Raw genomic sequence first — 72,089 nt, forward strand, 5'->3', positions numbered from 1 at the left:
ACCAGGTTCATCAGCTGCTACATGAGTTTGAGATGTTCAGTGACGTACCTCGCCCCTGCACCCAGATGGAGCACAGTGCGGAAGTGTTGCCAGGCACTTGCCCCATAAAACAAGCCCCCTATTGACTCAACCCAAGAAAGGAGGAGGTTCTCAGGAAGGAGGTGGACTACCTGGTAGAGACCAACCAGCAGAGCCAAGTAAAGCAAGTGGGCGTCACCATGCATACTTGTCCCGAAACCCAATGGTTCTGCTCGTATGTGTACAGATTATCATCGAGTCAATGCTATCACACGAGCCAGCGCCTACCCATTACCCCATATCGAAGACATCATTGACTCTGTGGGACAAGCCAAATACGTCACGAAGCTGGACTTGTTAATGGGGTACTATTAAATAAGATTAACTGCAGACACCAAGAAGGTCACTGCCTTTGTCACACCAGATGGATTGTGGCAGTACAGTCTTACCATTTGGTCTCCATACAAATCCTGAAAGTTTCCACAGGGCTATGAACATTGTAACTGCTGATCTACCAGGTGTGCAGGCATATTTGGATGATCTGGCAGTGACAGGTAGCACATGGGAAGAACACATGAAATGACTGCGTGCCTTGTTTAGTCACCTTGCAGAGTATAAGTTCACAGTGAATCTGACTAAAAGTGAGTTTGGACATGCCACTTCAACTTATTTAGGTCATGTTGTGGGCCAGAGGAAGGTAGCTCCTGTGTACATACAGGTGGAAGAAGTTCTATAAATTCCTACTCCTGGTGACTGCAAGGCACTTTGGTGGTTCTTGGGCGAGGCAGGTTTTTACAAAAAAATTTGTAGGAACTTTGCTTCATTATCTGCACCACAGACTGATCTCTTGTGCCCCCAAAGGAAATTTGTTTGGGCAGATAAGAGGCAGGAATAGTTTAAAAAAAATTAAGTTTCTACTGTCTAGTGCCCCAGTTCTGAAAACCCCCGAATTTGACAAACCCTTTGAAATACAGGTGGATGCTTGTGATGTGGGTCTGGGGGCAGTGCTAATGCAAAAAATGGCAATGGAGTGTTGCACCCAGCTGCCTTTCATAGTGCCAAATTGAAACCTTACCAATGTAGTTAGGCTACTGTTGAAAAAGAGGTATTAGGACTGTTATCTGCACTGGAAAAATTTGAAGTGCATGTCGGGGGTTCACCTTTTACGACTATTGTATACACTGATCATAATCCTCTGCAGTTTATACAGACTGAGAAACAAAAATAAAAGATTATTAAAGTGGGGATTAGCTTTTCAGCCCTACAATATAGAAATTTGTCACATCAGTGGTACAGATAATATCCTAGCTGACACTCTTTTACGAGTAAGTTAAAAAGTCCTTTCACTGTACCTGGAACTTTTTAGCCAAGGAGGGGGATGTTACAGGCGTCAGTTTCAGACTTCAATGCTTGAGTCGCCTGGATTCATACAATAGGTTTAGTGCTTCGTTCGCAGGTGTTTTAGTGAATAACAAGGTCTGGGAGAGTTAGTCTGGGCACAGATGTGGTTAAGTACCTCCTTTCTCTAGCTAGGAAGTGGATATAATGTTTTTTTTTTGTTAGTTTTTCAATGTGTTTATATTTTTGTCTTGCCTTCACCTTAGTGTCATTTGATGTGCATTTATTTCTTAATACTTAATGTAACCCTATAAGTACATGTAGCCACTTCCATGCATTAATTCCTTAATTTTTACTTCTACAGTAACTATACACTACCATATGCTACTATGTTCTATTTGTTCATTAAATTATGGTTTTCAAAGTGTTTTTTGTTCTACCCTACCACCTGACAGATAGCAAGATCCTACGCGGACAAGGGATTAATTGTATTCGTGTTTTGATGTTCACTGGCACTTACACCACTGTCTTATGTAAGTTTCCTCTAGAGATTGTAACAAAAGGAAAAAGGGCAAAAAGAAGTATGTGGTAATCATAGGGGCATTTGTCTTCTTAGGTAATAGGAAAAGTATATGGTAGGATACTTACTGTCAGGGTTATGGAAATAAAAGTGGAATTAGTTGGAGAACAGGGAGCTTTTAGGAGGGGAAGTGGTTGTGTAGATGGATATTCATTATTAGATCTTTAGTCGAAAACTTTCTAGAGAAAGGAAAGAAGTTGTATGTGGCCTTTATGGATTTGGAGAAAGCACATGACAGGGTGGATAGACAAGGATTATGGAAAGTATTAAGAATATATGGAGTAGATGGGAAGTTGTTGAAGGCTGTGAAGAGTATGTAGGAGGGTGCTAAGGCTCCAGTGCGTCTGGACAGTGAACTGAGTGAATTTTTCTATTTGCAGGTTGGATTGAAATAGGGATGTGTCATGTCTCCATGGCTGTTCCGTTTGTATATGATGGGGTTATAAAAGAGATACACAGTAGGGCAGTGGATGTTGGAGTGGCCCTAGTGAGAGAGGGAAGTGTTTGGAAACTACCTGTATTGTTGTACGCAGATGATACTGTGTTGTTAAGTGAAGACGAAGGGGAGCTGCAAGGCTTGATGGAAGAGTTTGGGAGTGTGTGTAAGAAACAGACTCTAAGGGTGAATGTGGGGAAGAGTAAAGTTACGGTCTTTGGGAGAAGTGAAACCAGTGAATGTACAGTGAGGCTTGATGAAGAGGAAATGTGAGTGCGTTTAAGTACTTGGGTAGTGTGATGAGTTAGGATGGAAGTTTAGAGGGTGAAGTGCTTGAAAGGGTACAACAAGGAAGAATGGTTGCTGGTTCCTTGAAAGCAATGATATGGAACAGGGAAGTGAGCATGGATGTGAAAAAGCTACTACATGACAGTATTGTGGTACCAAATATATCTGTGTAGTTTATCGTTCCCCCAATGCTTCTTCGGAACCCAGTGTATTTGATTCCATATCCACTCAGTTGAGTAACTTTGACCTTGCCCTTGGCAATGAAATTACCATTTTGGGTGATTTTAACCTACACAATGTTGAATGGTTATTGCATTCTGCCCGGACTGACGACGCTGGTCTAGAATGCGAGCTGTTTGCGGAATCGTTTAATCTCACCCAGTTGGTAAAGCAACCAACCAGAATTCCTGATAATCCTGACCATAATGCCCATCTCTTGGATTTATTCTTGACAAATAATCCAGATCAATACAGGATAGAGGTACTGTCACCACTTGGATCCTCTGACCACAATCTCATCAAAGCCTCATTAGTTAACCCTCCTACACATCCCCATTCCGAACCTGTCAGGGTGACCTGGTGGCACTTTGACAGGGCAGACTGGGATGGATTTAGAAATTATCTTGCTGATGTTCCATGGCAGTCTTTCTTCTCTAGTGATCCCAATTCTACCCAGTCCCACATTTGCGACTTAATACTAGCTGGTAGGGAATAAATCCCAATTCTACCCAATCCCACATTTGCGACTTAATACTATGGTCGTACCATTCTAAAGTGGCGGTTTGGGTGGGGCACGAACTTCTGTACAGTGTTGCCACGTTTTCCATACTCGCGATGCCTCTCTCTCTCTCCTTGGGGGATGTGCATCACCCTAGGGAATTTTGTTTCTTTTATGTCTTATAAACTTGTGCTTTTATTTCTTTATTTTGTTTTTTATTATATTGTTTTACATATGGCGCCATATGACCTCGGTGTTACGGCGCCTTTTCATTCAATCATTCTCGCCCTCCTTCCTTCCCTCCCTTCATCTTTCCCTCAGCTTGACAATGCACTCAACACTGCCCCTTGCCTGCCTTTTCTCTCTCTCTCTCTCTCTCTCCTTGGGGAGATGTGCATCACCCTTGGGAATTTTTTTTCTTTTATGAGTGACTTATAAACTTGTGCTTTCATTTCTTTATTTTGTTTTTATTATATTTAATTATGTTTAAAAATAATATTGTTTTACACATGGCGCCAGATGACCTCGTTGTTGTGGCGCCATGATTTGTTTTCATTCAATCACTCTCTCCCTCCTTCCTTCCCTCCCTTCCTCCATCTCTCACTCAGCTGCACTCAACACTGCCCCTGGTCTGCCTTCCCCCCCCCTCCCTCTCTCTCTTTCTCTCGTCTGTGGTATTTTAGGATACATTTTGGTTATTTTCTTTTATGTTATAATGTACATATTGTAAATTTGACTTTATTTCCACACCACTCAGGAGGTTAAAGTCTTGGCGCGTTTTTTTTTTTTAAGAGGTGTCCCCAAACAGGCCTATTCCTCTATCCCTCACAGATGACCAGGTCGGGCTGGGTGTGTGTGAGCGTTGCCGCTAAGGAGGGTTTAATGTATATATATTTTTTACTAAGAAACTGGCATATTTTTGCTTATAATCCTGCATATTATCTTATAATCATAATTGTGACATTATTACCAACCCCAGAAATACGGTAACAGCCAATAAAAGTGACTACTTTTTTTTAAGCAACACGGTAAAATAATTATGCCACGTTTCTGTACTGCCGTATCAATATTTTAAGCATAATCGGTTTACTGTTCTTTCATATATTATAATACACACGTTACCATTATATTCTTATGTGTTTATCTTATTGTGATGCCTATTACATATATCTGAGCCGTTCACTTAGCATATGGAACACGTGGCACCACTGTACAGAGGTTCGTGCCCCACCCAAACCGCCACTAAAGATTGGTACCACCATAGCTGGTATGGATTTATTCATACCAAGTCAACAATTCACTAAAAGATCAAACTCTCCAAAATGGTTTGATGGCAACTGTGCCAGAGCAACAGCCCAAAAGTCATTAGCATATAACTCTTACTTAAAATCAAAAACATCTGAATCACTCTCCCAATTTAAAATTGCTAGAAATCATGCAAAAGCTGTATTAAATCTATCTAAATCAAACTTTCTTCAAAAGCAAGCATCAAAACTACTTAACAACCCTAATGACAATAGAATATTCTGGTCAACTCTTAATTCTTTCAATAACGGCCATACCACGTTGAGTACACCGCTTCCCGTCCGATCAGCGAAGTTAAGCAACGTTGGGTCTGGTTAGTACTTGGATGGGTGACCGCCTGGGAACACCAGATGCTGTTGGCATCCCTACGTGTCAAGTGGGGTTGGTGGAGGATTAGTGCCCCTCCCTGTAAAACAATAATTAACTCTAAGCCCTTGGCCACCTCGTGTGGGATACATGGCGTCTGGCAATGAATGAATGAATAACTTTAACAAGTCATCTTCCATTCCCCCACTAAAATCTTCAGATGGTAATATTACAAATGACCCACGTGGGAAAGCAGATATCTTTGCTAGTACCTTTGCAAGAAACTCTACCATAGATGATACCAGCCAGAATGTCTCAGTACTGGAACTTGATTCTCCTGAAACTGCCCCACTTAAAATACAGACAAGATTCGTAAAATCCATCCTAGACAATTTACCTACCAACAAAGCTCCAGGCCCAGATGGAATTCCGCCAATTGTTTTGAAAAAGTGTTCCCCTGAACTTGCCTCTGTCCTAGCCAAATTATTCAGACTATGCATACGTACTTCTTTATTCCCAAATTCATGGAAAGAAGCCAATATCCACCCAGTTCCGAAGAAAGGAAGTTCGTCTGACCCCTCCAATTACAGACCAACAGCTGTCACATCTTCTCTTGGTAAGGTATTTGAACTTTAATTAAAAAGCATATTGTTAAACATCTTGAATCCAACAACTTAATTAGTGATAGACAATACGGTTTTCGCCACGAAAGATCCACCATTGACATACTCAATCTCTTAACTCATACCATCCATCAATCAATTGATCTTTTTGGAGAAACTCATGCAGTAGCTCTTGATATCTCTAAAGCTTTCGACAGAGTATGGCACCGTTTCCTGCTGTCCAAACTCCCTTGCTATGGACTAACGTCTTTTGTTCCTTTGATTTCTTCTTATCTTAGTGACAGGAAAATAAGAGTAAAAGTAGATGATATATATTCGAATTTCCACTCAATTAACGCCGGCGTGCCGCAGGGATCAGTTCTGGCGCCAACCCTATTTCTGGTTCATATTAATGATCCCTTATCTGTCACTCACAATCCTGTTCACTCAAATGCAGATGACTCAACACTACATAGTTCATTCACACTCAGACATCCATTTACAAAGTCTAATATCTCTACCTCTCAACTCAGTACAGCCATCTCCATAAATCAAGATCTATCTACAATCAGTGAATGGGGACAAAACAACCTTGTCTCTTTTAATGCTAGTAAAACTAAATATATACAGTTTACTAATAGACAGATATTGCCAGATTCATACATTACCTTCAGTGCTACTAATATTCCCATCTCCAAAAGTATTGAAATTCTTGGTGTCTCACTTAACAGTGCCCTCAGCTGGACCTCTCATGTCAGATCACTTGCTAAAACCGCCTCAAAGAAACTTGGATTATTGTACAGAGTCCGTAACTTCTTCGCCGATGAGCAGTTAGCTATAATTTATAAGAGTCATGTGTGCTCTCAGCTTGAATATTGCTCACCCTTGTGGAATGGTTGTGGAGAGGTTGCATTAAGACAACTTGACAAAATTCAGAATAAAGCTGTTAGAATCATTAACAACCCTGCCATTACATATAAACTACCTCCCCTGCAAGTAAGAAGGAATGTTGCCTCCCTTGCATTATTTTACAGATATTTTTTGGCAAATGCTCAGACGAAGTTGCGTCCATGGTGCCACCTCTCCATGCCTTCCCTTGTCCTACACGGGCATCTGGTAGCGCTCATGACTGGAATGTCACTCAACCATATTGTAGAACTTCTGCCTATCAGAATTCTTTCATTCCCCGAACTGCATCTCTCTGGAACTCACTTCCCCAGAGTTGTTTTCCTCCAAATTTCAACCCACAACTGTTCAAGTCTAACTGTTACAGATATTTTATGAATAGAGGACACCAGTAATCTGGTGTATGGATTATTTTTTTTTTTCCCATTTGTTTTTCCTTCCTCCGTTCTGTTCAAAAAAAAAAAAAACTACCATATGGAAGTGAAGGTTGGACCTTGTTGGAGGGACAAATGAGTGAGAGCAGTGGAAATGAGTTATTTGAGAGGAGCATGTGGAGTCAAATGGAGAGACAGACTGAAAAATGAAGAAGTGAAGGGACATTGAGTGTGGATGTGATAGGAAGCATTAGGAGAAACACACTGAGGTGGTTTGACCATGTGGAGAGGATGGAGAATGAGAGACTGATGAGGAGAGTGTATGTGAGTGAGGTGGAGGGGGGGAGAGGGAGGGGGAGGCCAAGGATGAGATGGAGGGATGGAGTGGAGAGGTATGAGAGGGGAGTGTGAGCTGGGACCAGGGTAATGAAATGGCAGGGGACAGGGCGACATGGAGGCGATTTGTTTGTGGCCACCCCTTACGGGGTTTAGGCATCTGGAAATAGATAGATAGGTACATAGATTATCTTATCACTTTCTCTCTTAGTGTAATAGGTAAAGTATACAGTAGGATACTTTTTGACATAAATAACGAGGAATCAGTTGGAGAAGAACAGAGGTTTTAGGAAGGGAAGAGGTTGTGTAGATCAGATATTCATTCTTAGGTCTTCAGTGGAAAAGTTTCTAGAGAAGGGAAAGAAGTTGAATGCGGAAAGCATATGACAGGGTGGAGAGACAAGGAATGTGGAAAGTATTAAGGGTATACAGAGTAAATGGGAAGTTGCTGAATGCCGTGAAGAATATTGCATGAGGGTGCTAAGGCTGCAGTGCGTGTGGACAGTGAACTGAATGAATTTTTCTATCTGAATGTCAGATTGAAACAGAGATGTGTTATGTCTCCATGGATGTTCAATCTGTACATGGATGAGGTTATAAAATATATACAAAATATGGCAGTGGATGGTGGAGCAGCCCTAATGAGAGACGGCAGTGTCTGGAAACTCCCTGTACTGTTGTCTGCAGATGATACTGTATTGTTAAGTAAAGACAAAGGAGAACCTCAAGGCCTGGTGAATGGGTTTGGGTACGTGTGTAAAAAATGGAATCTTAAAGGTGAATGTAGGCATGAGTGAAGAGTAAAGTGATGGTCTTTGAGAGCAATGAAGTCAATGAATGTCATGAGGTTGGATGAGGAAACGGAAAATGTGAGTGCGTTTAAGTACTTGGGTAGTGTGAGGAGTAAGGATGGAAGTATAGAGGATGAAGTGCTTGAAAGGGTACAACAGGGAAGAAAGGTTGCTGGTTCTTTGAAAGCAGTGATAAGGAACAGGGAATTGAGCATGGAAGTAAAAAAAGTCACTGCATGACAATATAGTGATACCAACTCTAATGTATGGAAGTGAAGCTTGGACCTTGATGGAAGGACACAAGTCAAAAGCGACAGCAGTGGAAATGAGTTATTTGGAAGGAGCATGTGGAGTTACATGGAGAGAAAGACTGACAAATAAGGAAGTGAAGAAGTGCTGTGGTGTGGATGTGGGTGTGACAGAAAGTGTTAGGAGTAATACACTGAGGTGGTTTGGCCATGTGGAGAGAATGGAGAGCAAGAGACTAACAAGGAGAGAGTATGCGAGTGAGCTGGAGGGGGAAGAGGGAGAGGGAGGCCAGGGATGAGATGGAGGGATGGAGTGGAGAGGTATATGAGAGAGGGGGGTGTGAGTTGGGAGCAAATCTGTGAAGTGGTACTGGACAGGGCGACATGGAGATTTGTTTGTGGCCAACCATACGGGATTGAAGTGTCTGGCAACAGATAGCTAGACAGCCTACTCTCATAACATTCACGACATATTCCACCCATTTCTCCCCAACCAACACACCCACACCACCATATCCATCTGTCCTACCCTGCCAAAACAACTCATAACGACAATCCCTGCCAGAGATCTTTCCAGGTGATTCACTCCTATACTGGACTTCTTGCACACATCCCACTTCCACCCACCTCCTACTCACTGTCTCAACCACTTCCCCCTCCTCTGCCCCTCAAACTTACCACATTCCACAATGCCTCTCTGATCCCCCTTGGGTGATTTAGTGTCCTCAGGCTTGTTTTGAATATCACTGGTTAACTTGGTCATAATCAGTACACATCCGCGGCCTTACCACAGATTTAAACTCAGTTCATTTTTTCCTTCAGTCCATATCCCCTTTGGCCCTTTTCCTCACAGAACCACAAATCCATCTCCTTACAAACTTTCGTAACAAGGGTGGCACCTGTTCTTATATCAAATCCCAATATGCAGTTGACACTATTTTAAACTTCACTTCATCCAGTTTTGATTACCCATTATATAAATTAAATTGTCATAACATTACCAAATATGTTTTGTGTAGTTTATTGTTCCCCCAGTGCTTCATCGGAACCCAGTGTATTTGATTCCATATCCACTCAGTTGAGTAACCTTAACCTTGCCCTTGGCAATGAAATTATCATTTTGGGTGATTTTAACATACATAATGTTGAATGGTTATTGCATTCTGCCCGGACTGATAACGCTGGTCTAGAGTGCGAGCTGTTTGCGGAATCGTTTAATCTCACCCAGTTGGTAAAGCAACCAACCAGAATACCTGATAATCCTGACCATAACGCCCATCTCTTGGATTTATTCTTGACAAATAATCCAGATCAGTACAGGATAGAGGTACTGCCACCACTTGGATCCTCTGACCACAATCTCATCAAAGCCTCATTAGCTAACCCTCCCATACCTCTCCATTCTGAACCTGTCAGGGTGACCCGATGGCACTTTGATAGGGCAGACTGGGATGGATTTAGAAATATCTTGCTGACATTCCATGGCAGTCTTTCTTCTCTAGTGATCCCAATTCTACCCACTCCCACATTTGTGACTTAATACTAGCTGGTATGGAATTATTCATACCAAGTCAACAGTTCACTAAAAGATCGAACCCTCCAAAACGGTTTGATGGCAACTGTGCCAGAGCAACAGCCCAAAAGTCATTAGAATATAACTCTTACTTAAAATCAAAAACATCTGAATCATTCTTCCAATTTAAAATTGCTAGAAATCATGCAAAAGCTGTATTATCTATCTATCTATCTATTGCCAGACGCCTCAATCCCGTTTGGGGTGGCCACAAACAAATCGCCTCCAAGTCGCCCTGTCCCCCGCCATTTCACTCCCCTGCTCCCAATTCACACCCCCATCTCTCATATACCTCTCCACCCCATCCCTCCATCTCATCCTCGGCCTCCCCCTCCCTCTTCCCCCCTCCACCTCACTCACATACACTCTCTTCGTCAGTCTTTCACCCTCCATCCTCTCCACATGGCCAAACCACCTCAGTGTGTTCCTCATAACGCTTCCTATCACATCCACATCCACACCACAACGCTCCTTTATATCCTCATTCGTCAGCCTGTCTCTCCATGTGACTCCACATGCTCCTCTTAAATAACTCATTTCCACTGCTCTCACTCTTGACTTGTGTCCTTCCAACAACGTCCAAGCTTCACTTCCATACGTTAAAGTTGGTATCACAATACTGTCATGTAGTAACTTTTTCACTTTCATGCTCATGGTAAGCTGGTGGGCTAGGGGTCCCAGATCCATTGCCTGGACCTGGGATTGTGCAGTGAGTGGGACCTGTGCTGTGTCTGTCCCCATTTATTAATACTGAAGATGACAAAACAAAAAAGGTTTCAAAGCAAGCCTGAGGACAGTAAATCACCCATGGGGATGAGGGTGGGTTCATGGAATGTGGGAAGTTTGAGGGGAAGAGCAGGGGAAGTCGTTGAGGCATTCAGTAGGAGGTGGGTGGATGTGGCGTGTTTGCAGGAAGTCTGGTACAGGGGTGGATCAGCCAGAAAGATTGTTGGGAAGGACTGTTGCTATAAGTTGTTTTGGCAGGGGGGGACAGACGGATATGGAGGTGTTGGTGTGATGGTTGCGGAGAAATGGGTGGAATATGTTATGAATGTCTTGAGAGTAAGCGATAGGATATTGGTAGTGAAAATTCTGTTGGGAAGAAAGATAGCTGTGATTATATCGGCATATGCTCCACAGGCAGGATTGGATGAATCAGAGAAAGATAGATTTTGGGATGATTTAATACGTGTAGTGGGTGGTATGCGGGATGATGAGATAGTGATTTTGGGAGGGGACTTAAATGGTCATGTAGGTGAAGCAGCACAAGGTTATGAAGGAGTGCATGGGGGATGTGCATATGGTCTAAGGAATGCAGAAGGGGAAAAGTTACTCGAGTTTGGGGAGGCAACGGACATGATTGTGTGCAACACATATTTTAGGAAAAGAGACAGTAGGTTAATTACGTATGAGTCTGGGGGAAATAGCAGTCAGATAGATTATTTTCTGGTTAGGAGGGCCGACAGGAGGTTAGTGAGGGATGTTAAAGTTATAGGAAGTGAGGAGTGTGTGCAGCAGCACAAACTATTGATTTGTGATATGGTGCTTAAAGAACAAGTGATGAAAAAGAGGACTTATGTACCTAGGAGGAAAATATGGAAGCTGAAAAACCAAGTAGTAAGGTATGCCTTCTATAGCGAGTTGAGGAGAGTGGTGGCTGAACAGGTAGCTGTAGACAGAGGTGTTAATGAACAGTATAGAGCCCTCAAGAACAATTTCTTGAGAGTTACTGATGTAACATGCGGCTGGACAAGAGGACCACCAAGACATAAAGTAACTTGGTGGTGGGATGAGGGTGTAGATGCTGCAATTAAGGAGAAAAGAAGGCTTTTCCGGGAATGGAAGAAGGGTGGTAGCAAAGAGGAATATTTGGCTGCCAAGCGTAGGGCTAGGAGAGAGGTATACAGGGCAAAGTCTGAGTCACAGAGACAATTACTTGATAACCTAAATCATGGGGAAAGGAAAAATATATTTAGGATGGCAGGTCAGGTGAAGAGGGATAATCGGGATATCATAGGTGAGCAGTGTGTGAAGAATGATGAAGGAAGGGTAGTGGTGAACAGTGAGGATATTAAAGATGCATGGAGAGAGCATTATAACCGGTTGTTGAATGAGGAGTTTGACTGGGACAGGGAAGGTTTGGAGCCAGCAGATCCAGTGTCTGGCCCTTGGCCTTTGATTGACACTTCTACTGTGAGTGAGGCAATAGGCAGGATGAGGGTGGGGAAGGCAGCAGGTGTGTCTGGGTTGACTGCCGAAATGTTGAAGGCCTCAGGCGATATAGGGGTGAGTTTCGTCACTGACCTGATAAATAGGATTATTTATGAGTGTGTTGTCCCAGATGATTGGCTGAAGAGTGTAATTGTAAATGTGTATAAAGGGAAGGGTGATGCCCTGGAAAGAGGAAATTATAGAGGTATAAAGCTTTTAGATCAGATAATGAAGGTAATGGAGAGAGTTTTAGAAGGTATGATTAGAGAAAGAGTGAATATTGATGAGATGCGGTTTGGGTTTATGCCAGGTAGGGGGACCACTGATGCCATATTCATTGTTCGACAGCTTCAGGAAAAATATATTGGTAGGAGGAGGGATCTTTATTTTGTTTTTGTTGATTTGGAAAAGGCCTTTGACAGAGTCCCTAGAGAGGTGGTGAAGTGGGCAATGAGAAAGCTTGGCTTGGAGGAGTGGCTGGTTAGGGTGGTTATGGCCATGTATGTGGGTGCTCACACCCAGGTGAGAGTGAATGGAGATTTGAGTGATGAGTTTTCCGTGAATGTTGGTGTGCATCAGGGGTCAGTCTTGAGTCCCATGTTGTTTATCATGGTACTTGAAGCCCTTTCACGTGACTTTAGAAACGGACTCCCGTGGGAGTTGTTGTATGCTGATGATTTGGTGTTGATTGCAGAGAATGAAAGGGAGGCGGAGGAAAGGTTTAGGAAGTGGAGAGATGGTATGGGGCAAAAGGGTTTAAGGGTAAATGCAGATAAAACAAAAGTGATGATATCTAGGGTTGGTGGCGGTACTGTCAAAGACGAGGGAGAGTGGCCATGTGCAGTTTGCCACAAGGGCATGGGAAGTAATTCCATCTTGTGCAATGTGTGTGATAAACTGGTGCATAAGAGATTTAGTGGTATCAGAGGTAGACTGCGAGATAATGCTGATTTTATGTGTACGGCGTGCCGGGGTGAGCAGGTGGAGATCGTCAGACGTGAAAAGATTGAACTTGCTGGTGAATCTCTTGAGTGTGTGGAAGAGTTTTGTTATTTGGGAGACATGTTGTGTGCTGGAGGTGGGGCTGGAGCTAGCTCTGTGGCTAGGGTGAGAAGTGGTTGGAAGAAGTTCAGGGAGCTCTTGCCTCTCCTGACATTGAGAGGGCTCTCCCTACGTGCTAAGGGGTCTTTGTATGCAGCATGTGTTAGGAGTGTAATGCTGTATGGCAGTGAGACCTGGGCAGTGAAGGAGGAAGACATTCGCCGGCTCAAACGTACAGAAATGACAATGATTAGGTGGATGTGAAGTGCGTCCCTGCGTCCAAGGCCTGGAGGGCCTGGGTTTACAATGGAAGAGTTGAGAGGTAGGATGGGACTGGAGTGTATTGGTGTTGTGATGAGGAGAGGTAGATTGAGGTGGTTGGGACATGTGGAGAGGATGGGGGATGATAATTGGGTGAGGAAGGTGAGAAGTGTTAATATTGGGGGTGGGGTTACGAGGGGTAGACCGAGAAAGACATGGGACGAGGTCATTAAGTGTGACCTTAGGGTTAAGGGACTGAACAGGGAGGCTGCAATGGATCGTGCAGCGTGGAGAGCCGCCATTAGGTGACCAAGGCCGACACATGCAAGCATGTTGGAGCCTTTAAAAACGAAACGATGCTCACTTCCCTGTTTCTTATCACTGCTTTCAAAGAACCAGCAACCTTTCTTCCCTGCTGTACCCTTTCAAGCACTTCACCCTCCAAACTTCCATCCTTACTCATCACACTACCCAAGTACTTAAATGTACTCACATTCCTCACCATCCAACCTTGCTGAACATTCACTGACTTCACCTCTCTCAAAGACCATCACTTTACTCTTCCCTACATTCACCTTTAGATCCCGTTTCTTACACACTCTCCCAAACTCATCCACCAAGCCTTGCAGCTCCCCTTCATCTTCACTCAACAACACAGTATCATCTGCAAAACAACAGTACAGGGAGTTTCCAAACACTATCCTCTCTCACCAGGGACACTCCAACATCCACTACCCTACCTTGTACCTCTTTTATTACCCCATCCTTGTACAGATTGAACAACCATGGAGACATGACACATCCCTGTTTCAAACCAACTTTCAAAGAGAAAAATTCACTTAGTTCACCATCCACACGCACTGCAGCCTTCGCACCATTGTACATACTCTTCACAGCATTCAACAACTTCCCATCTACTCCATATATTCTTAACACTTTCCACAATCCTTGTCTATCCACCTTGTCATATGCTTTCTCCAAATCCATGAAAGCCGCATACAACTTCTTTCCCTTCTCTAGAAACTTTTCCACTAAAGATCTAAGAATGACTATCTGATCTACACAACCTCTTCCCTTCCTAAAGCCTCCCTGTTCTTCTCCAACTAATTTCTCTGTTCTTTCTCTAACTCTGTCAATAAGTATCCTACCATATACTTTTCCTATTATACTAAGAAGACAAATGCCCCTATGATTACCACACACTTCTTTTTCCCCTTTTCCTTTGTACAAGGGAATAATTATACCTGACTTCCAATCCTCTGGGACTCTACCTTCCTCCCAGGCCAATCTGCACATCTTCCACATCCATCCTACTACTATCTATCCCCCATGCTTCAGCATTTCACCACACACTCCATCAATTTCTGGGGCTTTCCCCAATTTAACTTTCTTCATTGCTTCCACAACTTCTATCCTACTGATTTCTTCCTGTCTTCTCACCTCCCTCCTTCTCCCAGCCATTCCCCAGCCACTTACACTTGCATTACTTCCATCCTGCATATTCAACAATTCCTTAAAGTGTTCTCTCCATCTGCTCACTTTTTCTCCCTTCTCCACTAGTAATCTACCATTTTTATCTTTCACTCCCCTGCTAACCTCACTTCCACCCTGTCTTACTCTCTTCACGTCTTTCCAAAACATTTTCTTATGGTCCCTCCACTTTACACTCAAATTCCTTCCAAATTCCTCATCCACTCTCTTCTTACTCTCTCTTACTAAACTTTTCACCTCTCTCTTTCTACATACAACTCTCTCTTCCGCCTCTCAACTTCTTCCACGCCCCTATTACTCATCCTTTCATTGTATGCTTTCTTCTTTTGTGCCACAGCCTGTCTCACCTCTTCAGTCCACCACGCTGTTCCTTGCACCCCCTCCGTCTTCTCTTCCTCCCACACACCACATCACATGCTGCACATATTTCTTCTGGAAATATCCTGCACACACCTTCCACGTCCCCCATCTGCTCCAATTCATATTTGCCCAAACGTTCCTCCACTTCTCTCTTATAATCTGCCTTTTTCTCATCCTCCTGTAACCTTTCCACTCTCCTTGCAACTACTCCTTCCTCTCGTCTTTTCCTTCTTCTATTCCTCCATCTTACTTGGATCCTAATTCTGGCCACCACCAAGTAGTGGTCAGAAAGTCCACTCCCCCAACCTCTATAAGCTCTTGCATCCATTACACATCTTCGCATCCTTTCATCCACACACATATAATCAATCATTGCCTTCCTTTCATTCAGTTCACCACCCACCCTTCTCATCACTCGCCATGTATACCTGTGGATCATTTTATGCCTGAAGAGGGTATTGGCCATCACCAACCCCCTCCCAGCACAAATGTCCACTAACGCACTGCCATTCCCATCTATCTCAGCAGGCACACCCCACTCACCAACTATTCCATCCACCTTCACATTCCCTACTTTACCATTCATATCACCGATCAAAAACACTCTCTCATTCCTTCCAAACTATTCCATGCACACTTCCAAAATTTGTCCACATCCCTAAATTTATTAAAAGGTTTGGCACACACTATTTCATTCAGTAGTACATTCCTTTGACCAATTGCCCTAAACTGAATTTCCTTACATCTTTATCGCCTCTTTTTTTAAGTAGTTTTTTGCAGTGTCCTCTTGCTGATGCATCCCCATAGGTTACATATTAATTTTTGTCTATTTTCTCTTTCCCCGAAATGCATTTATATAGCATAAATATGTCGTCTCTTTTCCTCCTCTTCTGCAGTGTTGGTAGATTCATATTTTATAGCCTTCCTTCGTAGCTTAGATCCCTTAAGCTTGGTACCCACCTTGTTGCTGCCCTTTGTACTTTTTTAATCTTAACTAAAAAAACAAACAAGAAGCCTCGGACAAGGACTGACCAAACGTTGACGACCAATGACCGGACAAAAGACATTGCAATTGGAACTTGGAATGTAAGGGGAGCAAATGATAAGGTGAAAGAGAGAGAGATTGTCCAGGTGCTTGAGGATGCGAAAGTGGATGTATGTGGAATAACTGAAACAAAATGGAGAGGAGAAAGTGTGAGAGAATGGGAGTATGGATGGGGTATATGTGCAGGAGTAGGTGAGAATGTATAGTTGTGAGTATGTATAGTTGTGAGTAAAAGATGGAAGAGGAGCATAAGACAGTATGGATCAGTTGGATCAAGGATTGTGTGGGTAAAGTTGAAAGTTGGAATACAAATGTGGGCGATTGTGTGTGTGTATGCGCCAACGCAAGATCGTGCTAGAAGAGTGAGAGAAGAGTTCTGGACAAATGTAGAAGTGTGCATGGAAAAGTTTGGAAGCAATGAGAGAGTGTTTTTGATTGGTGATATGAATGGTAAAGTTGGGAATGTGAAGGTGGATGGAATAGTTGGTGAGTGGGGTGTTCCTGCTGAGGTAGATGAGAATGGGAGTGCGTTAGTGGACATTTGTGCTGGGAGGGGGTTGGTGATAGCCAATACCCTCTTCAGGCATAAAATGATCCACAGGTATACATGGCGAGTGATGAGAAGGGTGGGTGGTGAACTGAGTGAAAGGAAGGCAATGATTGATTATGTGTGTGTGGATGAAAGGATGCAAAGATGTATATTGGATGCAAGAGTTTATAGAGGTTGGGGGAGTGGACTTTCTGACCACTACTTGGTGGTGGCCAGAATTAGGATCCAAGTAAGATGGAGGAATAGAAGAAGGAAAAGACGAGAGGAAGGAGTAGTTGCAAGGAGAGTGGAAAGGTTACAGGAGGATGAGAAAAAGGCAGATTATAAGAGAGAAGTGGAGGAACGATTGGGCAAATATGAATTGGAGCAGATGGGGGACGTGGAAGGTGTTTGTAGAATATTTCCAGAAGAAATATGTGCAGCATGTGATGTGGTGTGTGGAAGGAAGAGAAGACGGAGGGGGGTGCAAGGAACAGCGTGGTGGACTGAAGAGGTGAAACGGGCTGTGGCACAAGAGAAGAAAGCATACAATGAATGGATGAGAAATAGGGGCGTGGAAGAAGTTGAGAGGCGGAAGAGAGAGTTATATGTAGAAAGAAAGAGAGAGGTGAAAAGATTAGTAAGAGAGAGTAAGAAGAGAGTGGATGAGGAATTTGGAAGGAATTTAAGTATAAAGTGGAGGGACTGTAAGAAAATGTTCTGGAAAGAGGTGAAAAGAGTAAGACAGGGTGGAAGTGAAGTTAGCAGGGGAGTGAAAGATAAAAATGGTAGATTACTAGTGGACAAGGGAGAAAAAGTGAGCAGATGGAGAGAACACTTTAAGGAATTGTTGAACGTGGAGGATGGAAGTAATGCGAGTATAAGTGGCTGGGGAATGGCTGGGAGAAGGAGGGAGGTGAGAAGACAGGAAGAAATCAGTAGGATACAAGTTGTGGAAGCAATGAAGAAAGTTAAATCAGGGAAAGCCCCAGGAATTGATGGAGTGTGTGGTGAAATGCTGAAGCATGGGGGATAGATAGTAATAGAATGGATGTGGAAGATGTGCAGATTGGCCTGGGAGGAAGGTAGAGTCCCTGAGGATTGGAAGTCAGGTATAATTATTCCCTTGTACAAAGGAAAAGGGGAAAAAGAAGTGTGTGGTAATCATAGGGGCATTTGTCTTCTTAGTATAACAGGAAAAGTGTATGGTAGGATACCTATTGACAGAGTTAGAGAAAGAACAGAGAAATTAGTTGGAGAAGAACAGGGAGGCTTTAGGAAGGGAAGAGGTTGTATAGATCAGATATTCATTCTCAGATCTTTAGTGGAAAAGTTTCTAGAGAAGGGAAAGAAGTTGTATGCGGCTTTCATGGATTTGGAGAAAGCATATGACAGGGTGGATAGACTAGGATTGAATATATGGAGTAGATGGGAAGTTGTTGAATGCTGTGAAGAGTATGTACGATGGTGCGAAGGCTGCAGTGCGTGTGGATGGTGAACTAAGTGAATTTTTCTCTTTGAAAGTTGGTTTGAAACAGGGATGTGTCATGTCTCCATGGTTGTTCAATCTGTACATGGATGGGGTAATAAAAGAGGTACAAGGTAGGGTAGTGGATGTTGGAGTGTCCCTGGTGAGAGAGGATAGTGTTTGGAAACTCCCTGTACTGTTGTTTGCAGATGATACTGTGTTGTTGAGTGAAGACGAAGGGGAGCTGCAAGGCTTGGTGGATGAGTTTGGGAGTGTGTGTAAGAAACGGAATCTAAAGGTGAATGTAGGGAAGAGTAAAGTGATGGTCTTTGAGAGAGGTGAAGTCAGTGAATGTACAGCGAGGTTGGATGGTGAGGAATTGGAAAATGTGAGTACGTTTAAGTACTTGGGTAGTGTGATGAGTAAGGATGGAGGTTTGGAGGGTGAAGTGCTTGAAAGGGTACAGCAGGGAAGAAAGGTTGCTGGTTCTTTGAAAGCAGTGATAAGAAACAGGGAAGTGAGCATGGAAGTGAAAAAGTTACTACATGACAGTATTGTGATACCAACTCTAACGTACGGAAGTGAAGCTTGGACGTTGTTGGAAGGACACAAGAGTGAGAGCAGTGGAAATGAATTATTTAAGAGGAGCCTGTGGAGTCACATGGAGAGACAGGCTGACGAATGAGGATATAAAGGAGCGTTGTGGTGTTGATGTGGATGTGATAGGAAGCGTTATGAGGAACACACTGAGGTGGTTTGGCCATGTGGAGAGGATGGAGGGTGAAAGACTGACGAAGAGAGTGTATGTGAGTGAGGTGGAGGGGAAAAGAGGGAGGGGGAGGCTGAGAATGAGATGGAGAGATGGGGTGGAGAGGTATATGAGAGATGGGGGTGTGAGTTGGGAGCAGGGGAGTGAAATGGCGGGGGACAGGGCGACTTGGAGGCGATTTGTTTGTGGCCACCCCAAACGGGATTGAGGCGTCTGGCAATAGATAGATAGATAGATCTATATGTTTTTGAAATGAGGATTCCAGACTACTGATGTATACTCCAGGGCTGGTCTGATGAATGATGTTATTATCTTTCTCAGCATGTCTTCATTTACAGTATATATGTCAATGCTGTTCTCATATTAGCAAAGTAGTGCATACAAGTTACATACCTTCTCACTGATGTGGTCAGCTGGAGATAGTCTGTTACTGATAATCACTCCTAGGTCCTTCTCCCACTCTGATATGTATATGTTTGAACTTCCTAACTTAATCTCAATCTGGTCTTTTTTTTCATTTTTACTAAACTTAATTACATGACACTTGCCCACATTGAATTCCATATGCCATTTATTGCTCCATTCATGAAGTTTGTTTAATTCTTCTCGTAGCTCTGGGCAAGAATCTGTCAGAATTTTTTTTTTTTTTTTAAAATCAACAAACATATTCAGACAGTTTCCATTTCCAATGTTACTATGTCATTTATATATACTAAAAACATAATTGGTGCCAGCACTGAGCCCTGTGGAACTCCGCTGGTCACTTCCTTCCATGATGAGTAATTTCCCCTTGGTACTGTTCTCATTTCCCCTTCTCTGAGAAAATCCTGCATCCAACAATACAGGTTGCCTTGGATACCTCCTTGATGGTACAGTTTCCATAAAAGTCTTTGGTGCGATACTCTATCAAATGCTTTCGTGCATGTGTGTGTGTGTGTGTGTGTGTGTGTGTATTTACCTATTTGTAGTATACAGGAACTGAGCGATGCCTGTGTTGTCCTGTCTCCATATCCACATTTATCTAGTTTACTTTTACACACATGAATGATTTTCTCCTGCAGCACCTTTTTGTCTAAGTCGTTCCAAATACTTATGTATTTACCCAACATACCTAATTGAGATACACACCAAATATGCTAAGCTCGTGGGATCTCATCGCTGTTTCTCAGTAAGTCTAATTTAGCTTTAAACTCGTTTAAGTTTTTAGACTGATCTCTTTGTCCTGGCTATTCCATAAATCTATACTTCCGTAAGGAAAGCTATATTTCTTGATATCCTTCAAGCAGCTTGACTTTTTCAATTTCATTCCGTGTCCTCTTGTTGCTCTCTTATCCCATAAAAACATCTTCTTTGTCAATTTTACCTACTCCCACCATGGTCCTGAACACTGCAATCATGTCTCCCCTCTTTCTCCTTTCCTCTAAGGAAGGCAAATCCAGCTTTTCCAGCCTCTCTCTGTATGACAGATCTGCCAGACTGGGGACCATTTTGGCTGCTGTTCTTTGTATTCTCTCGATCTTGTTTATATCTTTCTTTTTGTGTGGAGACCACACTACCGCTGCATATTCTAACCTGGGTCGGATCATGGCCACTATCAATTTTTTCATCATCTCCTCATCCATATAATGAAATACTACTCTTATGTTAGTTAGGAGTCTCTCTAACTATTTTATTAATGTGCTTTTCAGGTGACAAACTATCTTGGACCAGCACTCCTAAGTCTTTCTCTTCTCTCATTTTAGTGATTAATTCATTACCCAACAAATAATTCATTGATGGCCTCCTGGTACTTTTACCCTTTCCAATATTTTACATTTCTTTACATTTAATTTCATTTCCCACTTCCGGCTCCAATCATGTATCCTATCCAGATCCTCCAGCAGCATTTTACAATCCTCCTCAACCTCTATCTTCCTCAAGATCTTTACATCATCAGCAAACAGACTTGCATAACTGTTCACTCTATCTACCATATCATTTACGTAAATCAGGAACATTACTGGCGCCAACACCGAGCTTTGGGGGACTCCACTTGTTACTTCCCTCCATCCAGACATCCTATCCTTTATTACTGTCCTCATTTGTCTGTCTCTCAAAAAGTCTCTCATCCATTCCAGGAGTTTCCCCTTCAGTCCTCCTATACAGTATATTCTAGTTTCCACATTAGTCTCTTATGAGGTACCTTGTCAAAGGCCTTCTCTAAGTACACACGATCCACCCAACCATCTCTCTCCTGTACCACGTCAATCACTCTTGAGTAAAAGCTCAACAAGTTAGAAACACATGACCTTCAACTTCTGAATCCAAACTGAAATTCAGCCAAAATATTCATCTCTTCTAGATATTTTATCCATCTGTCTTTCAGGATTCTCTCGCACAATTTTGTAACCATGCTGGTTAGAGACACTGGTCTATAATTCAGGGGTTCTTCCCTGTTTCCTCCCTTATAAATTGGTACCACATTTGCCATCTTCCATTCCTGTGGCACTTTCCCCTCTTCCAGAGAACACATGATTAAACTGTGAATTTTATCTGCCAGTTGTTCTCTGCATTCCTTCAGTACCCAATTAGAAATTCCATCAGGTCCTGGGGCTTTCCTTACATCTTGAGTTTCCAATAATTTGTACACTTCCTGTACCTCCACTTTTATATCTTTTATCACCGGTACATTTCTAGTCACTCCCTCCCCTTCCACAAACTCTCTTTCATTAGTGAAAACTGATTGGAAACATTTGTTCATTATTTCAGCTTGCATTGCTGCATCTTTAAAGACCTCTCCTTCTACTTTCAATTTAGTGATTCCTTCCCTTTGTTTCAATTTGCCATTAACAAATCTATAGAACAGTTTGGGTTCATCCTTGCATTTGTCTATTATACCTTTTTCAAAATTCCTTTCTTCTTCTCTACGTATTCTTGTGTAATCATTTCTAGTTCTTTTATATTCTTCCTTTGTTCTGGTGTTGCCCCTCTTTCTCCAGTTGTTCCACGCCTTATCTCTTTCTTTTTTTGCTATCATACACCTTCTATTAAACCACTCCTATTTCTTGTTTTCTTTCCCTCTTACTCTTGGTATAAATTTTTCCATTCCCAAATTGTAGAGGTCTAGAAAGATATCCCACTTCCTTTGTATCTCTCGTTTCTCTGAATTTTCTCCAATCCGCATTTTCAAAAAAGTTTCTCAATCCTGTAAAAATTTGCTTTCCCAAAGTTGTATCTTCCTTGTCTATGAAGCTCGTCTCTTGGATTGACGTTCCCTATTATCATCTGTAACTCAATGACCACATGATCACTTTTTCCTATAGGACAGAAGTATTTCAATGATTCTATTACATCGGGTTCTTTGGTAAACTGTAAATCTAACCTTGCTGGTGTGTCCTCACCTCGGAACCGTGTCTCTTCTCTGACCCATTGCGTCATCACATTATTCATTATTATATTTAATAATATAGTGCCCCACGAGTCCTCACTGCCTCCTGAGTCCCATTCCTGTGTGTGTGTGTGTGTGTGTGTGTGTGTGTGTGTGTGTGTGTGTGTGTGTGTGTGTGTGTGTGTGTGTGTGTGTGTGTGTGTGTGTGTGTGTGTGTGTGTGTGTGTGTGTGATGCAAAGAAGAAAAAACACAGGCCAGCAGACAGTGAGATTGTTTCTTGAGGGAAGAAAAAAATAAATAAAAAATCATGATCCATTCATTTTAAGATGCCTGGACACACTCCATTTAAAAGACTGGAGGTAATAGACTGTAGGAAATAGCCACAGGCAGAGGAAGACAGTTCCAGAGTTGATCTATTGCATACATGAAGGACTGGGAGTAATAGTTAATTCTTGCACAACAGAGGTCGACAGAAATGGGAAGAGAGTTTTTTACTAGACAAGTGCTATGCACCTGCTGTAGTTGTGGAGGAATGTAAGCAGACAATTCAGAGGAGCAGTGGCCATTGAAGTGGCAACAAAAAAGAAATAAAGCTGCAACAGTGAGGCAAGGAGAGAGGTTGAAGGGATTTGGTAAGGGGAGGAGAGTGAATGAGACGAAAAGGCTTACGCCCGCAGTCTTGAAACTGAGGGCAGAGGTTGCCCTTCCCACACCCCGTTTGAAGTGGAAGCTTACACCTTCAACGTAAGTGGTAATCTTGAAAGCGTGAGCGCACCCCTTCGTGTAGGTAGGCGCGGCAAAGTTGGTAACACTGACTACTTTTAAAATTGGAAATCTTAAAATATACAGTATTGCCAAGCCAAAACAAAATACAGTAGTGCTGACTTGTAAATGTTTACCGAACGAAAACATGAGACTTCGTAATTCAAACCAATTGGCTGTGCTCGATTCGTATGTTTAGGTAGTGCTCGACCATTCCTTCCTGTAGGAGTCATTCACGAACTAATCAAACTAATTATAAAAGTACCATGCACCATATTTGATAAACAGTTTAGTGGAAATAGTGAAATGTGAAACGGATGTGGATACAGTATCTCCTCTTTGTTTTCGTCTCATCATAATTAACCATCTCCAGAGATGTGGTGATGTATTTTTAAAACGATAAAAATATTAAACGCTCATTTTTTTTCTTTTATACAATGTTTTTATCAAACAATTAAAATTCCCATCACACACACCATAGGGTACTTCAAATACCACACAGTTTTCTCTGTACAAGCCTGCTGTAGGCTAATATGATGAAGATGCTGTGGTAATCCTCTCCTGTTCACTGGGGAATGCTCTCCCTTTCATGCGTTAAGATTATCAAAGATACAGATAGGGCAATGTGAATGCCTGCCCACAGTTTAAGACTACGGCCGTCAGACTCCATCTCCACCTCATTAAGTCTCCTCCTCTTCCAGGCTCCCTTCAACCTATGTCTCTTCGCTGTACAGCTGCATCTTTATCTCTTTTCTATCGCTACTTCGATCAATTGTCATTGCTCCTCTGAACTTTCTGCTTGCATCCCTCCACCACTACAGCAGGCATGTAGCACCCATCTAACAACAAACTCTCATTCCTCTTCTGACCACTACAGCAGGCACGTAGCACCCATCTAACAACAAACTCTCATTCCTCTTCTGTCCTACTCTCTAATGCAAGGGTTTACTGTTACTCTCAGTCCTTTATGTATGCAATAGGTCAATTCTGGAACTGTTTTCCTGTCAGTATTTCCTAGTGCCTATGACCTCCAGTCTTTCAAATGCAATGTGTCCAGGCATTTCAAAATGAATGGATCTTGAATCTGGCTGTTATCTTGATTTTGCTTTTTACTTGGAGGGAAAAATCTTGTTGGCTCCTGGCCTTTGGTTCTTTCTTCACTGAACCTACAAGAGATTGAGACAGAGAGAGAGAGAGAGAGAGAGAGAGAGAGAGAGAGAGCTTTTCCACATACTGTACAAAGTCAACTGTGAGTAAAGAAGGAACAGAGTGGAGTCCATCATCTGGGATTACTCCTAGTGCAGGGCCTCATGTTTGAATCCCTCAAAACCTTCACAAACCTTGGGCACAGCACCATCACTACTGGCAGAAACAGGCTCAGGTGTGCGACAAGTGTTTTTGTGCCAAATAATACGCAATAACAGCAAAAATGTAGATTTTCAGTTTGCAGTGATAATGGAAATTGGTTACTATGTAAAAATTAAATATTACTCACACATGTGGCTCATCAGGGGAGTTGAGGTCCATGGCTGCATACCACACTGCACTTCGATGACACTACACACACCTCCATCATGGTATAATCTGAAATAAATAGCTAAAGTGGCTACAAACAAAAACAATACATCATAAAACAAATCTCAGCAATGACAAAGATGAAAGGATACTAAAATAACAAAACTAATCATGTATGACAGTTTTGTATTGTATAATTTACAGGTAAGGCCATGACAAGAAACTAACCTACATTTTAAATTGTAGTAAGTGACTAAGGCCCGTGTAGGCAAAAAAAATTAATTAATTAATTAACTGTAATATTTGGAATAAAAATAAAACTTATGGAGGCAAAAAATACATTGTCATCTTTGGCATATTGATAATGCCCATATGGGCAAGAAGCTAATGTTTGATGTACAAGTAAAGCACATTTAAGTACAAAAAATAACCTACAGTAATAATTAAACACTGCAGAATATTCTGACCCATTTTTGTGTAAGCAAACTCCTCCTTTTAACACCTTTATTCATTGCAGAAGCTACACTTGCATTAAGGGGCAAGGTAAGGAGGATTACCTTTTGAAATACAGCATAAAAATATAAATGGTTGGTGAACTAGTTGATGGAACGAATGCTAGCGTGTGTTTAAACAGGCGCCCATGTTGTGACCTAGCATGATCCGAGACTAAACGAATGACGATCGCTTTCCGCGCCGATACTGAAAATGACTTTAGAATTACTTTCAAAATATTTTTGGAGCTTATTATTTTTAAATTTTGTCCAAATTAACAGAAATCCGGATTAAAGGGGTCCGGACCAAAGAGGTTCTACTGTATATCGGAAAAAGTCCGATAAAGCCAGAAGCAGTCTGGACTGCCTGACCACTTCAGCTATGTTCACCACAATAAGGTAAATAGAAAACATGTTTATCAGTGTACAGCACAGTATTATTATATATATTATACCATCTGATTAACGTACAGTAGTGAAGTTATAACACAGTACAGTACCGTAATGGTAGTCAAAACGGTTTAAAAACCATTCATGTGATCAGACTAATGTCTGATATATTGGAAAAAGTCCGGATTAGCAAGGGGAACTCCGGATGTCGTCTTTATCAGAATTTCGCATTTTTTGGAATGATTGGGCCCCAATTAGTCCGTTATAGTGAGGTCTTACTGTATCTGTTTTCATAATCTGAGTCCACAGTTATTGATTCTGACCAAGGCCGCAGTTTCAAGTGTCATGATTTCTATCAACTGTGTGTGGTTGCGTCGTGCACAAGAACCAAAATTATTACTTTTCTGACACTCCCAGGATTTACCCTAACCTAGTGCAAAAAGAATTTGGTTGATATCTACAACTGTTCACATGAACAAAACGAACAAATTGTTTTCGCATATTTTCAAGTCGCAATTTCCAACAATTTTGCACCATTGCATCGTGCACAATCAACAAAATTTTTGTTTGGTATTTTTCTGACACTCCCTGGACTTACCCCAACCTAATGCAAAAGTACTGTCATTGGGATTACAGCTGTTACAGTTCTCATGAAGGAAATGAACAAAAGCACACACACAGCTTGACTTGATGCACTGCCCTGTCAAGAGCACAGAGGCTTGGGGCTAGATTATCCTGTCCTGTCTTTAACCCCTAAAACGCGGATCGTCGCTTTTGCGACGGTCGGCTCAAAGGACAAGACGGCGGGTCGTCGCGTTTGCGATTTGAGTTAATTTTGAATAACCGCGGGCAAGCAGGCTCAAGCCGGTATTGTCTCTCAGTCCCGCCACCCGTGAGCTACTTTTAGCACACTTGACCTTTGTACTACTGACCTCGGTTGTTGCCAAGTCTCATTTTTTTTACCCACGGACGCACCGATGCGCGGCCCTCCCTAAATCGTGCGATATGGCAACGCGCGGATGGCTGATACGTGTCAATCTGCGCCGTCATCTCGCAAGCACTTTGCTATTGGGGAAACGCTTGTTTCCCCAGTTGTCACACTGTCATTTTTCGCGCGGTTTGCCCCAGATTAGCGTCAGTCCACGCAAATCTGCCACGGTGACACCATGTCAGGCTCTAGCTCTTCTAGTTCCGTGCCTTCTAGCCCTCCAAAAAGGGTTTTGTTACCTCTACGCCCTTCAAAACTTTACAAGTGACTACCAAGGGGCTAAGTGACTCGGCCATAGCATCTGAACTGTTGAAAGCCTCTATGGACTACGGCAGTGACGTGGGTGTTTTGTCTAGCCTGGCTGAATCAGAGACACAATCGAGTGCTGATTCAGCCCGGAAGTGATGATTTCTGTGCCCGAGGAAACTGTGACTGTGCCCAGCACCTCTACAGGGAAGGCCCCGGTGAAAATGGGGCTCGAATATGGAAAGGGAGAGAAAAGGAAGAGGAGCGGAGACAGCAGTGCACCGGCATTGTCCACTACGCCACGCCACACCACCGCAAGCCCGCCACGTTCTCCCAGCCCTCTTCTCTCGTCCTCCTCGTCTGCTGTCCTGTCTCCTGAGTCATCGGAGTCTCCATCACCACCGAGAAAGGGAAGACGAGACGAGCAATGTTAGGTATGAGAGGTTATCGTAGGCCTAGTGTTCGTGTGAGTAAAGTTAAGTCCCCTAGGCTGCTCCCACTAGGCAACTCAGGAGTCACGCCACCGCGGGTGACCTTGACCCAAGCGATAATCTCCTCCAACCACCACCACCACCACCACAACACCAACACGGCCTGGGATAACCTCTCCCTTACCTACTATTGCCCAGCCTGCCTCACCCCACTCCCACGACCTGCCTCACCCCCGCCGCCGCCCCAAGCACCTCCCAGCCTAGGCAGGGAACTTTAGATGCTTTTGTGTGGTCAGAGGGATCAGATTTTTGTGCCTGAAGATCTGCCCTTTGACGAAAGTGAGTGTGGACTTCAGGCTGACTTCCCTGTGGACGACGATGGTGAATGTGTTGACTACCTGTTGGCCTTCCTTGACGACGAGGTTATGGAGCACATCTGTACCGAGACCAACAGGTACGAGGGGCAATGTGCGCCAATTCGCGAAGAAGGGTGGTGAGGCTGCGACGCCATCCACGTCGCGGATGGCATCATGGGTGCCTTTGACGATCCGCGAGCTTTTTGTATTTATTGCCTTGATGTTGCTTATGCCGCACAACTGGAAGCATAAGTTGGAAGAGTACTGGGGTTCCGACGAGCTGTGCCCAACACCAATATTCAATAAATACATGAGCCGCGATCGTTTTAGGCAGCTGATGACTTATCTTCACTTCGCGAATAATGATGAGCCTTTCCCAAACTGACCCATTATGGAAAGTGAGGGGAATCCTGAACATGATCAAAGATAAGTTTACGAGGTTCTTGCGCCCTTTCAAGAAAGTCGTGATTGACGAAGTTTTTGGTATTGTTCAGGGGCCGTCTTCGGTTCGTCCAGTACATTCCAAGCAAACGCCACCGCTTTGGAATCAAGTTTTTCGTGCTGTGCGACTGCAAGACGGGGTTCATCCTTGACTTCGTCCATCTACACCGCCAGCAATGTCGACTTGGATAAGACTGACCCCTTGGATTCTCTGGTTCTGTGGTGAAAGTGCTTTTGGAAAAGTACTTTGGCGAGAATCATGTCCTGTATACGGACAATTATTATACAGCTCCAAAACTCGCCAAGTACCTTTCTGAACACGGCGTCGGCTCCTGTGGCACTGTCAGAAGTAACAGGGCACATTACCCTGCCTTCCCAGAGGCTGAAAAGTCAAGCGGGGAGACGTGCACCTGAAGAAATCTGACAAGATGCTTGCGATCAGGTGGCATGATAAGAGAGTCGTGAACATGCTCACCACAGTACACAAGGGTGAAATGCTGGCAACAGGGAAGGTCGACAGAAGGACTGGCGAGCCTGTGATGAAGCCTGATGCTGTAATTGACTATAACGTCAATATGCGGCTGGTGGACAAGTCGGATATGATGATTGGAGAGATTGACTGTCTGAGGAAAAATCGTCGTTGGTACAGGAAGGTGTTCTTGCACTTGATTGACATGTGCATGTTGAACGCCTTCATCCTGTATAAAATCAAGAACAGGAAGCCAGCCAACTACTCTCTCAGAAGATTCTCCAAGACTTGTGTCTACCAGCTGCTTCAGCGTTATGGCCAGGTGCTTTCAACAGGTCCCAAACGCCACCCTCACACACCTCCAGACCGCCTACAGTGTATGGCCTACCTTCAGCGACACCGCCTGGAGCCACTGCCAGCCACTGCAAAGAGGGGGAAAGCACTGAGGAGGTGTCATGTGTGCAGCCACACTACCAGGCAGGAAAGAACTTTTAGGCGCACCTCCTTGCAGTGCAAAGAGTGCAAAGTTCCCCTCTGTGCTTACCCGTGTTTTTGACTACGACAGCCTAAGTAGATTTTGAAAATAAGGGTAAAAATATTGGGAAAAATACTGAGAGTGACAGTGATAATATTGTTTAGTTTTCTTTTACGTGCTGACAGTGACAGCCTGATGAGTGTAAATTAGTGTATGTACTTGTAAAAGCACTGACAGTTACAGTGTTTTTTGTTGTAAATAATTGTACATAGTAATCATATAAGTATTATAGTGACAGTCACTCCAGTGAAAAAAGATAAAAGCATATTATCATATACTAAGTTCTGAAAGTAAAAGTGATTTCTGTAAAAAATATTAATTTTATAACACTGGACAGTGACACTGATGAATAAGGGCAAAAAAAAAAAAAGATACAGTGAAAGTGAGCGATAGAAATGAAGTGCGAGTGGCCGACAGGAGCGAGAATAAAGTGCGTGCCGTAAGGCTGAATAAACTCGCGCCGCGGTGGTCTTCCTCATTCCCAGTCCACAATACTGGCAGTGACATTGATTTTTATTACCGTAATAGTGACAGGCAAACGTTTGCGAAGTCCTATGATGGAAAAAAAAGGAGTATACGTGTTTTTTGCCGAGAAAAGGCAAATGTGACAATATTGACGGGAAGATCGCCACCAGCGCTGCATGTCGACCGTGCGCTCTGTCCATTTTAGCCTTATTTTCAGTTCTTATTTACAAATACGGATTCCAAACAACCTGTACGTTGTTGTATAAAGTGTACTGTGACAGACTGAGGCTGTGGTAGAAAGAAAACCGGGTTTCTGGAGGTGTGAGAGTGAAGACTTTGTTACCCAACTTTGCAAGTCTTCACAAGTCCTTGGGTAGTCAACGAAGGCTCAACATGTGGCTCAGGAGATAGCTGAATGTAAGTAATATATGCCTTAAAAATTTTAATGCTCTAGGGTTAATCTATGATTTTTGGCTAATATTTTTCCACAGGTACTCAGACCCCGCTACAACCCCGCCACAGGGGGGGGATCGCGCGTACACAGCCGCGTTTTAGGGGTTAAAGGATAACCATTCACTAGCCAATGGGCACCATTTTTTTTTTTTTTAAAGAAGGAACCAAAGGCCAGAACCATTCAACCCCAATCACCCTTAACACAACTCTTTCTCTCCAATGATGTATTTCTTATTTTGCTCTGGAAACTGATTAATGGTAGAATATTAACTTGTCATACAGGGTGCTATGATCTGCTGGCCAAAGCTGTCCTTCTGCCATCCATCATCCTCCTTTTGAGGGTCAGGGAGGGGACTGAGGAACATACAAATAACCAGGTAGATAACAGAGAACAGAGCAATGTCTTAATTTACAACATGAAGGATCATCTAGCAGAAAGGCAAGGTATAAAAGTGACATATCGAAGAAAATACCTTGGAGTAATATTAAAAAATGAAAGAAACACCTTTTGAGCCCCAAAACAAATCATGATCAATACAGCCCACAAGCTAGCCAATACAACTTATGCAGTCAGAACAAAAAGCTGTAATACAGTAATGATTGGCAAAACCTTTTGGAAAAATCTGGCACTAACTTCTATACAGTATGGCATAAATATAATGACCCTGACTGAAACAGAAATCAACAAGCTACAACAAATAGAGAATGGAGTGTACAGACAAATTTCAAGAGCCCCCAAAATATGCACCAAATATTACCCTGTGAGGAGAGGTTGGATCTTCAATAATGAAAACCAGGATAATGAAGAATAAGCTGCAGTTCATCAGAAACACTGAAGAAGAATACCAATTCATAAAACCCATACGAAGAGAAATGAGGGAAGACAAAATGAATACCGGTAAATGGATGAGAACAGCCAACAAGAATATGGAAGAATTAAAACCAAAATATAGAGACATGAGATTAGGAAAAAAGAAATCGAATGAAAACAAAAAAGGCATCGGGATAAAACAATGCGGCCTACCGTAAGAAGCTGGAGTCAAGGTCAAGCTTGACATGGTACAAAGGATGGAAGAAACAAATGGAGGAAGATCCATTACGGTAAATGATAACAGACCAGCATCCATCATTCTGTACAGATCAAGAACCAACACATTACCATTAAAGGACCGAAAAAGACACGAAAATGGAGATAATGCTTGTGTACTCTGCCGAATAGAACATGAAACACTTGTCATTCTTCAAGAATGACATCATAGAGAGATACTTGTTTAACAAAGTAAAACTGCCGGAAAAGAATGAACTTTTATACAGATTGTGGATATTGAGACAAAGAACATTCAGAGCTCAGCGCGAATAAACAATTTATAAATAACAAAAATGATGACGCTCTTTGATAAAAAGAAAAAAAAGAGGCGCCGTTGTAAAGTCCATTCCTCCGAAGAACATCGCATTGCATCCATTTCGCGGTAATATCAGTGTTAGAAAATGAAGGTTGCCCTCCCCGGCATCAAAAATAAAAATACGGCCTGAGAGGGATCTAAGTATACCAGTTTAGTATATGCCTAGCATTTTGATGAGTAAATGGAGAGTGAGTCGTCCTGTCTCGGCTACCTCCCTTTCCTTGGGGGAAGCAGCCTAGGTATATAGATAGATAGATAGATTTGTATCATCCAGTTCTCAAAACATCACACGAAAATACTCATATAAGATACCACCAATATATTCCCCAGAACCCCTATAATAGCTATAGGTACTCACGCCTGTTTTAAATGTACAAAAACAAGGGAAAATGTCCGTAATTACGAGAGATATTTTACCTTTGAACATTGCGCTAAGGACGGAAAACCGAGAGGGGGATGAAAATAAAGAGTGCGAGTTTAATAAAAAATTTCAACTATTTCTTTATAACTTAATAATTACGATAGGTTGCTGTATTTATTCGAAAAAATTCTGCCATCTTTTCAGCTAATTCTTTATGCAATATATTTCTGATAAAATGTAGGGTTAGATTTATAAGTAACAAAATATCTTGACCCACAGCCACCCACAGAGTTGTATAACATGGAGGGATTATTTCCCCATCGACCGTGTGACTTACGGTCGCCATATTGAAACACCAACACTCGTCGCCGCCACCATAGTTCTACTAATTATATGGGATACATAGTCAAGAGTATGAATAAAACAACGTCACGGGTTGCTGCAATGTAGAACATACCTGTACATGTTTTCTTGATTTTTTTTTTTTTTTTAATTCTTTACGACTCTAACCTCTAATGACTTCAGCCGCCACAACCATATCTACGGTCACAGACCTCATCAAGACTACATGTTATCTACAGAAAGAACTGCGTGCAGCTTGGTTACTTTGTAAATATCACCAATTGAAATAGTCCATTTTCCATTACTGTATTTATGTTCAATGAAAATGTTTGTTATTTACCTTACCAGTATAATTTATGACTGACGGCTACGGCGGGTTAAACGAGGGCGCTTGCCAACAGAATCACCCTGGAAGAGCTGTACAGGTATGTAATTGCACGTTCATGGCACTAAATAGATACGTAAGTTACCACAACACGCAGGAGAGAATGTAAAGGATGTGAAGGTGATTATGTTTACTGTGAAGTGTGTATAAGATTATGATAGTGCTGTAGTTTGAGTGATCATCCTGAGCCAGTTGTGGTTTTGTGTATGTGAATTATTTAAATGAAAGGCATACCAAGGAAGCAGTTGTACCAAGATACTGAAGTTGTGTTGATTGTATATAAGTGAACCTCTTCTGTATGTAGTCCACAGTTTTGATTCAGCTTCGATCCTCCTCATGTATTACAAAATTCTCACAAATTCAGGCGTTTTTCTTTTTTTTTTTTGTCCACTGCATAGACTCATTTTAATAAAACTGCAGAAGAGCAGTCATACAAAAAATTTACAATTGTATTTTTTTTCAATGAAGTACAGTATATGTACTAGTAATGGAATTATCATTGTGGTAGCTTTAAAAAGTTGTAGAAAGATGCAGTTTTGAAGATGTCAGCTGTAAAACCACCAGTTTTACACGCAAACTGTGTCAAGCAGCGACCCACTGTGTTGGTTGATTCGGCTCCGTAGTCAGTCACTAACCACTCATCCCTACTAGCCTAACCTGACCTGAACGATGAGTTTCAAGTCCAAATTGACCCATTGTCCTCTGTAGGATGCCACAGCCAATGTCAACAAATCTAACTTTGTGCCCATGAGTAACATGTTACTGGTACTAGTATTTTCACACAATTTGGGTCGTGAATGAATTATACAATCTGTAATAACTTAAGTGGTATTTCTGTGGAATCTGGGTGTCAAAAATAAATGTACAATTATGAAAAATAATCATAGACATAAAACTCGTTTGTTAATGGGAGCCCTCCCGCAGTTTTTCCCTGATATAGGCCTATGCTAGAATTGACCCCTACCCCTTCAGATGGAAGAAGTCAAATACATGTACTATACAAAATAAAATAATAGATTAATCTAAAGTGCATGCCTCATGAGGAGGTAACCCTGGGTCACCATAGTAGCTTCCTGGTGTACGTCAGGTTGAGTACTTCCAGGAAGGCTCTTGTGGCAGCACCATTGGTGCTCATGATTTTCCAGTTGTCTCAGTGTGAAGTTTGTGCATCACAGTTGGAGAAATTACGTTTGGGACAAAAATGAAACCATGATAAAGACACATTTGCAACAGGAGTGCTGTAGAAAAGCCTCCCATCCCCTCAACTTGAGGAGATAATGTCATGGAACACATTGAAAAAACTGACTTGTATTATTTTAGTGACCAGTGATTAAACTGAAAATTGTAATGTGAGGACATTTTGGGAGTATGAAAATTCTCAGGGGAGATGGTGCCATAGGTTAACAATTATGGTAGCCTAATTATTCCCACCAAAAGTCAATGTCCAAATCACTTGAATCACATCAAAAAGTATCAGATAGGCATATGTTTCACGTACAGTAAAACAGCTATGGTAAACCTTTGAAAACAATCCTAGAGTAGAGATCATGAAAAAGACACCCAGATGTACTTTAACAAACCTAATCTAACTTAATTTATTGTATATACAGTATTTAAGCAAAGGCAAGATCCAGGATGAAGTTGTAGGCCAACTAGCCATCTGTAACCTAAATTATGTGTTTATGCTTATTGTAAGAGATCCTTGTGACCATGCCACATGATGGTGATTTGCTTGTGGCCACCCATAATGCCAGTGGTTCTTAACCCCTTTGTTACGGAGCCATATTAAGCCAGTGTCACACTTGGCAGAAAACGGCTAACATGTTAGCCGTTTTTGCGAACCCAATGACCAACAGTCAGTGTGGATTCAGCTTGCCAGGAGGTTTGTTGCTGTGATAAGGACTCTTATCTATCCATCTGCCTACTGCCAGACGCCTTAATCCCGTAAGAGGTGGTCACAAACAAATCGCCTCTGTCACTCTGTCCCCCGCCATTTCACTGCCCTGCTCCCAGCCCACACACCCCTCTCTCATATACCTCTCCACTCCATCCCTCTGTCTCATTCTTGGCCTCCCCTTCCCTCTCCCCCCCTCCACCTCATTCACATACACTCTCCTCATCAGTCTCTCACTCTTCATCCCCTCCACATGGCCAAACCACCTTAATGTGTTTCTCGTAACACTTCCTATCACATCCACATCCACACCACAACACTCCTTCACTTCCTCATTTGTCAGTCTGTCTCTCCATGTGACTCCACATGCTCCTTTCAAATAACTCATTTCCACTCTTCTCACTCGTGACTTCAGTCACTCCAACAGGGTCCAAGCTTCACTTCCATTCTTTAGAGTTGGTATCACAATACTGTCATGTAGTAGCTTTCTCTCTTCCATGCTCACTTCCCTGTTTCTTAGCACTGCTTTCAAGGAACCAGCAACCTTTCTTCCCTTCTGCATCCTTTCAAGCACTTCACCCTCTAAACTTCCATCCTTACTCATCACACTACCCAAGTACTTAAATGTACTCACATTTTCCATTTCCTCCTCATCCAGCCTCACTGTACATTCACTCACTTCACTTCTCTCGAAGACCATCATTTTACTCTTCCCTAGATTCACCTTTAGATTCCATTTCTTACTCACTCTCCCAGACTCATCCACCAAGCCTTTCAGCTCCCCTTCGTCTTCACTTAACAACACAGTATCATCTGCAAACAACAGTACGGGAGTTTCCAAACACTACCCTCTTTCACTAGGGCCACTCCAACATCCACTGCCCTACCTTGTAGCTCTTTTTTAACCTCATCCATATACAGATTGAACAACCATGGAGACATGACACATCCTTGTTTCAGTCCAATATAAGGACTCAGATGAGCTAAATATCAATTTCTCAACTGTTTTTAACTGATAATGAAATGTTTAATTAGAGCAGAAGGTAAGTTTAAATGAAAGCGACTCACAAAAGTGGCTGACATGTTCGCCACTTTTGCCCAGTGTGACTCCACCTTAAAGTGGGTCATCATGGATCTGGTGTAGTTGTCAGAACCTTCCTTTGTAGTTCATCAGTGACTGCCTTAAGGATCCTCAGTGCCCACAATTTACTTTGATTCAAATTAGGTTTTACTGGAGAGGAGAGACTAAGATGATTGAACCTTCTCTCCTCAGTTCGTATCCCATATACAGTGGCTGTTGTCGTTCTTAGTGACTTCATAGCAGTCAATAGGCACATATATATTTTATTTTAACTAATGGTAACTTCATTTGTGTCACTGGTTGTTTACTCCTTGTTGAATGGATTTGTCTTGTGATTTTAGGATATCTAAGGGTGACTGAAAGCGGTACAGTAGATTGTTCTTAGTGACGACTTCTAAGCCAACAATGATCTGGATGTCAAGCTGAGTTGTAATAGAGCTACTCATATGTCTGAATGTTTGGGACAAGGTGTGTGTGTGTGTGTGTGTGTGTGTGTGTGTGTGTGTGTGTGTGTGTAAATAGTATGCTCATTTAAACTTGATGCATAAACCAAGATATATTTGTATAGTGTATAGACTATATTTTAAAGGTATATATGAATGTACAGAGATACACATCTGTGATTGAACTGTATGAAGTATAGTAGTATTAGGTGATTGTTTTTATATTTTTCAAACTGCCATGATAATAAAGTTAGGTTAAGGGAAACATATCATATTGCTGATAAATTATTTCACTGCCATTATAATAAAGTTAGTTTAAGGGAAACATGTCATATTACTGATAAATTATGGTATTTCAGTATCATCTGTACTAACCTGAATATTTTACTGGTAAATTTATCTGTCTGATGTCATGGGTTACCGTGCTTACCTCATTTCTAAAATGTGGGTCGGAGTCGAAAAAGGTTAAGAAGCACTGCCTTATGGGATTAAGGCATCAGACAGTAGATAGATAGTATGTGTAGGTCTTCCCACTTCATGGCAGCTCTCCATGTGTCACAGTCTATGAGCAGAAGCATTCCCCTTCCCCATCACCTGTGATGGTGGTCCCCATGCGGGATTTGATCGTCATCTTTCTCTGTCAGACCCCAGGCATGCTTCCCTCCACATTCATACCTGTAACTCCCTTAGCCAGTCACCCTGTCCTCTCTTAACATGTCTAAGTCATCTTAATCTAGCTATCAATGCACTTTTCCAGTAGTTACTTATGCTGAGTTTTTCTCACAATTCATTTGTCTCAGTTGTGTCACATAATAAGAACCTACTCATCCATCTCATTTCTCTGTGTTCCAGTCTTCTCATATTCCCCTCTATCACTGCCCTAGTCTTACAGGCCACCAGTTGTTGCATGGTTTTTAGAGAATACCATAGGCATGAAGGGAAAGACCCATCATGGTCAGAAGTGAAAACAGTTCCCTAAATTTCTGCCATCCACATCTCATTCAAGCTGTGGAACTAGCCTCAGCTTCTCCTGCACTTTTATCTGAATTAACATTACTGAAGCCAACGGCCATGCCACGTTGAGTACACCGCTTCCCGTCCGATAAGCGAAGTTAAGCAACGTTGGGTCTGGTTAGTACTTGGATGGGTGACCGCCTGGGAACACCAGATGCTGTTGGCATAACTCCCTACGTGTCAAGTGGGGTTGGTGGAGGATTAGTGCCCCTCCCTGTAAAACAATTAACTCTAAGCCCTTGACCACCCCGTTTGGGATACATGGCGTCTGGCAATGGATGGATGGATGGAACATTACTGAAATAAAACAGAATGTATGTGAAACAGGATTATTTCTCATTAGCACTGTCCAGTAACATCAAAATCATGGGGGAAAACAGGTAGATGATTAACTTCATATTATAGTGACTGGTATTATACAAATATTTACTGTTGTATCTGTAAACAGGTACCGGTATTTAGAATTGTGGCTGATATGTTGTTTTAAGGTAAATTGTATTAGAGCTAAAAATTAAAATACTGGTAAATTGAATTGGTTTGCTAACTGGCATAAGAGTTGCTGTATGATTAAAGTTTCCAGTGCATAGTTAAAAAATAAAAAGGAAAAGGAAAAAAAAAATCACATCAGTTTACCATATACTATACCATATAGCATATAGATAGGAAACAGCACAGGTTTAATGGTAAAATGTGCTGATCCTAGTGTTGTGTTTGGAATTACCAGTATCTAAAATTATCTCAGTCCCACAGCATGAATCAGGCAGGGCAAGGAAGACGACAGAAGGGAGTGAAGGAAAGAGGAGGGGGAGGAGGAGGCAAGAGGAGAGGCAGAGGAGGAGGAAGAGGAAGAGGAGGGGGCAGAAGTGTGGGTCGGAGGGAGAGGTTCGAAAGTAGTGACGGTTCAGTAGCAGCAGCATCACAGGAGCTAGAAGAAGATGCACTGCTCAGGCTCTCACTTAAAGGTATAGTACACTGTAATGTAGTAGTAGTAGCTGTACAGGTAATCCCAGGTTCATCTAGACATGTACCTAGTGGACTGCAGGCTGAAACTGCCCTCCTCCTGTAGTCCACCATCTTCATTTAGAGGGATAGGGAGGAAGTTGAGGGACGTCTATATAACCAGGCAAGTGGGGATGCCAGTGTGTGAAGGCACCCCCATCCAGCAGCAGAGTATTGTATAATTGTAAGTCCTTGTTATGTGGTGCCTGCGTTTACATTCTGTTTTGCAGTTAAGCCCGTAATAAATTTGGGAAAATTGTATGTTAGTTTCATTACTATCTATAAAGTATTGTAATTGACAGTTTTCAGTGCTGGTGGTATGGGGAAAGTGAAATTCTGGAACACATGCCATACTTATAAAGCAGATCATGTGTGCAGTTTGTCCGTGTTATACTCAGCTTATTTATTTTTTAATTCACATTGACACTGACAAAAGATAAACAAAATTACCAAAAACATCAGTGGTATGAGTTACAGGTTCATCACAGTAAGAAGGGGGTGTAGAATACTTAGGAACAATATATTGCCATAAAACTTTATAAAGATGCTGCCATGGCACTGAGGATTTTATTACCAGCAAAACCAAAAATTTAGTAATGACCAGTTTTCACAGAAATTTTACCTAGTGGGTACCATCATCATAACATACAGTATAGATCTTACAATATAAAAACTTTAATGAGCCCACAATTAGATCTTGTATGATGCCTTCTTCTTTAATTCTTATCATTTATCCATTTTATTTAAAGTTTTTTATTATTATTATTATTATTATTATTATAATAATGAGCAAGCAAACAAAGCTAGCGAGCAATGTTTACTCTCAGTCAAGTTTGGAAATGAGCAGCCCGGCCCGACCCAACCGTCATGCTAAGCAGAAGCTAATAACTTACTCCTATGTGATGTAGAGTTGAAACTCTTTTCTGTATGTGATACATTCGTTTAATAAATTTGTTATCAACTAAAAACTCGCCCATGAAGCGTAGGAACCCCTTGGAATCTTGAGTTCTCCCAGGGGGCGGTGGGCTGTAGTCGGTGAATACGGTACCTCAATTGTGAAATCAGATTTTAAAAGATTTTCCATTGTATCACACGTGTTTTTTGGCATCAACTCTAGTATATCAGAGGGAAATTGTGATAACATGGTGCTCGCATGCCTTTCTTGTGCTCGCGAAGCACACGTTACTGGTTAATATTATTATTATTCATTTTTTAAAAATAAATGGGGGCTCCTTCAAGGGTAAGGGCCCTAGGCTGCAGTCTATTCAGCCTAGTGGTTAATCTGTCCGTACACACCACACATCTCCCCTAAGCTGAATCATATTTCTGGAGGTAGCTTAAAATAAAAACGAAATATGCCATCATACTGAAAGACTAGATCCATTACTGGACCACCTAATAACCTGACTGACCATTTTTCCTTAGTACAGTGTATATGGTATATTATATGAGAGAATGGGTGTGAGTTGGAGAGAGGGCAGGCATATAACAGAGGACAGGGTGATAAGGTGATTCGTTTGTGGCTACCTCTTTCAAAATTAAGATGTTTGGCAATAGGTAGTTGTATTGAATAATATTGGCATATTTAAGAACTCATCCTTGGCATCCTGATATTGTTCTTGTGGTCTTGGTATAGTTGTTTTCACCTGATGGAAGCAGAACTCCCACGGCTTGAATACCAAGTCATATTAGGGTGAAATTTGATGAACCTTAGGTAGGATTACTAGTCAGATTGACCCACCTGTCTTACTGCACTTGACCATCAACTGAAGAGATAGGTTTGGGATTTTTGTTAAGTTAGAACAGATGTGATATAGTGCAGTAATTGGAAGTGTCATCAGGAGATGCAGGGTGATTATGATGATAATGAGAGATGAATTGACATGATGGTGGAAATAAAAGGGTAAGCAGAGGTTATAACGTAATTTTGATCATGATTATTGTTGTTGTTGTTGCATAATGCTGGTCTGTCTGGCCAAGCAGGCCTGTTGACCACAAGTAAACAGTTCTTTCTATAGTAGTGTCCTGAAGGTACAGTACAGTACATACACCATGTAGGGTTGTGCTGCCCCCTTGTGGTAGACATGTCCTCACCAGAGTCAGACCAGGGTCCTTCCCATGACAAAGTTCAGGGAAATGTATGGAAATTCAGCTCACGGGTGGACACTACAGCTGCCTCACTCAGGGTGCACAGTGCCACCACATGTATGCTTCCCGTCAGTGCCTTTGGTAATAATGAACAGATTAAGTGACAGATGATACGGGGGGTAAGCAGGTGTAAGATGGTGCCAGCAGTAATGACTTTCAGTTGACAGATGACTGTGATGAGGAGGGTAAGCAAATGTACAATGGTCTGAAATATTGTAACTGACAGGTGGTGGTGGTGATGATGCAGAGTAGTAGTAGTAGTAGTACCCCAGTAGTAGTAGGAGCTGTTGTTGCTGTATCCCCAGATTCATTTGTAACATGAACCCAGTGGATGGCAGGCTGAAGCTGCCTTTCTTCAGTAGTCCACTTTCCTCCTTTTAGGGGGATAGGGAGGGAGATGAGGGACGTTTATATAACTGGGTATTGAGTCCCTCTGGCTGTATACATTGGTGCCACCACAAGAAGGCATTCTACTTCAGCATCTGTGCAGAGAGTAAGCAGTAGATCTAAGCCATTTGATGATAATATTATAACATTTGACAGATGACAATGATGAGGATAGTAATGAGGAGGTGCAAGCTGATGTTAAAGGCAAGACAGGAGAGACATCAGCTGAGGGCAACAGTAAAGAAGGGGATGGAGAAGAAGATGGCAGTCAGGCTTGTGGTTCCAACAACAGCAGTGATAGTGAAGTTAGTGTGCAGTGTATTATTCTTGCAATGTATAATTTATGGTATGCTGTTGGATGATGTATGAACTTATGTATGGGTCATGTCACTTGAAGCACCTTATTGATTGTTGTACAGCCAGGGACAAAAGTTTGCCTACCATTCACCTCTTCTACTTCTTTTATTTTCTGCAGGCTGATATTCATAAAGTGATAGAAGCTTAGTGTGTTGTTGGACTGATACATGATTCTCTTTGATTCTCATGGTTATTTGTTTTTTTTTATTTTAGTTAGTTTTTGTTAATTAAACAGGTGTTCTTGTTGATGTGGCCTCAGGCTTATATGGACATGATCCTGGTAGACTGCAAGCTGAATTTGTCCTTCTGCAGTTCACTATACTCATTTCATTTCAAAGGGATACGGAAGGATTTGAGGGATATTTGTAAAACTGGACACTGGATCTGTGTGGCTATAACAATGCCACCTTGTGAAAGTGTCCCAGTCCAACACTTGAGTGAGGGATGTCTGTCACAATTTAGTGGACAGTGATCATAGTTACTCATGCTTTATTTCTCTCTCTCTCTCTCTCCTGAATCATGCTCACCCTATATATGATAGCAGGAGTCACATTGTGATGATGATTATAATGATAGTGATGTACAGTCATGCTCCCTAATTTAGACCCACCCCGAGCCAAGCCCAGAGCTGAGGGAGTAGCCACGGCTCTTAAACGAACGCGTTTAATAGCCACCCCCCCCCCCACTCCTTCCCTCAATCCCCATCCGTCTCACTATCGCCATCCAACGATCATTCTATACCTTACTGCATTCCTTTCCACTCTCACCTCTTACTGAAACAATCATTTACTGAAGAGGACAGTGATGGACAGAATTATCTAGTAGATTTGGGAAAACATAGGGCATGAAGAAAAGTAAGACCTGAATATATTTATACATCTCTTAATAAATTACCTCAAGGGAAATGTTTATTGAGGCTTGTTGAGGGGTATTACCAAAAGAGCATGTAAGATATACTCCCTCAGCTCTGGGCTTGCTTCGGGGTGGGTCTAAATTAGGGAGCGTGACTGTACCTATAATTTATAATGAGGGTTGGAAGTATAATGATATAGGCCAGCAGTGGAAATGATAGCTGTAGGTCATACTTTGTAATAAGCTAAGTAATTAAGTACCATATAAGAGATGGAAAGAGTATGGTTAAGTTGAGTGCTGATTTTTGTGGGCCAATCTGACATTATATGATCTTGCAGGACTGTGATTTAGCAGCCTTTTTTATAATCTATGTCTGTAGTTTCTGATTTACATACAGCCTTGGAACCTTGAAGTAAGTTGAGGACCCCCCATACAGGGTATTAAATAATTCACATTGAAGTGGAATGCTGTACTGTGCTTTATTGTACCTTACTGACACCTCACATTGCCACACCTTCCCTCTGCTGCACTAAAGACAGTAGTGTAAATGGTTTTGGAGGTTTTGTATCACATCTTCCTCAGTAATTTATTGTTTATATTATGCCTTAATATGTACATTACTGAGACTATGTCAGTATGAATTATATACAAGTAACATACAAGAGAATATTGGGATAGCAAACCTAACTGACTGTGATGCATGACGGCCTATTTCTGAGGAATGGATGGGGTTTGCTGCCCATGTGTTGTTGCTGTTTGATGAACAACCACTCACTGACTGCAAATGTCTGAACTGAGTATCCTAGCCCCTGGCTCCTACACTCCTAATGGGATGGATGGCATATTCAGAATAAATTAATAAGGAAGAGATGTTACAAAGCGACCTTTTCCTCTCAGAATACAACCCACAGATACTTCTATCCCAGCAGGAGGATCGCATACCAGATGTGCCGTATCCCATAGCAATGTGGGAGCTGGGCCACTGTGACCCTCGACGCTGCTCTGGCCGCAAACTCGCCCGCCACCAGATGATGAAAACACTCCGGCTTGGACAGCCTTTTGGTGGGATCGTCCTCTCACCTGTTGCAACCAAGGTACAGTTTCTATGAATGTACAGGCAGTCCACATCATGTGACTTTTTTTTTTTTTTTTTTTTTTTTTTTTCCCATTAAGTCCTCAGTAAAGTAAACTTTACCACTTTAAGTATCATTGCCACTTAGGAAGGATTACCAGTTTCCCATAATATACAATACCAGTTGTATGTAGAGTTATAATATTATGGAACCATATAACAAGGGCTGCCACTATTATACAGTAATTCTCATCCAGTGACAGATGAAAACTAGTCTCAGATAAGACATTTCATATACATAGACATTTTTGTAAGACAGTATCCCAGGCTTGCATGAGGCAGCCATTTTTCATTTGATGTCTGGATTCCAAGTTGCAGTCTCCTGCAGCATTGTAGTTAAAACCCATAACCCCGAGGTCCTGTTTCAGGATATTGTCCCATGTGTTCCCTAGTCTTGGTGTTACCAGCAGACAGTTTTATTTTCATCTTAGAAGTGCCTTTGTGTCCTTTAAGGGTTAATTACTCACCCACTCATTTTCTCTTGCTTCTTGCTCCGCAGTGCATCTCCCCATCGGACTTGCCAGTGCTGCTTCAACATGGACTGGCGGTGGTTGACTGCTCCTGGGCACGACTAGATGAGGTGCCATTCAGAAGGATGCGGGCAAGCCATCCCAGACTCTTGCCGTACCTCATTGCCTGCAATCCAGTCAATTTTGGTCATCCCTTTAAGCTGTCTTGTGTGGAGGCAATTGCTGCAGCCCTCTATATATGTGGTAGGCCCTGGGTGGATGTTGAATGGATCCTTCAGGTTGCAGTGTTTGGTGTTCATGTTATAAATATACTCATGTAGGTGCTGGAAAGGGACACCCTTATGTGGTAGTATTGGTATAACTGGGTGGGTTCTGCCCAGGTATACAGTTGTCCCTCACTGTCTTCCCTCTGCCTCAAAAGGAGGATGTGGACTGAAGAAGTGCAACTTCTTCCTACATTTCACTGGGTTCACATCCAGATGAGCCTGGGGTCACAGCAGCTATAAGATATGCTTGGTGGTGTGTTTAGTCATGGTGAAGTTCATGTTCTTTAACCCTTGCCACGCTGCAGACCTCAAAATTTATGATGCACAATGAAGGTCTGTACGGGCCATGCTGCACTACAGTTTTCGTAGGTTGTAAAACATTGACTCAGGGGAGGGTAAACTACCTTACAAAGAGTCAGCATGGTAGGGGTCAAACACTGAAATCTGTTAATCTGCAAGTAACTTCTAAGGCATATCTGTTATTCCACTGCCATTAATAACAGGACCAAATCTTTTCCAGATAGACATTCACCCTTTCATTCTCTTTTCTGAACTACTATCTAGATAAAAAACAAATGAAAGAGTGATACTATTTCGTGAAGAAGAGAGAAAATATACTAGAATATAGGATTAAAATACTTTCTCTGAACTGAATACAACGGCCTGACAGTAGCTGGAGTGGAACACCAAAGATGTCCCAACCATGAGAGGATTAAAGTGGGTTTCCTGTTTAAGAGTAAATATTATACCATGTTTGTTCTTTTTCCACCGCAGGACAAAAAGATGTGGCTTCATATTACCTTAGCAAGTTTAAGTGGGGTCGAATGTTCCTGAAGTTAAATGATGAGGTGTTGGACAAATATGCAGCATGTACCAGTAGCCTGGAGGTGGTGGCAACACAGAATGCCTTCCTACAGGAGATTCAAGAGGAGATCAAAGCAGTACAAGGTGGGAGCATTAGGGGAAGGAGTGATGTGGGTGGAAGTTGTGGAAGAAAGACATGTGTGGATGTTAGGAGGCATAGCTGAAGATCATTTGGGAGGGCAGAAGATTAGGCGAAGGGGTAGGATAGAAAGTTACATTGATTTGTTCATGGCCATCCCTTCTAGGATTAAGGCATCTGGCAATCAGTAATTGCAGTATCTGTTACTGTACAGTACAGTACAGGGATGGCGCAGGTTCAAGAGGGTGTCCCATACATGAGGTATTGGGGTATGTGCATCAAAATGCTCATGAAGCCCAGCCTCTAGCATACACAGGAAAAGAATACCACTATACTGTATAAATGCAAAGCCACTAACCTTCATAGGAGTCACAAAATTGGGTCACAAATATATAAGTTTTTGTTTTCTCAGTCTTCGTCAGTTATAACTCTAAAACAGAAAGTTGTACATAGCATGTTAGGCACCAGAATGGTTTTTAACATCCTCGGTTATTTCTCTTCATACTTAGAGTGGCATTTGAGCTATAGTACGTGAGTTGCAGCCTAAAAATATTCAACATCACTTGGACCCCATCTTGGAATGTGTAAAATACCACAAACATTTTACAATTTTTCCTTATATTGCGTCAGTAATTGCGGCAGTGATAATCGTAGTTAAAAGCCATTCAAAGTATAGCTAATGTGTATTTGGTGGCTAGCATCCATGAAAAGATCATAAACTAGAAAAAAAAAATACTGTATATATATTATGAAATGATTGTTAAAATAGAGGACTGTAAGAAGTGCAGGAATAAGAGAGGAAAAAAACACAAACAAGAGAGCATTTGGGATGGGGAGAGGTTCACGGTACTGTACCCATTACTACACTCCACACTGTACTTAGCTGGGAGAAGGTAGTAATGGGCATAGATCTCGCAATCTTCTCCTATCTCATTTTTTGTTAAATCCCTGTATCTTGGCAGTCATGTTATAATAGATTTTCATGTTTTCTAGGAAGTAGGTAGATAGTTTATACCTGGTGATCAATGGCCAGTGGGTAAAGGAGGACAAGGAGGGATAGAGGAGAGGGGTGGATGGAAGTGATGGAAGAAAAATTTTGTGGATGATTTGCCAATGAGGTGTTCATATGGAGACAGTGGATCTGCTGCAGTATATAGAGGGTATTAAAAAGGATATTTGTTTGTGAGTTAGGGTAGGAGAAAGTGTGGTATGTCAAGATGAATATAAGTCATTTATATCATATCATTTATATAGGCTCCAACATGCTTGCATGTGTTGGCCTTGGTCACCTAATGGTGGCTTTCCATGCCACATGAGCTCTGGCAGCCTCCCTATTCTGTTCCTTATTCCTGAAGTCACATAAGAAATTGGTAGGTAGACACACCCACCATCCACGTACATGATGTACAGTAATGCAACCTTGAGGTGACTCTACACTGAATAACAATCCAAATACTTTCTTGTAGCTTAGGAAGTCATATACTGTGTCAACAACTATATTTGTGGCCACATCACAGGGTGTCCCAGCCATTAAAATGCTTCATACACTGTTTAAGAATGTTAAGTACAGTAAGGGGCATGATATTTTGTTTGAGGTGTGTGTGCAGACTACTGTTTATTACACTAACTTGGCCGAAAATTGTCATCTCCGCATCCTGAATGCTTTGTTGTAACAATAGGTTAACACTGGAATAGGATGCTAGTCATGAAGATATGCTGTGGAAAAGCTGTAGAGCCATCGCATTGTTTTTTTCTGCCATGGTGGTATGTGAATTAAGCTGCAAAGGGTAAGAAATCCGGGCCATGTTAAGGTAAAAAGGGTGTAGTTCCTGCTTACCCTCTAATCTTACCCCTGGCTGGAGGGAGTTGCACACTGATTGAAGACCTGGGCTCGTATTCTCATCGGTTGAGGACATCTCAGTATTCTCTAGTATAATATTGATGCAAATTGTACAGTGAACAAAACTACAATATTCTAAATGCTTTGGAGAATTGAGAACAACTTATCCTTAGTAATTTCTTTTGCACACTACATATTAGTATCCTCATGCATATTATTTATGCAAACTGTATTGATATTAAAGTGATATTAATAAACATAAAAGAGAATGTTAAGATGTAATAAGCAAAATTAATCACAAAGGAAGAGGTGCTGTGAAGCTTCTTATACTGCCTAGAATACAGTTCCATGGCTGTCAACTTACCATGAATAATACATAAAAAGGAATATTTCATTTAGGGCTTCCTTTTGTATGTGAGTCATGTCCTAAAGTAACTCTGAAGACACATGCTGTAGATTTTCCTACCTCATATGAGTGTAAAAGATGGGTGATGATGATGATGATGATAATGATGATGATGATGAGGAGGAGGAGGAGGAGTAGGAGGAGGATTTGAGTGTTGAAGTTGGGTGATGTGTTGATGGTGGTGAAGGTAAAGGTAATAATGACATGATATCTTTTCCTTTCAGATGAAATTGAGCTGCCTCCAACAGATTCAGAGGAAGATGATGGCGACTAGCACAGGATACTCTGTTAGGTAGTGAATAGATGCATTGAATTCTGTTCTCATGTTGTGAATGTAGAGTTAAGTTTACTTATTTTATTAGAGTGCCAGTGCTGGAGAGGAATGCCTTTATGTGGTGGCACTGATATAAACAGGCAGCCACACTTCTTCCTTCCTCAACTACCCCTTTATCCCCTGAAAGAAGTCCACCAGATACATGTCTAAACGACCCTGGGGTTGTAACTGCAGCTACTACTACTACTACCACTGCAACTGTTGCTGCTGCTAGTAGTTGTAGTAGACTGCTTTGTGGTCTGGTGGCTTGTCCCCTTTGGATTGATGGCCTTTCATAGGTAAAATCACGAGGGCCACCAGGGGGAGATAGTTTGGTCCTCCATTCTTAACTGCAATGAACTTCCTTAATCCAACCTCAGGCCTCTACTTCTCAAAGGAGGTAAAAAGGGATTGAGAATTACTGTTTTTAACAAATTATTAGCTGAGTTTCTTCATGGTCATTCATATTATCTATTGTACTTTTTTTTTTCTTTCTTTTTTTCTAGAACATGCCTGTTGGTTTTGCACTGGGTAACTTTAAATTACCAGAGTATTTTGCTGTACAAGTTTTCGTATATCAAATGTTACATAAATTTTTTTAATACACTCGTATACTTTTTACTCCCACAGTACTTTGTGTCTGTGTGTGTGTGTGAAAATTTCTGGTAAACTTACCTTTCAGCAGTGAAAAAACAACAGTATCTTTATTTATGTTCCTGTACAACTGACAGTTTAGTTGTGATGTGTATAATGAAGGGCAGAGCCATTTCAAAGTGAAGTAATAGATCAGAGATGTGTATGATATAGAAATATGAGATTACATATGGAGAGAATGGAGAATGAGAGATTGGCTAAGTGAGTGTATGTGGGGTGGAAGGGAAGAGAGGAAGAGAGAGACTAAGGATCAGATGGACAGATGAGGTGGAAGGGTATATGAAAGAGGATGGTGTTAGTTGGAGAGAGGGCAGCGAGGTGATGGAGGACAGGATGGCCCGTAGGAGATTAATTTGCGGTCACTCTATATGAGATTAAGGCATCTGGCTGTAGATAAGTAGATAGATAAATACTGTATAACATAGTAGAATTGTGACAGTTTATTAGAAGTGAGGGTTTTAGCTGTGCCAAAAACTCAACCTTCAGTAAGAATGTTATGGTGACACTGTAGGAATGACTGCTGTATAACTGTCTATCTATCTATTACCAGACATCTTAGTCCTGTAAAGGGTGCCCACAAACAAATCACTTCCATGTTGCTCTGTCCCCTGCCATTTCACTGCCCTCCCCCCAGCTCACACTTCCCGCTTTCATATACCTCTCCACCCCATCCCTCCATGTCATCCTCGGCCTTCCCCTTCTTCTCCCGCTTCCCCCTTACTCTCAATCATGTCATGTCACACTGTTTTTTATATGGCCAGTAGATCAGTCTAGTTGGAAGTTTTGTATGGAGTAGTATATGACTGGTTTGGCACTCCTGTTTTTCCTGGTGATGTGATTGTTGTTGGATTCCAGGGTTTGACTGGTGAGTTAATGAGTGTGTGGTCCATCTAGTTGGGATTTTTTTATATATTTATTTTTTTACCTCACTCCTTCCTTAAGTGGGAAAAGAGGTTTGAATGTTGATAAACACTTTCAAGCATTTGTACTCACCCAACTGCATAAAATCATCTGGCATTGGCTGGAGCACAATACAGTACAGTACTAGAGTTGTCTTGTGGTAGATGGTGGACACCATCATCCACTTGATGTAGAGCTGCATACATCCTCCTTCACCTTCATCAATCTTTTTTTATTTCTCCCATTATTTCTTTGACTTTTATTATCCTTTCCACTTCAGGTGACTCTACACTGAGTGACAAGCCAAATTATTTCCTGTAACCCAGAAAATCATTTATTAAGTTGGGTGGTAACCATATAACCAATTAATGGGGTGATGTGGGGCCTCCTGTGGTGCCCCAGTTAACTGGGTGGAAAGATGCAAATGTGGCATCCATCTAGGAACCAAATATCCACACTCTTGCCCTCGTTGTGCTGTGGTGAGGCACTGTCCACCACGAGGGAACATCAGTTCACTGTACAGGATGGCCCTATAGGGGCAGTTGCTTGCCTGTGGTTGATGGGTCTGCCAAGCCAGACAAACTGGGGTTAGTAATCAACAACAGCTAGAGTTGTCTTGACCATGAGATTGTTCTTGGTACCATTATTAACACTGGGATTTGCTTGACTCATTTTCAGCTGAAAAAAAATCATCTGGCATTGCCTGGAATGCCAGAGTTGTCCTGACCCTGAGAATAAATTTAAGGTGTAGAAGTTTGACTGTTTATTAGATATATGGGGTTTTACATTGCCAGGAACATTTAATTGCTCCGTTAGTCCTTGCCGCCTTAGGATGTCTTTGTGCTAGTTTTTTCTCATACCAAATTATTGTATTCAGCTTAAGAGAGTTCCGTAATAGTGGACAAGTTAATGAAGACTATAACCTATCTATCTATCTATCTATCTATTGCCAGACGCCTCAATCCCGTTTGGGGTGGCCACAAACAAATCGCCTCCAAGTCGCCCTGTCCCCCGCCATTTCACTGCCCTGCTCCCAACTCACACCCCCCTCTCTCATATACCTCTCCACCCCATCCCTCCATCTCATCCTCGGTCTCCCCCTCCCTCTTCCACCCTCCACCTCACTCACATACACTCTCTTCGTCAGTCTTTCACCCTCCATCCTCTCCACATGGCCAAACCACCTCAGTGTGTTCCTCACAACGCTCCCTATCACATCCACATCCACACCACAACGCTCCTTTACATCCTCATTCGTCAGCCTGTCTCTCCACGTGACTCCACAGGCTCCTCTTAAATAACTCATTTCCACTGCTCTCACTCTTGACTTGTGTCCTTCCAACAATGTCCAAGCTTCACTTCCGTATGTTAGAGTTGGTATCACAATACTGTCATGTAGTAACTTTTTTACTTCCATGCTCATTTCCCTGTTTCTTATCACTGCTTTCAAGGAACCAGCAACCTTTCTTCCCTGCTGTACCCTTTCAAGCACTTCACCCTCCAAACCTCCATCCTTACTCATCACACTACCCAAATACTTAAACGTACTCACATTTTCCAATTCCTCACCATCCAACCTCGCTGTACATTCACTGACTTCACCTCTCTCAAAGACCATCATTTTACTCTTCCCTACATTCACCTTTAGGTTTCGTTTCTTACACACTCTCTCAAACTCATCCACCAAGCCTTGCAGCTCCCCTTCGTCTTCACTCAACAACACAGTATCATCTGCAAACAACAGTACAGGGAGTTTCCAAACACTATCCTCTCTCACCAGGGCCACTCCAACATCCACTACCCTACCTTGTACCTCTTTTATTACCCCATCCGTGTACAGATTGAACAACCATGGAGACATGACACATCCCTGTTTCAAACCAACTTTCAAAGAGAAAAATTCACTTAGTTCACCATCCACACGCACTGCAGCCTTCACACCATCGTACATACTCTTCACAGCATTCAAGACTATAACCCTTCAAGTTAAAAAAAAAAAAAAAAAAAAAAAAAAAAAAAAAAAACAGCCAGGCAAAATATTGGTAGTCAGGAAATCATCATCATTGTTGTCACTGTCATCTCTGCTGCCTTGTACCTTCCTGGGAACTCCTGAACAGTATCCAGCTTGAAATGGATTGGCCGCTTGGAGAAAACAGGGACTGAGAGATTGATTTGGAGAGTGTTTGTTAGTAAGGTGGAGGGGGGAGCAGACCATTGATGAGTTGGATGTGCTTGTGACTGAGTTCCCTGCCGGAGAGTTAAGTTTGTGACTGAGTTCCCTGCCTGCAAGTTATGTGTGTGTGGAGTTCCATCCTCAGAGTTTTGATTATGTTGGTGTGTCATGATGCCACACATCACTTATAATAATGCCTTACAGGGTTGGTGGTTAACCGTATACCTATTTCATTACTTTATGTACAATAATAAGAATAGGAATAGATATGTATGTTGATGATTTGACATATATACTGCTTTGCACCTGTTTGTGGACCTGCACACTCCATTTATTATGGAGAATAGAATAATGATGATGATGATGCTAATTAAGAATAGGGTTACATTAATAATTATGTCTGAGCTTGTGTACCAAAATCATACTTATCTTGTGTACCAACAAAAGTATGGTACCACTGGGTTTAGACAGTTATGGAAATTAGTATTTTTTCTCAACACAGATGGATTTATTTCGTAGGTAACCCAAGCTGTGTAACATCCTTTATTCTGCAGTTTCATATTTTTAGAGTAATAGTTTGTACCAAGATTAATATTTGCACAAATACCATATGGTTCATCCACAATTAAAAAGTCTAGGTGCCTTTTTTTTTTGGTGGGGGGGGGGAGGGTACAGAGTTATTTAAGATAGATTGCTTCTGGTCTTTCAGGACTGAATGGAATGTGTAGAGAGGAGTGGACAGGATGGACTGGAGTAGTGATAGGTGGATGGACACAACAGAGGAAGTATGCTTTGTGAATATGGATGTTAAAGGTTGGTTGGTAGAAACAATATTTATTATATTCACTACAACTTAGCAGCAATGGGTGATGTGGGTGGAGAGGAGTGGTTAGGATGGATTTGGGTAGTGATGGGTATTAAGGATGCAGGGAGAAGTATGTACACTCAAACCTCGATTTAAGGGATTTTGGATTTAAGGGACTCCATATTCTACCTGACAAACTGACAAGACCATTCAAAAATGATACATAATGTCTAGGTTATACACATTAATATGAGTTTTTATACAGTACTTGCCATTCTGACAGATGCAAGTTTGATCCCAGGCTTGGGAAAGGAACATTTTGGTGATTTTGAGTTACATTAAAACAGACTTTGTTGATCTTTCACAAGGTCCACTCATGTTTAAAAAAATACATAAATAAATAAAAATAATAATAATAAGAAGAATACTGTAACACTAAGATAGGTCAACCATGTACAGTATTATTACACCAGTTTTGAATGAGGTAAGTCTAGCATGTCATTAATGTGGACAGTGGGTATTGGTGCCAAAGTGGTGACATGTGAATGAGTGTCATGTGCATGTAAGAAGACTGCTAGACCATGGTACAGGCTGTTAAGTCTGTGCCCAGAGTCGGGAAGATAAAAATACATGTGTGTGGTGGGGAAGGCAGATAATGGGTGATGAGATTGGGTGGTACAATTACATTCTGCAAAGATGATTGTTGAATAGGGAGTTGCAGTGAGGAGGAGAAGGTGTAAGTGGGAAATTTATCCAATAAGTTCAGTGTAGGGAATGGAGTGGGTAAAAATAGGGTGAGGTTGATGGAAAGGAATGTGTAGGATGGACCGGGATGCTGGTTATTAGGTGAAGGGGCAGGGGGCTGTGTTCAGTGGCATTGGAGGCTTCATAGCACCTCTTTCTTAGCAATTTATTCCGTATATTACACCACAGTATCTTGTATGTCATTGATGCAAAATGTCTTGATGATAAAATGATATAAATAGCATAGATGAAAACGTCAGGGTAAATATGCGGCTAAATTTGTAAGGAAGAGATACTATGAAGGCTCCTTGGCCTATTATGATTGGCAAAGGAGACTTGTAGCACCTGTTCGTAAGTGAATTATTTTGCATATTAGACCTGAACATACCCTCATATTTCAGTATTGACATAGTTTACATCAGTAACATACAAGAAGTTATTGGAGTGTAGCTAATGTGCAAAATAAATTGGTGAGGTAGAAGTGTTACAAAATCTCCAAAGCCATTTAAAATACAATACCAATATACTCTTGTTATGGGTGTTGTAGGTTGGTTGGTGGGGTCATGGTGGTGGTTTAAGATCCCATTCAGTCTGGTGACCTATTTTCTTTTCATTTTGTTATCTCCAGACAATATTGTTCAGCTTTGGAGTGACTTTTTGAACTAGAGAGGTTAGACATAGCCACCATTTACTCCACTACAGTAGGTTTCCCTGCAACTGAATAAAACTGTTTAGGGGTAACAGATAAATACAGCCCAGGTAAAGGAGCTAAATTAAAGTTTTCTCCAAGCGGAACAACAAAAAGAATAAATATGTGGTAGTCATACAAATAATGTCTTATGACATGGTTAGTAAACTAGAGGGGTGGAGAGAGCACAGTGGCACCATGCTTGAAAATTGATTTTGACCTATGACCCTGATTTCTGAAGAATCTTCACTACAATTCAGTCAGTTCCCACTGGCACACACATAGTATGAGCCAGGTTTGATCCAAATGAATGAGGCATTCTGGATATATTTTTTGCACACTGAACTGATCTTGACCTGTGACCTTTTACTTTTATCAGTCTGCCCCAGATTTGAATCACATTTTTCCAGATGCACACAGTTATGTCAGTTTTCATCTATTTTAGTCAGGCATTGAGACATTTTGATAACACATTTATCCATCCATACAAACATATGGTACATAGAAACTAGCTCAGTCATAGTACAGTAGTGATGCCTTCGTCATCACCAAAAAGACAGTTATTGGACTGAATGGGTTCATTTTATTCTCAGCTACTTCCAGGTAATTATAATTTATCCAGTGTAGATGAGGAATCCCTTGTAATGGCAGGGTTCCAAACAATTCTCCATGAAGCGGACCACTGGCTACATTGAGGTCAAACATGACTTTGGTGGTATCCATGAGCACCTGGATGTTATTCACTTGTATTTTTTAAACTTTCACTCAATTTATTCAGTTTATGAGGGTATCTTAGTTCTTGTAGATGTAGCTCCAGGTTCATGTGAAACATGAACCCAGTGAACTGAAGGCAGAAGTTATCCTTCTTCGATAGTTCACCACCTCCCTTCAGGGGATAGGGAAGGATTTGAGGGATATTTGTATAATAGGGCAGCAGAGTTACCTGGCCATACCAGTACTACTGCATGAAAGCATCATACACCAGCATTTATAGCGTAGTGAAGGAGCTAATTAAGGCCACAGTATATCTAACCTCTAAAGTTTGAGAAATCCATCCTGAGCTGCATAAAAATGTCTGGAGATAGCAGTATAAAAATGATATTCTCAGTCTGAAGGGGTTAACATACAGCAAAGGTGTGTGCAGATGCTAATACTCTAAACACCATACACAATACTGAACAGTTGTGACCTATGGATATAGCTAGCTTGCATACCATGTTGCAGAGCTTGTTCAACCATGATGTGGTGGTGGTGGTGGTAATTATTGTTGATCAACCCCAGTCTGCCTGAACGAGCAGACCCGTAAACTACTGGCAAACAACCCCTTGAAGGGCCATCCCATGCTGTGAGCCAATGTACCCCTGCAACTGACTGCCTCCCAACAGTGAGGGGCGGAGAAAAGTAGAGGTTTGGTTCCTGGATGGTCCCCATATTTGCGTTTCCCCACCCGGTTAACGGGGGCTCCACAGCAGGCTCCAATTCACCCTTTAATTTGGTTATATGGTTACCATCCAGCACTGTAAGTAGTTTCGTGGGTTGCAGGAAATCATTAGACATGTCACTCAGTGTAATGCCACCTAAAGTGGAGAGAAGAGTAGTAATAAGTGATGGTAAGGAAAGGGAGAAGTAGGAGGAGGAGAGGTCAGACACTGGGAAGAGGAGAGGTCGGACACTGAGCTATAATGAGAAGGAGGATAGAAATTGGCTGCGCTGCATCAAATGAGTGAATAATGGTCGCCACCACCTGTCACAGGTGCCTGTAACCCAAGGCTCAAATGAATGTGAAACTGGGGGACTGCAAGCTGAAGTTGCCCTCGTCATGATTATGGTTCACTGTCATCTTTTCCGGGGATGGGGAGGGAACTGAGAGACGTGTATTAACAGGCAACAGACCTGATTAGTTACATCTGTACCACCACAAGAAGGCATCTCTCTTCAGCACCAACAGTGAGGAAGGGAATCCAAACACTTTACTATAATTATGAAATAGCTGTGAACATTGATTAGCTTGCATATCATGTTGTTAATTGTGGCCCCAGGCTCATGTCACCTTGAACCCAGTGAGCTGCAGGCTAAACCTGCCCTTCAGAAATCCACCATTTTCTTTTCGAGGGATATGGAGGGAGGTGACAGACGTTTGCATACAGTAACTAGGCAGTGGAGTCTTCGTCTGATTTTTCAGTATTGAAACTTTGCATTCTGTAATGTGGGATGCAGGGTAATCAGATTAACAATCATAGATATGCTTTTCCCGTTGTGAATTGAGTTACAATATGACCATCACTTTTTGTCTGTATAAGAGCATTTAATTTTCCCCTCCGATGACGTGGTTTTCATTTCATTAGTAACTCCATACACATTCATTAAGCTTTGAAACCTTTGAACTGAAGCTGTTAGATACAGGTTTCATTTCTGCCAAACGTCTCAATCTCGAAAGGGTTGACCGCACAAAAATTACCTCCATGTCGCCCTGTTCCCCGCCATTTCAGTGCCCTCCCCGCAGGTCACACTTCCCTCTTGGATACCTCTCTATTCCATAACTTCATCTCATTCTCGGCCTCCCCCTCTTTCTTCTCCTACCTCCACCTCATTCACATACACTCTCTTCGTTAGCCTCTCTCTCTTCATCCTTTCCGCATGGCCAGACCACCTCAGTGTTTTTCTCTTAATGCTTTCTATCACACCCACACCACAACGCTCCTTCACTTCCTCATATGTCAGTCTGTCTCTCAAAGGAACTCCACATGCTCCTCTCAGATAACTTATTTCCACAGCTCTCACTCTTGACTTGCGTCCTTCCAACAAGGTCCAAGCTTCACTTCCACACGTCAGAGTTGGTATCACAATACTATCATGTAGCGACTTTTTTACTTCCCTGCTCAACTCCCTATTTCTTATCGCTGCTTTCAAAGAACCAGCAACCTTTCTTCCTTGTTGCACCTTTTCAGACACTTCATCCTCCAAACTTCCATCCATACTCATCACACTACCCAAGTACTTTAATGCATTCACATTTTCCATTTTCTCTTCAACCTCACTGTACAGTACATTCACTGACTTCATTCCTCTCGAATACTATAACATTACTCTTCCCTACATTCACCTTTAGATTCCGTTTCTTACACACTCTCTCACAAACTCATTCACTAAGCCTTGCAGCTCCCTTTAGTCTTCAGTTAACAATACAGCATCATCTGCAAACAATAGTACAGGAAGCTTCCAAACTCTGCCCACTTTCATTAGAACTGGTCCCACCTTGTACCTCTTTTATAACCCCATCCCTATACAAATTGAACAGTCATGAAGACGACAGATCCCTGTTTCAATCCAACATTCAGATAGAAAAATTTACTTATTTCACTACCCACACGCACTGCAGCCTTAGCACCCTCATACATACTCTTCACGGCATTCAACGTCCCTACATTCCTTGTCTATCCACTCTGTCGTATGCCTTTTCCAGATCGATGAAGGCCGCATACAGCTTCTTTTCCTACCCTAGAAACTTCTCCACTACCCGAGGATGAATATCTGATCTACACAGCCTCTTCCCTTCCCAAAACCTCCCTGTTCTTCTTCAACTAATATCTCTGTTATTTCCCTAACTCTGCCAATAAGTGTCCCACCATATACTTTGCTTATTTCACTACGAAGACAAATGCCCCTTTGATTACTACACACTTTTTTCATTTCCTGTCACTAAAACTAAAATCGTCAGGAGGTTACAAACACAAATCAGCACGTAATTGGACTGAAGGGGTTAAGCATCCAGGTGCGTTCGTTTCCTTCATTATCAACATTTCTAAATGGCAAAAAGTACGAAATGAAACTGATGAGGCGGTAAAAGTGATCATTGAGAGCACCTAACAATGATGTGGTTTATTGGAGCTTGTGGGCATAATTCTCCCTTAAGAATAATTGACGCCACAGTGAAATATCAGCTGTTCCTCAGTTCTGCAAAATTCTTGGATTTTTGTACTGGGAACAAAATTAAGTACTTCACATCTACGTGTTCATTTTTTACATACTTTCCGTTACCATACACGCAACACCACAGATGCCTGCAGATCGTGTGGATGGGAACGCAGTTGTCACTATAGCAATCTGAACGTATGTTATGTAAGCTATTGTATAATAAGTTTCTTCAATTATTCTTATTTTTTGGATGATATGTATCTGAATTACGATGAAACTGATAAGGGGGTAGAAATGTAACTTGTGGTAAGACGTAACAAGCCATCAGTTTCATACAAACGGTTTCCTCGGTTCACTGCATATCTTGGGAGGATATGTGGCCATACGAAAGCCGTATTTTCTTTAGTTTGCATAAAACCTTTTGATAAGCTCTAGCATGCCATTGATATGTTTAATTCGACATAACACACTAGAGCATACTGATGGTATGTAATGTGCATAATAAATCGCTGAGGAAGTATAACCGAATCTCCTGTGACAAGAATACGGCACTATCATCACATCAGAAATAAACTACATAGGAAAGTTTTCTAAGCTACTGAATCCCCTGAATGATTTGCATCCGAAATAACTGATGTGGAGGGGGTAGAAATGTAACCGGAGTGAGGCTGAACCGTAACTTAAAGTCAGAATACCCGTAAACACTTAGTATTTTGTATATGAGTTTTACTGAAAATACATGGGCTATGATGATGGTTAGATGTGTAACAATGGAGGGAATGAATAGGGGATGGGAGAGGGGGTATATTTGACACAGGACGAGGAAGGTGTTCATGGGGGTGGACATTTAACAGCACAGGTGCGGGGGTACCACTGACCGACTAGCAGACTCCGTCACTACTCACTCCACGAGGAACCAGTTTGTGACCGACTTTAGGAGGGGGAGTACGTAGCTTCATCATCGGTGGGCCCGTCCTAGTTTTTATGTGCGGGTCCGACCTGGGAAAGAGCGGGAGAGATAACTGTGAATCGGGAAGGAAGTGTCGGGTTGCTGTGCCGTGTGACTGCCTGCGGCGGTGAGTATTAAAGAAATAAGTAGGCTACAGTATACCGGTATCAGCATTTCCATCAGTGTATACGGTGTTTACCCTTTCTAGGCTCGTCTGTTGTATGTCTCCCACTCCAGTTTCCCACAGAAGCGCAAGACATTTTGAATTGTAGGTTTAATGCCAGCAGAACCCGTTCTATCTTACCAGTAAACATGTTCATAAGTATGTATTTACCATCACCGTAGGCTATGGTCAGTATTCCCTTCCTCTGCCTGTTTTCCTCACCTTCGCAGTACCAGAAAGTTTTTGTGTACCTTAGCTTGACTAACCGTTTTGGCTTTTAATGCATATAGACCGTTTAATATCAGGCTCCTCGTGTATGGTTCCTACGTCACTGTGTCCCCTAGCAAGGGTACAGATTTGAATTGTTGAATTAATGTAAGCAAATTTTATTACATCGTAAGCAAAGGTCCATTTATCAAGTAACTGTCAAACATGCAAGGCCAAAAGTTTGGATTGTAGGATTAATGTAAGCAGATTTTATAACATCATAAGCAAAGGCCCTTTTATCAAGTAACAGCCAAGCATTATGCAAGACCAATATTTTGAATTGTAGGATTAATGTAAGCAAATTCTTCCATAATACCATGAAAACCATCATAATGAAGGGTCCACCTGAGGTATTTTGGGTTAGTAACTGCCATATTATGCAAGACCAAAATTTTGAATTTAGGATTAATATAAGCAAATTCTGCCATCCTACAGTGAAAACCTTCAATGGAAAAGGTCCTTCTAAGGTAGTTGATGCTAGTAACCGCCGTACGTTATATAATTCTGCAGAAACCCGTCAATGTTTAAAAGTACTATACATTAAGGTCGTCAGATTATTTGGTTAAGATGACTGGGCCGAGGGAAGTCTGAATGTTTGAAAGGATTGTAGATGAAGGCTAAATGACATATGGCTTGACACTAGGATAGCCAGTGTAGTCGATTAATTATACTTTATTACCATTGAAGATGTAAATGTGTGAATGCATTAATGTGATGGATACGCGTGTTTGTGTTGACATGACGTAACACCTGACTCTGGCTGGTTTAGGTGTGTTGTGTAGGTGCATGAGTTACTGTGTGGTATGTTAGCCTATGCGAGATGTAGGTGTTTTGATGGACCAACACCCTGGGATGAGTGGTTGGATTAGGTGTTAATTGTTTGTGTGTGGTGCAAAAGTGTAGGTGTGTTTTGTTATATGTAGGTGTTCTGTGATGTATGTATGATGTGTACAGTACAGTAGGTGTGCTTTGTGTGTGTTTAGGTGTTTGGTTTATGTGTAGGTGTTCTGTGATGTGTGTGTATGGTGTGTAGTTGTGCCTTCTCTGTTTGTGTGTTGATGTGTTTTGTTATGTGATATATGTGTGTGTAGGTGTTTGTTATGCGATGTGTATTGTGATGAGGCAACACCTGAAGGGTCGGTGGCTGATGTTGGCCTTGAACTTGGCAGCTGCTGGGAATAGCCGTGACCGAATCCTCCCAAGCCAACCCTTCCCGCCAAAAGGTGAATATACACACTATTGTTTACAGCGCACGAGTTCCAAAGAGTTGTGATTTTTAGAGAAATTAAAGGTTTTTTCCCCAAGGGTTTCGTAATAATAATAATAATAATAATAAGCCTTCGCTGCTTTGACTACACTTGCCTCGGCACTTTATGCATGTTAGGGTAGATGTTATGTTGTCTGTTAATATTAAATTATTTTATTCGGCTGTCAGAACATGAAATTCTAGCTGGAGAAGGTGAAGATTGATTGAATGTTTGGTTGACAAAGGTAAATAAAGAAATAGAAGAGTGAAGGGACTGAAGGATAATAGGATGAATTACAAAATGAAAAAAAATGGGTAGAGAGAGAGAGGAAGAGGGCAGGTGAAGGAGGTGGTAGAGAGAGTGGGAGTAGGGGTAGGAGAGGTAAGAAACGAGTCAGGGAGATAAAGATGTTGGAGGGAGAAAGGAAGTAAAAAAAATGTGCTGAAGTTGGGAGTAAAGGAAACACGGGGAGAAAGATTATAAGAAATAGCAAAGAAAGTGGGAATGAGGCAATAGCTGGAATACAGAAGAAGGAAATGGAGAAAGAGGGGAGGAAAGGGAGAAGGGATAAGATGTATCTAAAAGGATTGGAAGGAAAAGAATATGGAAGGAGATTGAAAGGAGGGAAGGGAGAAGATGGAGAAAGATGGGAGGAAAGGGAGAAGGAATAAGCTAACTAAAGGGAGTGAAAGAGGAAAAGAATGTGGAAGGAAAGAGATTGAAAGGAGGGAGGGGAGAAGTACAGCACAGAGGAAAGCAGACAATAGACCCGGGCCCATATTTGCAAAAGATCTTAAGTAATTTTACCGATAAATTTTTGTGCAAACAGTTTAACAGTGGAATTTTCGACTTTTTGATTATTCCTCTTGGCTGAATGACAATAAAACAGTACAGTACTCCATATTCTTTCCATAGCAGTGCTTCGTGACTGCCAGTGTATCAGAGTGTTAATCTCTTGTTACAGTTGAACAGTCAAGGTGAAGAGATGGCAATGTTACGCTAGTTAAATTGAACAGAGTAGGCCTTTAGTTTCCTTAGCAGATTATTTATACTTTCAGTCATTTTGGTTGTGGTGTGTGAGGGAGAGAGAGAGAATGGGAGGAATGTAGGAGGATATCAGGGAGGAAGTGAGGGACAGGAGGAGGGAAGGTGGGAGGAATATTACTGGAAAACAATCTCTCTCTCTCTCTACCTTATCTCATCTCCTTCCTTCCTTCGCGGATCTTCTTTTCCTCCATTTTCTCCTTTACTCCCTCCCCTTCCTGTGAACATACCTTTACACACACACACACACACACACACATTTTTACCTTCTTGCGACTCAGAATCAGCAGCGTAACGAAATTAATAGAAATAATCCCTTCAATACGATTATCTTTTTCCAGTCACCAACAGACCATTGTACTCACTTTAGGGAAGACCAATAAGTATAGGGTTAGAATTCCACTATAATTATTTCACTTTATTTTGGTCAAGATTTTCGTCCTTCTGTAGCTTATTTCACGTAGCTTAGTGGCAGAAACAGACAGCACTACGGCTCTACATCATTTCCCTCGTACAGTACTTCGTGACTAGCACCATTTTTTTTTTTTTTTTTTTGTAGGTGAGTTTGTAGGAGTGTGTGTGTGTGTGTGTGTGTGTGTGTGTGTGAGAGAGAGAGAGAGAGAGAGAGAGAGAGAGAGAGAGAGGATGGTGACAAGAAGGGTGTGTGTATTTGCCCCTTATAGGCTATGTAGTCACCCACAGCTGCTTTCACCCATAGCAATATTAGGTGTGTGTGTGTGTGTGTGTGTGTGTGTGTGTGTGTGTGTGTGTGTGTGTGTGTACTCCCCCACAGGCCATACAGTCCGCCACAAAGCTTTCACGCCACCTGGAGCTGCCTAGCCCCGCCCAAGGGAGTCTTACCATAGTCCTCCTTATTTGCTAACTCACGGGACAGTTAGTATTTTGGTTTGCCTCTCTCTCTCTCTCTCCATCATCATCATCATCATCATCATTTTTATTATTATTATTATTATTATTATTATTATTATTATTGTTGTTGTTGTATCGCCTAGGGACCCCACAGACAGAATGTTTGAGTGATCTTGTGTAGGCTATGTGAGATGCATGTTTTATTAGGCGGGTCGTGCACCTTTCCTCAGCCCGCTACACACACACACACACACACACACACACACACACACACACACACACACACACACACACACACACACACACACACACACAGAGGCACAAACAAACATACAGACAACACATGCACATACAAACAAACGAGTACATACAAATAACGCACACGCACACACGCCGAGCAGAACAACACACGGGTAGCACTCATGCTCACGCGGGTGTAAAATAATAAATATCCAAGTATGAGGTGTTGAGATGCGGATGTATATAAAAATTTACCGGTAGTTTAACTTGGCGTAGATTTTTCTCCCTCAGTGTCCTATTTTCCGTAGCTCAGGGGCAGAATGAGACAATACTACGGCTCTTCCTGTAGCACTTCTTCGTGACTAGCGTATTCTGGCGTTAATCCTATTTTCCGTAACTCTGTGGCGGAATAAGGCTACAACGGCTTCCTTTCAGTAGCACTTCTTCGTGACTGGCATGTTCTGGTGTTAATCCTATTTTCCGTAGCTCGATGGCAGAATAAGGCTACAACGACTTCCTTTCAGTAGCACTTCTTCGTGACTAGATTCGTTGGTGTTAATCATGTGTTCTAACAGCATTCTAGACGGAGAGATGGCAATTTTTCACCTTCCTCAACAGAGTATAGTGAGTGTTAGGGATTGAGTGGAAGTAGGTATGATCATTCTCAAGGATGGAAGGTGTAGAATGAATCGGTGAGAAGAATGTGTTAAGAGTATAGTGAGTGTTAGGGATTAAGTAGAAACAGACATGATCGTTCCCAAGATTGGAAGGTGTAGAATGAATCGGTGAGAAGAATGCGTTAAGAGTATAGTGAGTGTTAGGGATTAAGTAGAAATAGACATGATCGTTCTCAAGGGTGGAAGATGTAGAATGAATCGGTGTGAAGACTGTGTTAAGAATATAGTGAGTGTTAGGGATTAAGTAGAAATAGGCATGATCGTTCTTAAAGGTGGAAGGCGTAGGATGATTCGGTAAGAAGAATGTGTTGAGGAGCCGGCCAAGTCCACCACGGCACATTATGGCGATGGGCATGGTGGTGTTATGTAAATGAGGGTGTTGGGTGTATCATTGTTTGTTGTGGAGATGGTGGAACGCAAACACTGGGAGAATTTTTGTTGTATTAGCTTGCATAGGAGGGAGGGAGAAGTAGGAGGTAAAGGAAAGAGGGAGGTGGTAGGAGGAGGTAGTCTACAAGGAAGAGGGAGGAGGAAGTAAAGGGAAGAGGGAGGAGATAGAAGGAAATAGTCTAAAAGGAAGAGGGAGGAGGAGGTAAAGGGAAGAGGGAGGGAGGAGGGAGGTGGGAGGGAGGACGTAGGGGAGGTGAAAGATGGACGGGGGAGAAGGCAGTAAAAGGAAGAGGAGGTAAAAGAGAAGGAGGAGGAAAAGGGAAGATGGAGGGGGAGGAGGAGGAGGCAAAATGGTGAGGGAGGTAAGGGAGAAGGGAGGGAAGGCCTTAGGAGTGGAGAGAGGGAGGGTGGGATGAGAAGGAAGAAGGAAGAAAGCAATGAGACTGGAGAGATGAGGAGGAGGAGGGATGGAAGGACGCAGGAGAGGAGAGAGGGAGGATGGGAAGGAAGGAGGAAAAAAGACAAGAGGACTGGAGAGAAGGAAAGAAGGAAGTAGTAATTGGAAGAGTGGGAGAGAAGGAACAAATGACGAGAGGAAGAAAATAGAAGAAGGATAAAAGGAAGGAGGAGGTGGGAGGCGCGTATCAGAGAATAGTGGGAAATGGAGAGAGAGAGTTAAACAGGGAAAAAGAATGGTAGGAGAGAATGACAGCAAGAGGGAGAGGTGTATAGAGATAGGAGTGTGTTTGTGTGTGTGTGTGAGAGAGAGAGAGAGATGGGGGCGAAGGGACTAAATGAGAAGAAGGGGTGAAGGAAGAGAGGGCTGAAGTGGAGAAAGAAAGGGAGAAAGGACGATCATAGAGGGGAGGGAGAAGGGAGACAGAGAGGGGGGGACAGACAGGATCATTGGCCCGCACAGTACCACTCCTTCATTCCCCCCCTCTCTCTCTCTCTCTCTCTCTCGTTTTTATAGTCTTCCTTCCTAGTGTATACAATTTCTCCTCCTCCTCCTCCTCCTCCTCCTCCTCCTCCTTCTCCTCCTCCTCCTCCTCCTTTTTATTTACTTGTCCTTCATTCTAATGTAAACAAACGATAAGGAAAGAGTGGGGTAGGATTCGATAATTACTCGCTTCCCCTACCTTCACACTCAACCCCTCCCCTCCCCTCCTCCACCCCATCCTCACCCTCACCTTCACCTTCACCCAGACACAGGAAGGCCAAGGGAAGCATTTATAAACGATCTGAACCCCTTTAAGAGTCAGTTACATTTTACAGATTAATTTGTCTTCGTATTTTTATAACTTCAATATCATTTCTTAATTTGACTGAACTGTTTGGTAGCGGAATGAGTGGAGATGGATTTATAAACAAGCAAATTTATAAACAAAATAAGTAAGTTGAAAAATATGATACCTGGACTAAACTCACACAGGTACAAGTTTGGATTTTTGTCTTTAGGCGATTCTGATAATACCCGGTACTGATAAAACATCCAGCAGTGAATCCTTTATCTGTGGTTTCTTTTTCGTCATATTTTCTTTATGCTTCGTACTGGTTGTTTTGAGAGGAACCTGTGTGTGTGTGTGTGTGTGTGTGTGTGTGTGTGTGTGTGTGTGAGAGAGAGAGAGAGATGAGGAAGTGGATTAAGCGTTGTGGTGTTAACGTGCTGGAAAGTGTTAAGATGGTTTGGTTGTGTGGACAGAATGGAGAATAAGCGACTGACCAGAAGAGAGTGAGGTGGTGGGGGCAAGGGGAAGGAGACCAAGGATGGGATGGAGGGATTGGGTGAAGAGGCATATGAGTGTACTGTAGATTGTGATGTGAGTCGGAGGGAGGGCAGGATGACGGCGATGTGTGTGTGTGGAGAGAGAGAGTGAGAGAGAGATAACCCAAGTCTGTAGGCAAAAATTAGGTCATCTGTTGTCGGATCCGGACATTCCACTCCACTAAACCTGTTTCTCTCTCTCTCTCTCTCTCTCTCTCTCTCTCTCTCTCTCTCTCTCTCTCATTTTCTTTGTGTGTAATTTTTCCTTCCGCTCCCCGATGATTTTGCTCAGCTTATCAAAGACCTCGTTTTCAAGGGGTTAATCAAACTTCCCTCTGTCTGTCATCCTGGGGTTAAGAAAATCGTATGGTGGCAGGAAAAATCATCATCATCATCATCATCATCATCATCATCATCATCATCACATCACCATTGTCATCATCATCATCACCACCACCATCATCATCACCACCACCATCATCATCACCATTGTCATCATCATCACCACCACCATCATCATCACCATTGTCATCATCATCGTCGTCGTCGTCTTCCTCCTCCTCCTCATTAGCAACTTTATCACCACTATCATCATCATCAGTCAGTCAATCAAACCTTTTTTCTCAGCGGAGGATGAGGTTAGGTATGGTCCAGAGAGCAAGGAAGAAAAATAAGGAATTCCATCTCTTAAGTCTCGTTAAATCGACCACACCCTCATTCACTCACCATTCAAGCCCCAGAAATCCCGACTACCACCTCATAGGAATAAACACACACACACACACACACACACAAGTAGCGAGAATTATATATTAAAGACGCGTACATGTAAAAAAAAAAAAAATCCTCTTCTATGCTATTGCTGGAAAGTGCGTCGTTGTTAAAAAGTTGTATGTATATTAGGACTTAGTGTCGTTTAACAGTTTGACCCTATGCAGAGAATGAGACTGACAAGGAGAGTGCATGTGAGTGAGGTGGAGGGGGAAGGAGGAGGGGGAGATCGGGGATAAGATGGAAGGATGTGAAGTTGATGAGGGTGATATGAGTTGGAGAGAGGGCACCCTGATGGCAGAGGACGTGGTGGTGATGTTTTTGGCCTCTCCTGGGATTAAGGCGTCTGGCTATATATATTGTAGATAGATAAATAGATAGATAGATAGATAATTAGATGGAAAATGTTAATGACCCTGTTCTCACGAGGACGTCTTTTTATTGATCAAACTTTTATTTTTATTTATTTAATGGTGAAATTTGTTTATATTTAGCCTTCATTATTTCCTTCATTCATAGTTGGCGCTCCTGTAATGAATAAAATCGTCAAATAAAAGGGAGAAAGAGAGAGAGAGAGAGAATCTACCATAGTTGAAGCGGATAATTGTATAGTATTGGAGGCTTAACTTTATCCCATTTTTTTTTTTAGATTTTGTAATTTAATTTGTTTTACTTCCTCTGTTCGTCTTCTGTAAAAAAAAATAATATGGTAATAAAGCTGTAACAACCAGAGCAAAACCAGGGATGAGATTGCAAAATAATTTATTATATTGTCTTGTTAACTGGGGTTTGTTTTTTGGAGGAAGAACGAGACATTGGGTGTTTCATTAGTAACCTTTTCTCTCTCTCTCTCTCTCTCTCAGTAGGAAGAACAAGAGACGAAATTATTTAACACTACGTCCATTTTTTTTCCGTAAAAACAACTCTAATTTAACACCTTTAGAGTGAAGAGAGGGCAGTGGCAATGAGTTAAGTGAGAGGAGCATTTGGAGAGACTATCAGACAATTGAGGAAGTGAAGGAGCATTGTGGTGTTGATATAGATATGAAGTTACGTGGAGAGACAGGCACGCAAAAATGAGGTGAAGGAGCGTTGTGGTGTTTTGCTTGTGGAGTTACGTGGAGAGACAGACAATCAAATGAGGATGTGAAGGAACATTGTGGTGTTGATGTAGATGTGGAGTTACGTGGCGAGACAGACACGCAAAAGGAAGGTGAAGGAGCGTTGTGGTGTTGATGTGGAAGGGGAGGTTGTGGAGTTAGTGGAGAGACAGACAGGCAAATGAGGAAGTGAAGGAGCATTGTGGTGTTGATGTGGATGTGATGCATGTGGAGTTTCGTGGAGAAACTGACATAAATTAGGAAATGTAAATGCGTTGTGTTGATGTGGATGTGATGGACAGTGTTAACAGAAATACTCTGAGATTTAGCCATGGTGGACAGGGTGGAGAATGAGAGACTGACTAGAAGAGTGTATTTGAGTGCGGTGCGGTGTAGGGGGAGAGGAGAGGAAGACCAAGGATGAGATGGAGGATGGAGAGATCCGAGTATATGTGAGAGGAGGATGTGGGTTTCGAGGGAGGGCAGCCAAATGGTAGTCTCGTCATGTTTGTTTTGTTTTTATTATTTACTTTAGTTAATTCCAGACGATTTTTTTCAGTTAGGAGATGGCATGGTTAGTAGGATGGTTGTGTCAAAGTGTGCTAACTAAGGTATCTGATGTGCTAACGATCTGATATTGAAAAAAAGAAAGAAAAGAAAAGAGACTATCGTACGGTAAGTATTTCATCTAAACATACGATGGACCTAATGTTGACTACCGTACCCTGGTCTTAAAGATAGTTCTGGGGGGAGGGGGTTGTTAGGAGGGTAGGGCAGGTACAAGGCACAGACGGTGACACAGAAGAGAGTGGTGTTAGACAGTGTTAGGTTGTTCTAGAGGGATGTTAGGAAGTGGGTAGAATAGTGGTTTTAGGCAGTGTTATGTTTAAGAGGAGTTAGGAGGAGGGTAGAACAGAACAAATGCAAAACACAGATGGTGGTGGTGTTAGACAGTGTTATGATAGTCTTAGGGGAGTTAGGAGGAGGGTAGAATAGTGGTGTTAGGCAGTGTTGTGTTGTTCTAAAGGGTTAACAGGTGGGTAGGACAGATACAAAGCACAGACGGCGACACACAAGGTAATGATGCTAGACAGTGCTATGGTGTAGGGTTGGTTATATAATTATTTTGGACAGAAAGGGATCGGCTGCTTTAATGTGTGTGTGTGTGTGTGTGTGTGTGTGTGTGTGTGTGTGTGTGTGTGTGTGTGTGCCTCCCAGTTATTAACACTTGAGAACGCCTATACTCCTCTCACCTTAACTTGGCCCAAATTTTAGTCCTTTTGTAGCTCAGTGGTAAAGACACTGCCATGACTCCACATCCTTTCCATGGCACTTCTTTGTAGACTAGCATCATATTCCCAGCTCAGAATTCAAGGAGGAGAGATGGCAGTTTTAGGCCAAGTTATAGTATATATAAAGATCATATATAGTTTTGTCCACCCTACTGTACCTGAGTTCTCAACGGGATTTGTAAACATTGAAACTAGCTACGAAGCGACACGAAAACAGAGAAAATAAAAAGAAAAAAATATATAAAAAACTAGAGAGAACAAACTGAGAAAAAACAGAGAAGATAAATGCTATGGACGTAAGTAAAAAAGTGTAAAAGTTTGAATTCAGCGGACCGACAGTTGCCTGAGATGTGGCCAGTCATGTCCCGTCCTCACTCTTGCTCGGTCGGTTTGCTGTTCCGCGCTGGGAGTTCCGCTACGTTCATAAAACTCGGATTTTTTTACTCATATTTAGCGGTGTCATTAGCGAGTCTTGCCGTTATGTCAGTTTTATCGTCATCGTCTTCGTTATCATCTCGTAATTTTCGTTGTTGTAGCCAAATCATTATCATCATCATCGTCAGTATTATCACATCACTTCTTTGTCATTTGCAACATTGTATCCATTCTTTTAAAGGGAGAATGATAGCTAGGTTGAATCCTGCCCCATGCTAGCTAAGTATAACGTCTGGGTGGAATTGGTCAACATCGGGTAGAAATATGAAGGCAAAAACGTGAGGTGATAAGCATGTTTCTGGTCCTTGAGTTATAAAAATTAAGCCTCTGTCTATCTGTCTGTCTATGTTTATCTGTCTGTCTACTTATCTGTCTGCCTATCGATCCATCTAGTTTCCTTTCCGCATGTCTACCTATTATCTATGTCTCCATCCAGCTGTCCGTCTGCCTCTCTCTCAGTCTATCTTTCGTCTGTGTATCTGTCTACCTCTCTATCGCCATATGCTTTAATTTTGTACGGACTTGCCATAAACGAATTGCCTCCTTGTCACCCTGTCCTCCACCAACAGGCTGTCCTCTCGATCCCACATATACCTCTCATTTACCACTCCATCTTATTTTCTGTCTCTCCATAGCCCTTCTCCCTTCCACCTCACACACCCCTCTCATAAACCTCTCCATCTTATCTTCTGTCTCTTTATAGCTCTTCTCCCTCCCACCTCACACATACGCTCTCTTAGTCGATCTCATTATGCATTATCTCCACATGGCCAAAGCATCTCAAGTATTTCCAGGGCTTGCTAAAATCCTAACGCGTCCACACCAACACCACAACGCTCCTTGACTTCCTATTGATCTGTCTCTCTACGCACAGTATTTCTCACTTAATTCATCTTTCCTCTCACTCTTGCCTTGTGTCCTTCCAGCAGGGTGTAAGGAAATATGAAAGTGAAAATACTGTGTCTTAGGAGTACTGCATGACCTGAGGGAGAGTGACGTTCATAAGTTACCCCTCCTGCTGGGCAAGTACGAGGTGGCTTTAGTGAGAATATGTGATAGTGTTGTAATTGCCTTGTTTGTATGTGTGGCTATAGTGGGGTAAGAGATGTGGTAGGATGTGTTGATGTAGTGGTGGTTTGGTGGTAGAGGGTAGTAATGGTACGAGAGGGGTGTGGTGTGGAATAGGAGGGTGGTGTGTGTGTGTGTGTGTGTGTGTAGAGGATATTGAACAAAAGGACTCCCATAGCGGTAACATTCACTACCTTAACAATAGGAAAAGAGCTGGTTATTGAGGGTCGACACTTCCTGGGAGAGAGAGAGTGTGAGAGAGAGAGAGAGAGGAATAGAACTGGGGGAAAGAAGGAAGGAACGAATAAATGAGAGAGAGAGCGAGAGAGAGAGAGAGGGAGGGAGAGAGAGAGAGAGAGAGAGAGAGAATGAAGGCTATCAGTGAGGAAATCTCAGGTAGACTCTTAAGGCTTCCTGAACCCTACCTTCTTCATGACAGTAATTTGGTTGCTGTAGGTTTCGTAGCACTTCTTCTCTATCGATTTATTATTAGTATTTGACCTTCCCTCGTCCATGTTATTTCTACCGATAGTACGCATTAAAAAGAAGGTATATTTAGATGTAACGAGCAGAATAAATCGCTTAGGTACAGGTGCTAGGAAGTGTCCAGTGAAACATACATAAGGATATTTCGGTGTAATGTGTAGAATAAATCACTTTGGAACAGGCGCTACGAAGAGTCCGGTGCCGTGAAAATACAGCCTCTCGGTCCGAACGTTCTCTCCCAAACTGAATAAGGACAATAGGGGTCAGGTGTGTTAGGGAGCCTTCTAAGGGCAGGGAATAGGGGACAGGTGTGTTAGGGAGCCTTCTAAGGGCAGGGAATGGGGGACAGGTGTGTTAGGGAGCCTTCTAAGGACAAGTGAATAGGGGACAGGCGTGTTAGGGAGCCTTCTAAGGACAGAGGATTAGCGGCGATGTGGTGGCTGACCCAATTACTCTTTGGAATTTGGGCTGGGATGGGTAGGGCCGGAGGGCAGAGGAGGGTGGCAGGGCGGGGAGGACAGGGGAGGGAGAAGGTCAGGTATAAGGGAAGGAGTAGTTTATCTGTGTGTGTGTGTGTGTGTGTGTGTGAGAGAGAGAGAGAGAGAGAATGTCGTCGGTGTGTGTGTGTGTTTTTTTTACGAAATTCATATAATCGACCACGTTCCTTCCTCAGCGTGGGATTGAACTCGCGTCGTCTAGAACAGCTTGACTCCAGCCATCCTGTCACTTTTTTTTTAATTCTTTCTTTCTGGGAACGTTGACTTCCTTGTAAATATCCAACAGGAGAAGGAAGCGATACCTGAATATACCACACACACACACACACACACACACACACACACACACACACACACACACACACACACACACACACACACACACACACACACACACACACACACACACACACACACACACACACACACACACACTCTCTCTCTCTCAATCTTTCCTACATTCTACATTATAGTACCATCTCTCCATCCCGCCTTCACCTTTTCTTCTTCCTTGTTTCCTCCTCCTCCTCCTCTCCCTCCCCTCTTCTTCCCCTTCTTTCCTCCTCTTCGTCCTCCTCCACCTTCATCTTCCCACTTTTCCTCCTCCGTGTTTTTCCATTACATTTTCTGCCACCTCCGCCTTCTCTTCTTCTTCCTCTTCTTTCTCCCCTCCCTCTTCCTCCCGCTTCACCACTTTTCCCTCTTCCTCCCCTCCATCCTCCCTCCCTTTCCCTCTCCCTCCCTCTTCCGCCTTCTCTGCCTCCGCACCCTCCTCCTCCACCTCCGCACCCTCCTTCAACGCACCCTCCTCCACCTCCGCACTCTCCTCCTTCAACGGATCCTCCTCCTCCTCCTCCTCCACCTCCGCACCCTCTCTCTCTCTCTCTCTCTCCAGCCGCCTACCAAAACAAACATCACGTCACACTGGAATTCCCCTAAAGAGAGAGAGAGAGAGAGAGAGAGGGAGGGAGGGAGAGAACTGTGACATGCGAACGAACATAAATCCGGATTCTTTGTGATGGTTACGGCCTTTGTGTTTACTCAGGAATGACGTCATAGGCAGGGAAGGATGCACATTAGGAACAGGCTTTTTTTATGCGAGGAAGAAGGAACCAAAGGCTGAGCCCGCAAAACATTCCTTCCAAAAAACAAAAACAATGCAAAAGAGAGCCAAATTCAAGATCCTTTCATTTCGAGATGCCTGGACACACTGCGTTTGAAAGACTGGAGATCATTGGAAGTGGGAAATACAGACAGAGGGAGACAGTTCCAGAGTTACATGAGGTCTCTGTCAAATGATTTTTTTTTTTTTCCTTTTACAGGAAGAAAGAGATATATAGGAAGATGCTGCAGATTTCTTTCGGATCATCAGTTCATATAAGAGAGGCTTGTTCGTGTGTGTGTGTGTGTGTGTGTGTGTAAGAGAAAACAAGATGCATGATAATATTATATTCTTTTGTCCTTACCATCCTGCGAAAAGTAACCATAATTCCATCAGACAATTGAGTTGTATGGAAAGATTTTGAATTCAATTTCGTCCTCCCGCGAAAATCAGTTATAGAAATCGAGTTGCGACAGGAAGTTAACCGTTGCCTAATTTGCATTACACGTTACCGATGGCTTGTTTGATATATATTTTTATTGTGGATATTAATTGCATAAACATTCCTTTGTGTTTCTCCCGTGTTGTGGTTGCCGGACGTACGAGAGGTGCCTTCATGTGGTGGCACTGATGTGACTAGGCGGTAGAACTGTCATGTTGTACAAATGGGGCATCTCTCAACTCCCTCACTCCCCTCCCCCCAGAAAAAAGGAGGATGGTGGGCTAAAGGGAAAGGGCAGCTTTACCCATGGGCCCTTATTCTCGTAGATTAAGGAGGCTCCCAAACACGTATTTCCAAGCGATTTATTTTGCTTATTACTCCTTACTATCCTCCTCAGTCAATTAAATCATTCATATGCCATCATGCTGATAAACAACGTATGGCTTGATATTAACGGGACATACA

At 42.2% G+C, this 72,089-nt stretch overlaps 1 protein-coding gene and 2 non-coding genes across 4 annotated transcripts; all 3 read left to right on the plus strand.

The window, feature by feature from the left end:
* Positions 1 to 4,926: 4,926 nt before the first annotated feature.
* LOC145397702 (5S ribosomal RNA) lies at positions 4,927 to 5,045 on the plus strand. Its single transcript, XR_013897017.1, has one exon. It is a non-coding gene; the product is annotated as a 5S ribosomal RNA (ribosomal RNA).
* A 27,311-nt stretch (positions 5,046 to 32,356) lies between these two features.
* On the plus strand, positions 32,357 to 47,493 carry LOC145397642 (18S rRNA aminocarboxypropyltransferase). 2 transcript variants are annotated; one of them, XM_080270681.1, is made up of 7 exons: positions 32,357 to 32,435; positions 37,578 to 37,789; positions 40,518 to 40,666; positions 42,497 to 42,664; positions 43,202 to 43,415; positions 44,213 to 44,386; positions 46,852 to 47,493. In XM_080270681.1, exons 2-7 carry the CDS (start codon positions 37,579 to 37,581, stop codon positions 46,899 to 46,901), a joined length of 966 nt encoding a protein of 321 aa, XP_080126807.1. In that variant the 5' UTR covers positions 32,357 to 32,435; position 37,578; the 3' UTR covers positions 46,902 to 47,493. The 2 variants fall into 2 exon arrangements, with proteins under 2 accessions (XP_080126807.1, XP_080126808.1); XM_080270682.1 differs by having other exon boundaries at positions 42,500 to 42,664.
* On the plus strand, positions 36,875 to 36,993 carry LOC145397699 (5S ribosomal RNA). The gene has a single exon (XR_013897013.1). It is a non-coding gene; the product is annotated as a 5S ribosomal RNA (ribosomal RNA).
* Positions 47,494 to 72,089: the final 24,596 nt, after the last annotated feature.

The sequence above is a fragment of the Coenobita brevimanus genome, chromosome 42 (genome assembly GCF_032717465.1).
Source record: "Coenobita brevimanus isolate Jiangsu-jjx chromosome 42, ASM3271746v2, whole genome shotgun sequence".
NCBI classification, from domain to species: Eukaryota; Metazoa; Arthropoda; class Malacostraca; order Decapoda; family Coenobitidae; genus Coenobita; species Coenobita brevimanus.

What these genes read in the sequence shown, in the direction of transcription:
- LOC145397642 (XM_080270681.1), top strand. Translation starts at nt 37,579, where the DNA reads ATGAATCAGGCAGGGCAAGGAAGACGACAGAAGGGAGTGAAGGAAAGA. An exon ending in TCTCACCTGTTGCAACCAAG is followed by an intron (nt 42,665 to 43,201) that starts GTACAGTTTCTA and finishes CTTGCTCCGCAG; the next exon opens with TGCATCTCCCCATCGGACTT. An exon ending in TGCAGCCCTCTATATATGTG is followed by an intron (nt 43,416 to 44,212) that starts GTAGGCCCTGGG and finishes TTTCCACCGCAG; the next exon opens with GACAAAAAGATGTGGCTTCA.